At 38.5% G+C, this 65,596-nt stretch overlaps 1 protein-coding gene across 2 annotated transcripts; it reads left to right on the top strand.

Moving 5' to 3' along the window:
• The first annotated feature begins 9,663 nt into the window (after positions 1-9,663).
• On the top strand, positions 9,664-56,772 carry atp6v1ba (ATPase, H+ transporting, lysosomal, V1 subunit B, member a). Of its 2 annotated transcripts, XM_052027319.1 has the most exons (15): positions 9,764-9,900; positions 12,445-12,513; positions 26,396-26,451; positions 27,017-27,115; positions 30,913-31,006; positions 33,191-33,268; positions 36,447-36,586; positions 41,433-41,534; positions 45,162-45,259; positions 47,278-47,401; positions 50,881-51,031; positions 53,096-53,178; positions 54,044-54,148; positions 54,749-54,878; positions 55,587-56,772. In XM_052027319.1, exons 2-15 carry the CDS (start codon positions 12,477-12,479, stop codon positions 55,727-55,729), a joined length of 1,440 nt encoding a protein of 479 aa, XP_051883279.1. In that variant the 5' UTR covers positions 9,764-9,900; positions 12,445-12,476; the 3' UTR covers positions 55,730-56,772. The 2 variants fall into 2 exon arrangements, with proteins under 2 accessions (XP_051883278.1, XP_051883279.1); XM_052027318.1 differs by lacking the exon at positions 12,445-12,513 and having other exon boundaries at positions 9,664-9,900.
• Positions 56,773-65,596: the final 8,824 nt, after the last annotated feature.

A 65,596-nucleotide genomic window follows, 5' to 3' on the forward strand; every position in this document is an offset into this window, starting at 1 on the left:
TCCTGCAAAGTCATAATCTCAGGATTACTCCCTATGCCATGTGCTAGTGAGGGTAGAAGTAGGAGGATAGGACAGATGAATTTGTGGCTAAAGAGCTGGTGCACAAGGGAGGACTTTAGCTACTTGGATCATTAGGATTGCTTCTGGGGTAGGTGAGACCTGTATAAGAAGGATAGGTCACACCGAAACTGGAAAGGGACCAGGGAGGTTGCAGGGAGGTTTGCTCATGTTACTTGGCAGGGTTTAAACTAATTTGGCATGTGGGGAGTGGGGGTGGTGGTGGAAAGCAAAGTAGCAGTGCAGCAGATGAGCAGGAGGGGTGAAATATGTGCAGGATAAATCAAGTCCAGTGGGTAGAGCAGACAGAGGCAGATTATGGAGCATGGGAGGGCTGGCAGGCTCAACTGCATTTACTGTAATGCAAAGAGCCCCACAGGTAAATTAGGTAAGCTTAAAGAGCATGGATCAACACTTGGAATTATGATGGTATTGCAAGTTGATGGATGGGCAGGACTGGAAGCCTAATGTTCCAGAGTATAGAAGTTTCAGATGTGGCAGAGGGGAATACAAAAGAGGAAGGGAAGTAGCACTACTGATTAGGGAGAACATAACAGCAATACTTAGAGAGCATATCCTAGACAGATTGTTCAATGAGGCCATATGGGAGAGTTTAGGAATAAGAGAGGGCCAATCATTTTGCTGGGGTTATACTACAGGCCTCCCAATAATCAACAGGAATTAGAGGAACAGAAAATTAGAAAGGTGTAAGAACAATAGTAGTGAGGCTTTTAACGTTCCCAATATTGACTGGATTGCTTTAGTGCAGGGGACTTAGATGGTGAGGGGGGGGGGCAGAATTTATTAAGTGTGTCCATGAAAGTTTTCTGATACAATATGAAGAGATCTCTATTAGAGACAGGGCTGTACTCAATCTTATCTTAGGAAATGAAAGTGGGCAGATGGTGGAAACATTGGCGGAGTGGAACAATGATGATAGTTTTGTAAGTTTCAAAGTAATTATGGGAAGGGATAAAGTTGGTCCTCAAGTTAAAATCTTGAATTGGGGGAAGGCCGATTTCAATAGCATAACAGACACTTGGCAAACGTTGGTAGGAAGCAGAAGTTTGTGGGTAAAACAACAACTGCAAGTGGGAATCTTTCAAAACAAAGTTAGTAATAGTCCAAGGCCAGCATGTTCTGGGAAGGGTGAAAGGAAAATATAGCAAGATTAGGAAATCTTGGGTGACAAAGGATATTGAAGGGAAAAAAGGAAACATATGGCAGTTACAGGCATCTGGGATCAAGGGAATCTCTTAAGGAATATAGTATATGTAGGAGAGAAAAAAAATTAGGAGGGCAAAAAGGGTCCATGAAATATCTTTGGCAAGTGAAATTATGGAGAACCCCAAGATATTCTATAAATATATCAGGAGCAAGAGGGTAGCCAGGGAATGAATGGGATCCCTGAGGGACCATAGGGATAATCTATCTGTGGAGGCAGGCAATGTGGGTGAGGTCCTAAATTAATATTTCCCATCCATATTTCTCATGGAAGATAGTGAGTACAGGGAGAGGGCACATGGATAATCTGAAGCAGGTCAGTCTTAAGAAGGAAGAAGTGTTATATGTCTTGGGATGCAAAATGGTTTATAAATCCCTGCACCTGGTTGAGATCTAACCCATGTTGCTATGGGAAACAGGGGCGGAGATAGTTGGAGCCATGATAGAGAATTTTGCATCTTCATTAGCCACAGATGAGGTGCCAGTAGACTGGACAATAGCTAATGTTGTTCCTTTATTGAGGAAGGGTAGCAGGGATAAGCCAGGTAACTATAGGTCAGTGCGGCATACATCAGTGGTAGGGAAATTATTGGAGAAAATCCTAACAGATAGGCTTGCTGTACATTTGGAGAGGCAAGGGCTGATCAAGGATAGTTAGCATTGGCTTTATGTAGGGGAAATTTTGACTGAATTTTTTGAAGAGGTGATGAAGAAGATTGATGAAGCCATGGATTTAATAGAAGAGGAAAATAAAAGTAAGAAAGTTATGTATAAAGGTCATAGGTTTTTCAATCTGAAACATTGAATTTGTTTCTCTTTCCACAGATGCTGCTTGACCTGCTGAGTATTCCTAGAATTCTCTATTTTTGAAGTTATTTTAAACTTTCTTATGAAACACTAATTAGCCTTATTCGGAGTAAAATGTCATCCTTAGATTATAGGAACTCCAGGAATGACCATGACCACAGACATGGTGTGGAAGTGAATTCCAATAATTATACCCTGGGTGAATGACCTCAGTTACGTGCAAAGAAATAGTCTATGGCAGACGCTATCTCCCTGGACCTACACTCATCTCTGAAGCATCTGGACAGTAAAGACATCTACATTACACTATTGTTTATTGACTACAGCTCCATCTTCGATACTATAATTCCAAGCAAACTCATCTCCAAACTCCTAGACCTGGGACTCAATACCTCATTTTGCAACTGGATCCTTGACTTCCTGACCAATAGACTGCAATCAGTAAGGATAGGCAGAAACACCTTCGCCACAATTATTCTCAACTGGTGCCCCACAAAGTTGCATCCTCAGCCCCCTACTCTACTCCCTACACACTCACGAGTGTGTGGCCAGATTCTGTTCTAACTCCATCTACAAGTTTGCAGATGATACCACTATAGTGGGCCATATCTCAATTAACAATGAATTGGAGAACAGGAAAGAGATAGAGAGCCTAGTGACATGGTGTCATGACACAATCTTTCTCTCAATGTCAGGAAAACAAAAGGGGGGAGGTGCACATGCTCCTGTTTACATCAACGCTGCTGAGGTTGAGAGGGATGAGAGCTTCATGTTCCAAGGAGTGAACATCCAAGGAGAGTTAGCCTGTCCTGGTCTAATCATGTAGATGCCACGGCCAAGAAAGCTCACCAGTGCCTCTACTTCCTCAAAAGACTAAAGAAATTTGGGATGTCCCCTTTGAACCTCACCCTTTTATCAATGCACCATAGAAAGCATCCTATCTGGATACATCATGGCTTGGTATGGCTACTGCTCTGCCCCTGACCGTAAGAAACTACAGAGTGTTGTGGACACTGCTCAGCACATCAGCGAAACCAGCCTCCCCTCCACAGACTGTCTGCACTTCTTACTGCCTCGGTAAAGCAGCCAACATTATCAAAGACCCCACCCACCCCAGACATTCTCTCTTCTTCCACCCTCTCCCCACCCCCACCCCCCACCAGACAGAAGATATAAAAGCCTGAAAGCCCGTACCACCAGGCTCAAGAACAGCTTCTATCTCGCTACTATAAGACTACTGAATGGTTCCCTAGTACGATAAGATGGAATCTTGACCTCACAATCTACCTCGTTATGACCTTGCACCTTATTGTCTACCTGCACTATACTTTCTCTGTAACTGTAACACTTTATTCTGCACTCTGTTATTGTTTTACCTTGTATGATGTCAATGTACTGTTGTAATGAATTGATCTGTATGAATGGTATGCAAGACAAGTTTTTCACTGTACCTCGGTACATGTGACAATAATAAACCAATTTACCAAATTTTAGATGGAGTTTTTCCCTTGAGAGTGGAGTGACTGAGAAGAGATTTGACGGAGACATACAGTGTTATGAATTGTTTTGATGGAGTAATGATGACAAACCGTTTATATCAGCAGAGTGGTCCACAACCAGATAAAACACATTTAAGGTCATTATCAAAAGAACAGGTCGCAGGAATAAAAATTATTTTCACACATCGAATTGCTATCTAGAATACACTGCCAGAAATTATGGCAGAAGCTGAATCCACATCAATATTAAAACTAAAGAGCTATAGGGAAAAAGCAGCAGAGTGGAATTAATTGGATGGCCTCAAGAGAGACAACAAAGACACAAAGGGAGATATAGCCTTATTTTTCTGCTTTATGATTCTTTAAGTTATTTTGACTAACTAAGCAATCAAGGCAACTAGTTAAGCCTAGTTAGAGTATCAAATGGATCTGTTTCTGGAGGGATCAGAATGATTCAGAGATTGTCATTAGTTTACCAGTTTGGGCCATTTGAATATTGTATTCATCTTGACCAGAGTGATGATCGGACTTGGCGTGTGACAAAATAATACCATTGAATGTAATGTGCACATCTAGGATCCTGTTTTGAAAAGTATGCTGAAAACATATCATCATGTTGTATTAACACAATGATATTGCCTCAAGAATGCTTCTATTATAATGCTGTTAAATAACGTTTAAACAAAACATTCTTCCTTAAAATGTATAAGTAGTAACTGGCAAATTTAAAGAATGGAATAACTTAAAATATGATTAAAATTTACATTAACATTTTAGGTAATAACATGGAATGAATGTAATTCAGTGAGTTTAAAATACAACAGAATGCTGGGCTAAATATTTTGGAGTACTAAAGGGATGAACTAAGTGGGTCAAATGATCTTTATCGTTGTTGACTTAATCTTGGTTTTAAATCAGAGATTTCTCATAGCTGAACAAATGCTCTTGTAATTATGTTAAAGCAAATGACCATTAAACCTTAACCACCCCCCACCCCCATGTTAAAAATGATAGGAAATATACTTTATCTTTAAGGTTTAATGTATAAATGGATTTGAATGTGTAGTAAAATCAATTTTTGGTTATTACAAATCACATTGAAATCAGAGTGTGATGTCTCTTCTATAGATGGCACCTAAACACTGAATTAGATATAGAAAATAAAGACTTCCATCTGTGTGAGCCTTTCATGACCTCAGATAGTCCCAAAAGACTTTGCAATCAATGAGGTACCTTTTAAGGTGTATTAACTGTTGTATGGTAAAGAAATGCAATGCATGTACACAGTTAGCTGCTGCAAATAATAATGGGATAATGGTAGAATAATCTGCTTTGGTTATGTTGACACAGAATAAATATTGGCCAAGACATTAGGGATAACTTGACTTTGCTTCAAAATAGCCCTGTTGGATTGATTATATCCTTTACAGAAAGCAGAGGGTGTGAACGGTGGGGTTGTGGTTTCCACAGTTTGCCTGAAACCCCTCACCTCATATGTGTAGTCATCCCTCAGTACTGCAATGAAGTGACAACCTACATTTGAAGCCACTTGAAGCCACAACTTTCAGGATCAGAGGAAAGAGTACTATCACATGAGCATACTGCCAGCTACAGCTGACACTACAAAGAGAAATGATATTACTCATCTGCCAGTCTGTCTGCCATTACTTCCTCCGGGTGCTCTGGTTTCCTCCCACATTCCAAAGACGTACAGGTTAGGAAGTTATGGGCATGCTATGTTGGTGCCGGAAGCGTGGCAACACTTGCGGGCTGCCCCCCTAAAAAAAAACACTACGCAAAAGATGTATTTCACTGTGTGTTTCGATGAACATGTGACTAATAAAGATCTTATCTTATCTTATTATTGAAATAGTTGTTTTGTGTGACCATTTTTTTTGTTGATTTCATTTAATATGCATGGGTGCAATTTATCCTGTCCAAAGGTTTTATGTTCCCCAAATTTGATTAGTTTATCAATTAATCCCAGTTGTGTGTACATATGATTAGAATTTGGTTTTATTTCATTGATGGAGGTTTCTACTCGTTTTTTTTTAAATTACACACAGATTTGCACTGCAACTACAATTAATATAATGTGTGATTTGTCTTTGGTTTATTGAATTTTATCATTGAATAGGGATGTGAACCTGAAAAGTGATCAGAAGTGGCTCTATTGAACAATAGGTCAAGACAGGGGAAAGGTTGGCACTTGTTGTTTTGTAGGAAGAACCTTTGTGGTAGAAGTCTTGTTTATAGGTAATGTCTCAAGATGTTGTGCTTGTACTGTTTGTCAAATCAGGATCAAAAGGATTGACTACAGATATATCTAAAATCAGAGAGAAATTAGGATCATTATATTTCTCTGAATGCTTACTATTTAAAGACATTGTCGTCCAAAACTTGGGCAAATCCAAAAAAAAAGGTTTCTATTACAGTGATATTCAACATCAGATTATAACATCCTTGACATTGTTGTATTTTAAATACATTTGATCTTTTTAAAATATAATGCATACCTTGTTAATATTACCATTTGATATTTTGCTACCTTTCCGTCTTTACCTGAGTTTACTTTATGCCTCCTTTGGTAATTTTATCTCTATCCTGATTTCCCCTTTTATAATGTCTAATGAATAATTTTATATCACTTCACAATTTAATTTTGCATTTCCTTTTCCAAGTACTTTTGACTTCTTTTATAAACCATCTTTATGTATTTCCTTTTGTCATTCTGTCCTTTGTTGTCTATATACTAAGAATCTTTAATTTTATTGTTACAATTACCTTTCTATTTACCTGTGGTTTTTCATTATTGCTTTAATTTGTTCTCATTTTTAAATGAAAAATTTACCCGAACTCTGTTGATAATTGTTGGGGATATTTCCATTATAATTCTATCTCTTTATCATTTTCCCAGTTTATCTTCTCTGGTTCCATTCTCATCCTCTGTATCATTTTGGCTTTGTCTTACTTACATATTTCAGAATTATTATTTTAAACATTATTATTTAATGATTCTCATTCCTTCAATGTTTTCTCCTTCTCTTTGCTCTGGTCATTTTCAAGTAACTCCATTCTCCTTTCCTTATTTCTTTCCTGCTTATTTGGGAGTATTTGAAATTTCCTGCACTGTAATTATTACTCAATTTTTCCTTTACTTATTTTATAGACTTGCCTCAGTATTTTTCCTCCTTTCCCTGTCAGATGCTCTGCAAATTATCTGTGCTAAAATGAGGCAATGTTGAAGGAAGAGTGAAATAGAAGTGCCACTAGTCCAGAAACCCAAAGACCTAGACTAATAATCTGACCATGGTATATCCCATAATAGCAGATGGGGAAATGAATATTCTGGAATCAATTTTTTTTTAAAATCTACTCTTCTGTTGTGCAGAAACAAATTAAAATTTATTGACACCTGGGCAAATAGTGGGGGTCCTCTACACCCCATTAAAACAAGAACATAGCAAAAAACAGAAATAGATAGATCCATCAAATGCTTTACTATGAATTAGTAAATGAACTTCATACCAACACCCCCACTGCCTTGTGCCCTTCACCCCCCTTTCTAGAAGCCATCATCCTTGCATGAGGAGTGGGAATGCCTAACATTGATGTTGTTACTATTGCTCTCTTCCACAGTCTTGAAGACTGCATATTACAGGATGGACCAGCACCTGTGGATGTACGTGGTCAGGAAGGGTTAACACTTGCCTGGGTATGAAATTAAAACCTGACCCAAAGCTAACCTGAACATGGCCAATCTGAACCTTGACTGAAGCTTGAGGATTTATATACTTACTATTAAAAATAATCCAACTTGAATCCAACACATACACTCAGGGCTCATCAGGCTTGGTCTACAGCAAATGGGAAAGCATGCACTTCATCTTTCTACTGGAATAGTACTCTCTTTCCACTCTTATTTTCAAAATGCTTACCTTTTACAAAAAAAATGTACTTATCACTATTAAATTTCTCATGCCAAATTTAGAAAATGACTGGCATGCAACTTATGAATGTTAAGACCAAGCTTACGACCAAGTAAGCACACGAATGCCTCTACTTCTTCAACCAGCTGCATCACAGGTACATCCCTCCCCACCATTGAGGACATCTTCAAGAGTCAGTGCCTCAAGAAGGCAACATCCATCATTATGAACCCTAACCACCCAGGACATACCCTCTTCACGTTACTACCACTGAGGAGGAGGTACAGGAGCCTGAAGAGCCACATTCAATCCTTCAGGAACAGCTTCTTCCCCTCGGCTATCAGATTTCTGAATGGTCCATGAACACTACCTCATTATTCCTCTTTTGCACTATTTATTTATTTTTGTAACTTATAGTAATTTTTATGTCTTTATGTCTTGCACTGTACTGCTGTTGCAAAACAACAAATTTCACAACATATGTCAGTGATAATAAACCTGATTCTGATTCCTCAGAAGGCTAAGGAAATTCAGCATGTCCCTGATGACTCTCACTGCTTTTTACAGATGCACCATAGAAAGCATTCTACCCAGATGCATTATCTCTTGGTATGGCAATTGTGCTGCCCATGACAAGATATTGCAGAGAGCTGTGAACGCAGCCCAATCCATCACACACACCAGCCTCCCCTCCAATGATTCTGTCTACACTTTCTGCTGCCAGAGGAAAGCAGCTAACATAATCAAAGACCCCTCCCACCCCTATCATTCTCTCTTCTACCCCCTCCCATCATGCATAATATGAAAAAGCTTGAGAGCACATACCACCAGGCTCAAGGAGTATCCTGCGGTAAGTGTTTCACCATAGTATAAGATGTAAGTTGGGAGTATAATGGAATGCCCTCCATTTCCACGTGGGTTTGTTTTGCTCCAGTAACATTCAAGAACATCAGTGCCATCCAGATCAAACCAGGCCCCTTGATCAGCACCCCATTCACAATCCTAAATGTCCCCTTCCTTGCCTGTTGGTGCTTTGTATCTGCATTACAGTTACTTGCCATTGTTCCTTTAGCAGCACCAGCCAATGAACAGCCTCTACCAACCAGCAGGACAAGATCAGCAGACACTGGAGACACCACCACTCACACCCATCAAGACACACGCCTTCTTAACATTGGAAAATATCACTTTCTTCATTGTCGCTAGTTCTGAATTCTGGAACTCCCTACCCACCAGGTCAATGGAAATATCTTCATTAGTGAAGCGATTTAAGATGGTTCCACGATCTTCTCAAAAATACTTAAGGATGGGGAACAGATACTGGCATTGCTGGTGATATCCATGTTCTGTACAAAAAAAACTGCTTGTATTCTGTCCCAACCACTCAGGATTCTGTCTCTAACCTAATGTGAGTTATCTTTCTTTTCCCCATGTCCTTTATTATTTTCTTTAATGTCCTTTCTACACACATTATAGTTCAATATTTCATGGCCAATTTTTGCTATTTTGTTACCCATTCCGCTTCAGGTGCCATACGCATTGCCACGCATGTAACTTGTTTGTTCCCTTGAGTTTATTGATCTGTGCCTATTTTGGTTGCTCTTATTCCTTAAGCTAACCAAAAAAAATTGCAGATTGCCGGATATCTGAAATAAAACATACTCAGTAGGTCATAGAGCGTCAATCGAGGGTGAATCTTTCCAGATGAATATCATAGATGTAGCCACACGCGCTGAATATCTCCAGCACTTCCTGCTTTTTTCCCCTTATTCCTTAGATTTGCATGACCTTCATCCTCGTCATTTATTTCCTTTTTAGGTTTGTTACTTTCATCAAAACTCAAGCTACTAACCTCTTCCTCCCCCCCCCCCCCAAAGTAATTTAAGGTCCAATCTACAGCCTTAAACCATTCGTTGCAACAACACGGTGAAGAGAGAAAAACTGTAAAGTTTTTGCACAAGCTGTGGAAGTGGATGAGAAGGCAGATTTTTGTTCTGCAAACGTACCCATGAGCTCCCTGCACTGAGGATGAGACCTTCCCCACTCGAGCGAGGCCCGAACCGCGTCGTCCTGGCAACGGCGGCACCTCCCATTGGACAAGGCTCGGGCCCTGCACAGAAGGGGGCCTCCTTTCGCCCGCGCGCCTCCGCGCGAACCGGGGGAGGGGGGTAGGCGTGACGTAACGCACGCCCCGAGCGGACCCGGCGGGGACACGCGCGCGCGTCACGTGACCGAGGCTTTAGTGCGCGCGCGCGCGGGGGCGTGCGGCCCGAGTCGGAAGATGTCGCTGATGGTGGAGCAAGCGGTCGCCAATGGACCTCGGTTTGGGGCCAGGGAGCACGCACAGGCAGTGAGCAGGAACTATTGCTCGCAGCCCAGGCTGAGTATGTGTCCGGATGTTGCCCTAACGATCAGCAAAACGCGACATGATTGTCGGAACTTACTGAGAGTGCAGCCTCAGAGTTGTAAATGTCCGGGGCCTTGGAGGTGCTGGGGATTCAAATTACTTTTAATTACAACAAGAGGTTTAACTTCCTAGTTTGAAGAATTCATTGCAAAAGTTACATTTTCAGAATACGTGACGATGGCTTTTCAAAAATAATATCAAATTATTATTCTCTCAGGTATTTTTAGTCCTTGTAGTTACTGCGTTTTAGTTAAATATGTTTCAGTTTGCCTGTTCGGTGTCAGGCGGAGGCTTCATGTTGATCCATTGGCATCTGAAAGTCCTGAAGTGTCACTGTTAACAGATTAATCCAATTGCCATAATTGGCATTTGTCAGTTACTTTTGGTTTAGACCGGAGGTCTGATCTCCTAGATCCAGAATATTCCAGGAATCCGATCGATTCTCATTTGTTACGTATCTTCCCCATTTCGATACAGTTTAGTATGTTACGGAATCAGTCCAAGATTTCATGTGATTCAATCATGTGACTTGAAAGAAACAAGACATTTAAATTTGGAAGACCGGTTGTGTTTGATTTTATTTTTGAATTATCTTGTTATACTATTAACATTGGATTAGTTTTGTGTTGTCTTAAACTCTGGAATTGAAACATGTTTATCCTCGGGATGACACATTTGTTTTTTTTCAGTAGCATGACTACCTCAAGTTTAATTGATGCGTGCTTAACTGGCTATAAATTAAGGAGTGTTAAATTAATATTGTCCCACTTTTAAATTAATGTCCTGATTCTCAGGGTTCTGGGATCTTGAATTTTTTTTGAGTTTGCTTGAAAACAAAATATTCTGTTCCCCTAGTTATATTTTGTGCACTGACAAATTTCACTTTTTTTAAAAACTACCAAATATTTTCAAGTTGTTATAATTATGGAGATGATAGTGGCATTATATTTCCTTTAACGTCTAATTTGATGGAGGTTGAACAAATAATGGAACTTGATACATAACGAGGGGTAGAATTCAGATTGTCACAATCTAGTTCAATATTTCACATGGATATGTGAACCTTTGCAAATATTGTGACTCAATTATGCACAAAAGCATTGTAGGGTTGGGTTATGCAGTACAGGCTGTAGTACAGCACTAGTGATACTATAGAATTTTCATGATTTTTGGTTACATCTTTGTTTCAGGGTTAGATATGGGAGTGGTTTGGTTCCAACTTGATCTTAATTTACATTGTTTATTAGAGGAAGATTCTGCCAAAAACGTTCTGTTAAGGATGGCAAGAAGTTGAGGGATAGTTTTGTTTTCATCTGACTTTAAGCTTGTCAACAATAACTTCCAGCTATTGACATCCCAGCATTAGTAGAAAGATTATGCATGCCTGGTGAATGCCATTTTTCTCAAGGCATGAAGATTTTGGAAACTGAGAAGCTGTGTGAAGCCACCCAACAACCCTCCTTGAGAGAAAAGTCACCTAACGTCTTCCTCCTCCTCCTAAAATTATATTTGGTGTTTGCCAATACCCTGAGCAATAATTTTAATTGGATAGCAGCAAAATGGAATTCTGTGGAATCAAAAGATTGAGAAACCTTTGTTTTTGCAGAGCATAAAATGGCTGTTGCTAAAATTGGAATCTTATTCCTTCTGTTAATTAGTACCATGAAAAAGTTGAAGTTCAACTTAGTTTTAAAGTCTTGATCATTTTTGTGGTTGAAAGGGAAAAGTTCAGACAGTAATGTTTGTAAAATTCACGAATGTTGCATCAGTGAGATACTTATGTGTTCTTATTCACTTTCTTGACTTGTGTTGCTAAGAGCTTTCAATAAGTTAAATTGGGAAACATTGCTGCTGAATCTTTAAAGAGAAAGTTCAATTATCACAGGTGAAGAGAGTAACGAGTTTTCTGATGGAGTTGTTATCCAATGGCATGATTTTGTAATTTAAGAGAAAAGTAGACATTTGATTAAGGAAATGTAAGAGAATAGAATTAAACTTCAACAAAGACCTGGAATAAACTGAAAGGGTTGAGTACTCACCTTCTGTGCATAGTGTTCCACAAATTTATTCAATTTATTTGCGAGACAGTCCAGGCAAATGTAGTTTCAACAGGGATATCTACTATCTTCATCCACCAACAGGAAGATGATCAGAACTTCTAGTTTGGCTTTTGAGGGAAACTGCCAGCTAAAGTTAAATCATGAATTAGAATGGTGCAGTACAGGAAGAAGCCATTTGAGCAGTCGAATACACAGTACTTCTATGGAGCGCAATCTAGTTATTCCCACTTCCTGGCTCTTCTGGCCAGATCTGGCATTGATTTTCAAGTAACGTTCAAATTCCCTTTTGAAAGACACTTGTATATAAAATTAGATAACTGCAGGCAGAGATTTGGCCAATCCATTCTTGGTTTTCTGCAGTTAAAAAATAATGTGTACCTCCAAAATACAACTAAAGTAATAGACTCAGTAAAAACAAAACATGCAACTTAAATAACGGCAGACCATATCTGTTTTTTCAGGACTGTCATAATGTTTCAACTTTAAAATCTTGATGTATTATGAGGAATGTGTCAGCAATAGCCTTCAAGGTATGCTGTTACCATGATTTTGCTCTGTATACAAACCAACAGTACTTAGTAACTTTAGTTATGATCTGTGAGCTTGTGGCAAGCATGAATGTAGTGTGGAACTTCCAAAAAAAGCTTTTCTTATTTTGGTCTAAATACTTGTGTTAAAGATATTCTTGACTCAATTCATGGGGTAAAGCTGGCCAAACTGGGACATGAAGCAGAAATATTAAATAATATTTGAAATGCAAAAACATAAAAAGATAAAATCAAATGAAAAATCAAAGGATATCAGTTTTGCTTCTTCCAATCAGCATCTTTTTCCTGGATATCCATTTTTCTGGCCTGAAACACTGCATTCCATTGAAAGATTGGCATCTATATAAGTTTGGGCATTCATAACTGCAACATAGCGAATTAATTAATTTTTCAAATGCAGTTACCATTGTAATGTTGGAAATGTAGTCAATTTCTGCTTAGCAAGTTCTATCAAACAGCATTATGGTAGTGCTCAAATAATGTTTTTGTGATTAAAATCAAAATACTGCAGATGCTGGAAATCTGAAATAAATCAGAAAATGATAGAAACACTCAATAGATCAGGCAACATCTGTGAAAAGAAACAGCTAATGTTTCAGGCTGATGACCCTGTTTTTGTGATATTGATTGAGAAATCTGATTCTTATTATATACAATATCTTTCTGGGAAGACTACTTTAGTATTGTGCAAACTTGCTCTTATGACTTGAAATTTCGGTGATACCTAAAAAGGAACAGAAATCAGTGGTCAAAAAGGAAGCAGAATCTTCTACTTTCTCTTCCTTTTTGTAGCATTGTACTGCAGCAAGCAATAAAAATTGAATTATTTGTTAAGGAACAATTTTAATACCCTGTACTCGTGCAGCTTTTAAGTATTATTTTGAGGCAGATAATTATTAGTTAGAAAAGTAAATTTAGCATGCAATAGGATATTGTTATTTATTCTTTTACATTAACATTTTTAATGGAATTTTTATGCCTATTAGTGGAACCAATTCCATCTGAGTATTCTGCTTTTTAATGAACCTTATGTTCTGGTCTCATACTCCTTTTTCTCAATTAGTCATGTTTATAATTTACCCTCCTTGCATCAAAGGCCATGGTTCCTGCCCTTGCCCTTTATTACTCTTGTGTTTGCTTTCACTTCTGCCATAGCTTTAGTCTTGACCACCACATTTTTCTAGCTTCTTTTGGCATACTTATAGCACCTTATAATTCTCTAAGAAATGACCCTAATTTCCCTTTACTTCCATCTGCCTTCTACACTTGTTTAGGTTTAATGTTCTCACTAACTTCTGTACCAACAGAATGCTGTACCCACTATTACTATTATGAAGAGGGATATTTTGCTCCACCTTTCTGTGGCTTTCTTGCTCAAATTGCACCAATTTCACTAACATTAAATCATTAGCTTGGTCTCACCTTGTACTTTTTTGTCAACTCTTTTGAATATTTTGCCTTTTTTATCCTACCTTGCCTTTAGAATCCATGTTATCTGCAGCCTGGCAACTTGCCAGAAATGCTCTCCTTGCATCTTTCAGCCTCCATACCAAACTGTTCTCAGCTTTGATAATTTCAGTTTCTACCCAAATATCCCTTGCCTGCCTTCTGAATTTACTGTGCTGTCTTTAAATTTCATTCTTGTATAGAAATGCCAGTTCACTGCACAACCATTTTATCACCTTTGCACACGTCTGTTTGCTTCTGCTCTTGATTATTGACAAGATGGTCTCTGAGCACATCCTCCCATTCTACGTGAATGGATTCTATGTAGCCCCTTTTATCATCTGCCTGTAATGGAAGTAGTGGGAAGCTGATGCTGGGAATGCCCTCCCAAGTTGTTAAATACTGCATAGTTTTAATTGCTTTATGCTCCAGTCATCAAATACCTCATGAACATTTTTTTTACTTTCTTTAACCTCATGTTTGCACCTCCTTGAATGTTTTCACCATAGTGAAATAATCAGTCTGATTCTTTTTGTGTTATTGTCTCTGGTATGCCCAGCTCCTGGTCTGTAGGGCACAACTTGGAAACAGCTAGGTGACAAATCCTTTGTCAGATTTTGCTTGACCAAGCAAGTTCATCTGTTTCTCACTTTCCACTTTGAAAACTATTCACTGCTTTAATATTCATGTTGAGCAAACAGAAAAAGCACAGGATTTTTTAATCAGTGATCTCCTTCCTTTAGTCCTGTTCCCTATCCCTCCATCCACACCAAGAAAATTGTGGCAACATTAGATTATTTTTTGCGTAGAGAATTAGGATGGTGTCTGTGCCAAAGGTGCTATATGAATACAAATTACGAGAGGTGGACAAAAGCTGGAAAGTATTAGACATTATAAACATCTTATTAAAATTATGTATGTGTATTTGTATTATTTTTGTAGTTGGACTCTATTGTATTGCATTACTCTAATACTGTGCATGGTACTTTCAGATTTACTCCTCCTTAATCTTTTATCTCTGTTGCCATGATTTCTACCTAGAGACTGCTCTAGATGGCCTTGCTATGTGAAATTGGGTGTGGTTCTTGAATGGGAGCAGTTTTCATAATGTTGCTGAAGGCTTCAAAGCTTTAAATGTTGCATTACCAACCTCTGCCAAAGCTGCATGACTTGACAATTTTTATTTTGAAATAAGTAGTGTTGGTAATCTCTCCTCCTGGTTCTTTGAAGTACCCTTTTGGTGTTATGCTCACATAGCTTCACTGGGCCACACTGGAAATTGTGAAGTGCTGCTTAAAATTAAAAATATATTGATTGTACTGAGGGTAAGATTGTTGAGGGAAATGGAGTGTCTGATTTCTTAATACTTTTTTTTTTAAAGATATCCTTTCTGCTAGTTTGGAATATGGGTGGAGAGCAAGGAAAGGAAGTTTGTCAGACATGACCAGGTTACAGATAATAAGAACGATGGGTGGATTTGGACATGATCTGCAATTTAAATGTTTTGGCCTTGAGTATAAACTACCCAAATATAAAACAAAGTATCATCTGCTCTGCTTTTTTTTTTTAAGTGACATTTTCACTTGTGGGTTGGAGCTAAATTGGAAGAGACATTGTGCCACCCAATCTCCTCTGTTTTGAAATGGCTAAGTGTGAAAAATCATTGTTAACTAGAAGGATGATTGGTCATTGGAAATGATACTTTAAAAATCAACTGCTTTGCTTTAGGTCCAGGATCACATACAGGACAGATCAGGTAAGGACAAGTTTCCTTTCCTAAAAGAAGTAGTGAATCAGATGGACTTTGCCTAATGAACTGTAAGTTCACCATTAGTAATAATTAAACATCTGGAGTAAGTAATTAACTCAAATTCCCCAGCTGCCTCAATGGAACTTAAATTCACTTCCATGGCTTGTTTGTCTAGGGTGCCTGAATCACTAGTCCAGTAATATAACCACCAAGCCTCTATACCGCAATGAATAAAATCAATAAAGTAGAAGACATTATGGGCCTTGATTCTAGGATAGCAGTTTTTAATTCATTTGTGGGATCTAGGCAACACTGGCCAGGCCACCATTTATTCTATATTTATAATTGCCCTTGAGAGGAAACTGCTTCTTGAAACTCTGCAATCCTTGTGAATGTACTCCCAACATGTTGTTAAGTTGGGGGCTCCAGGATTTTCATATAATGACAATAACAGGACAGCAAAATACTACATCAGGATGGAATGTAAGTATAATTTGGAGGAGGTAGTGTTTCCATTTGCCTTTTTATTCTTTTTCTGGATAGTGTCTCGTATTTGCGAGGTGCTAATGAAGAAATTTTGGGGAGTTGCTGCAGTTCATTCCTATACCTGAGGATGTTTGTGTTGCCAATCAAATGGTCTTTGTCTTGGATGATAAGCTTGAATGCTTTCAGAACAGCACTCATCCAGATTCCCAATTTAAACTTGTAGGGGGTAGAAGGGGCTTCAGCAGAAGAATTCCAAATGATTGATTTTCTTTCATAAGAGATCATGGGTTTAGGCAGTGATATTGAGTAGCTGGGATGAGTAAAAGTAGTGCACAGTGGGAGAAATGAATGTTTGAGGTGATGGTTGCCAATTAAGTGGGCAGATTTTTGCTGCATGCTGTTGAGTTTCTTGAGTATAATTGATGTTGCACTTATACAGGGAAATGAAGAAAGTTTCATCACCCTCCTGAGTGTGTTTGGTAAATGGTAGAAAGATATTGGTGTTTTGGGAATTGAATCACTTGCCAAAAGATGCCCAATCTCTAATCTGCTCTTGTAATCGTGGCTAGTCCAATTGAATTTTTAGTTGATGACCTGCCAGAGTGTTTGTGGTAGGGCATTCGGCAGTAGTAATTCCATTGATTACCAAGGGTAATTGGTTGAATGCTGTTGTCATTGCCTGACATGTCAGTGGTGCAAAATTTACTTGCCACCTCAGCCTAGGATTGAACGTTGTCAAGGACCTACTACATAGAGCAATGGACTGCTTCATTTTCTGATGAGGAGCAGCATCTCTCTCTTCTTACAATTGTAGTCCTCAAACTCAATATTGACTTCAACAGTTCAAGCTAATCAGCCTTTCTGGTTTGTCAGAACTGACCAATTCTGATGTAAAGCCATCAACCTCTAACATTAACAGTTTTTCTCTCTACAGAAAGAGAGAAAAACTGAGTTTATGTTAGCCAACTGGGCGAGTATTTCTAGCATTCTTTTGTTTTGGGTTTCCAGCAACTTGTGTCTCACTGTTTGAGCATTATTTTCTCTCACTGTTTGAGCATTATTTTCTCTCATTCGTCTCCCTCATTACAGTTACAAGAGTTGAGCGCTGATCACACATGAAATATCTAACTGTTATAAGCAGAACGTAGCATGCATGAAAATGTTCTCCATGAAGGGAACATCTTAGGCATTCAGTAGATATAGTGAAGGGATTGTGAGGCAGGATGTTAGGGGAGAGGGTTGTGGGCAGCAAAGAGGAAATATCTTCAGCCTATTACATGAATTGTACACGAGGCCAGATTTTTTTTAAAAATGCACCTTTTCAAGGACATTCTGCAATAGAGACAGATTCTACATCTCATTTAAAAGATACGATAAATAATATTTGCCCTGGGAATGTGGACCTTTTATGCAGGGAAAACCCACTTCCCAGTTCTGTGAAATGAAATGATTTATGCACCTTTTAACATAAGTTTTTCTTTAAACTTGAAAAGATTCAATTATGGGAGTCTTGACCCATGTTCTGCTACACACATCAGTGGAAGAGAAAGACTGAGCGATTGTCATTTTTTTCTATTGTAATCTGGTATGCTCTCACTGTTAATTCTATTTTGCACATAATTTCACAGGAATAAGAGTGAGTTACTCTGAAATCACAAAGCATAATTGAGCAAATTGTTGACTTTACCTAATGCAGAATTTAGACATCTGCTTTGTAATACAAATGAAAAGTGTTGCATTTAGATCTGGTCATACTTTGCAATATTACAGTGTATAGCCAGTGTGCAAATGGAAAAGGAATTTGAGCTGTAGAAGTTCAAATTGTTCAATTATTACTCTTATGTACACCATTACTTTTCCTATTATTAATATACCATGTGATTTGGTGCCTGCATTCTTGGCAGTTAGAATTGCTAGGCGAGAATTTTAAAGCTCCACATTAATTTCTGAGATGTAACAATTTGTAGAAATTTTGGTTGGAGAAGTGTGGAATAGTGAATTTTGGTAGGAAGAAAAGGAAGGATAATACAAAGGTGGTGAAAGAGCATGACATTAGGTGTATATGCACAAATCTTTGACAGTGGCAGGGCATATTGGGAAAGTGTTTTATAAAGGCACATAGGATTTTAGATTTTATGAGTAGACTACAAAAGCAAGGAGGTTATGTTGAACCTATAGAATGTTGGTCAATCTGCAACCAGGGTATTATGTATAATTCTAGTTGTGACAGGAACACTGCACAACACATTTAATACATTGATTGTTTCAAGGGTTGAGAGACTTCAGTTAGAGCAGAGAAGATTGAAAGGCAAGTTGATAGAAGTATTCGAAGAGACTGTCTCCTTTGGAAGAAGGGTTGAGAACTGGAAGAGACAAATTTGAAGCAATCAGCAAAGGAACAGTGATGTGCAGTAGAAGTCATTATCTGGAGTTTACTGTCTTGAAAGGATGGTGGCTACAGATTGCTTTAAAAAAAGAAATTGGGCATATTATGTAAGAGAAAAAAATTCACTGGGCTTCAGGGCAAAAGCTGGGGAATTGGACTAACCAGACTGCTACAGAATGCTATAGCAGACTCCCATCATCCAAATGGCCTCCTTCCATGCCATCATCATTCTATACTTCAAGTTCATGGCTTTTCGAAGAGCAGCAAAATGATCACACTTGCTGCTGACTTCAAAGAAGCACCTATGTGGTTTGGATTTCACCTTTCAGTTAACATTTGATGCCAGTTCTAGGGAGCATGGGATTCAGTGAAGTGATTAGCTATAAGGAGAGGTTAGACAAACTTGAATTGTATTCTGTGGAGTGTTGGAGGCTTGGGAGCTACCTGCTTGAAGTATATAAATTTGAGAGGCAGAGAGAGGGTAGACAATCTGAGTCTTTTTCTCCACAGAGTGGAAGCACCTAGAGGGCATAGCTTTAAGGTGAGAGGGGGAAACTTTAGAGTAGATGTGCGAGATTTTTTTTACATGGTGGTAGGTGCCTGGAATGTGCTGCTGGGGTTGTGGGGGTGTAGTTGGTAGTGGAAGCAGATATGACTGTGATGTAAAAGAGGAATTTAGGCAGACACATTATCATACAGGGAATGGAGGGGTATTGATACGATAGAGACTGCAAATGCTGGAAATCTGGAGCAACGCACACAAAAAGCTGGAAGAACTCGGGTCGGGCAGCATCTATGGAGGGAAATGAACAGTGGACCTTTCGGTCTGAGACCCTTCATCTTCTGCAGACAGATGGGATTAGTTTAATTTGGCATCATGGTTGGCACAGATATTGTGGGCTGAAGGGCCTGTTTCTGTGCTATATTGTTCTATGATCTAAAGCTAGCAGAATGGTCAATTGCAATGAAGAATTCTCATAGCAAACCAAGGAGTAAAAAGTGTAATTATTAACTATGGGATGCAAAGCAAAGTTTGGTATGTGCATTTGGGTTATGGTAAAAGCTGAAATATGAGAAACATTTTCAAAGAGCAAAGTAAATTTTTATCTTTAGCATGGAATTTTTAAATAACTAGGGGTGAAAGTCCACACAAGTACAATTAGATTGCACGGCCAGAGATGTGCAAATGCTGATTATGGTTAATACACCATTAAATGCACTCTTGCTTGTCATCCATCAAAACAACATTCAGTTTATAGAGCAAAAAGATTTTCATTAGATCACTTATTTCTGAAGCTTGCACTGGAGAAGGCCAGGTAAGAGCACATCCTTGAGTGTAGCAGGAAATCTCTGACAGCAATTTCTGGATTTCCATACTTAATTGTGCATCTGCATAAACCATGTTGTTGTTTCTTTTATAGAATAACACTGTTTTGCGATGCATACAACTTTTAAAAAAATCTATTTTTATAGAAGTTTCAAGGGTAGAAATAAAGATAATATATTTACTGTCATTGGTTTTATTTTTTTTTGCTTTAACTCAATGTATTCATTGTACATTGAATGAAGAAAAATGTCCCTCTCTAATAGAACTTAAATTTGCTCAAATTAGCAATAAAATATACGACAAACTGTAATTAAATGAATAAATATAAATTTGAGAACCAGTTGAAAGCCACTGATTCAATTCACTAGTTCTCTCGGGCATTACTGATAGTTTGCTCATCTAATAGTAACCGCATACTCATAACACTTTGAATGAAGCACAATGTCCCTAGGTACTTCAGGGATATAATCAGACAAAATTACAAGAAAATATTTGAAGAAAATAATTTAAAGTTCAATTCATTTTCTAGTAATTGGTACTGTTTGGAGTTTCCAGAGAGCAGCTTTTGAAATTGCATCGTCATTTCCATTAAATAATTATTCCTGTGACTGCTGAAATGAGGACTGGCTTCTGGCTGCAATTTGTGAAGATCTATTGATGCTTGGGGGAAAAAGCAGAAAAAGAGTTGATTGTCGTGCAGTAAAATTCCCCAGTTGTTGCAGAAATAGATATCTGATAGTTATTGAACTTGTACTTTGGGTAAAATGACATAAGCTTAAAGGATAAATATGATGACTGCATAAAGTTTCACTATTTTCCTTTGTGCTTAGCTGGTGATGAGCTAATTGAGGTCTTTAAATGATAAAGATTTTGATAGGATTGGTAAAAGACTCGTACATGGTTGATAAACAGAATCTTATTTCCTTGAGATAAAATTCAGCAATTGAATGACAGAACAGGTCAAGGGGCTGAATGGCTATCTAGTTCCTAAACAATCTTAACGCCAAGAAAAGAGAGAAAATGCATATTTAATGTATTCAGATTTTTTTAAAAAAGTAAGATTAAAAGCACCAAAGATTTGTCAAAACTAGATCAAATTAATCCTCTAACAGCTTTTTGATTTCCTTTTCGAAATCAGAGATTCAGATGAGTGAAATATGAGCTGTTTTGTCTTTGCTTTCCAAGATAGATTTTTTTTTGAAAATTTGTTTATAGGAAATGGATGTCACTGAGATGCCTGCATTTATTGTCCATCCCCTGAACTGACAAAGCAGATAAGTATTAATCATTTGGTAGTTTTGGAATCGCCCAAAAGCCAGATAAGGTAAGGATAGCAGATTTCCTTCCCTAAAGAGCATCAGTAAACCAGATGCATTTTTACAACAGTGTATGACAGTTCCCTTTATTGATTTGAGCATTTATTGTTATTCCAGATATATTGTAATTAAATTCCCCAGCTGCTTTGAAATTTTAATTAGTTCTGCTGGATCAGGGGCCTAGGCCTCTAGACGCTAGTCCAATAACTTAAACACTATGCTACCAAGCCCTGAAGGAGATGCACTTAAGTTCTTGAGACTTTTAATTGTATTGAAAATCGGACTGTTGTTTAAAAAGTACAAAGATCAGTAATAAGTTCATTTAATGGATTCATCTACATATAGGTGCATTTTAGATATAAAGACATTGGAAACCAAATAACCTTGTGTAGGAAACAATGTACGTACATTTATAAGAGTCCTTTTATGGACTCAGTATTCCAGTACATGTCACAGTCACCCATGTACATTTGAAGTGTGGTTTACTGTTCTAAAACAGTAAAATGTGACAAAAATAGAAGATGCTAAAGACACTCAGCAGGTTAAGCAGCATCTGTGGAAAGAGAAATGGAGGTAACATGTCAGGTTGAAGAAATATTCTGCTGCTTTTTGTTTCAGATTTCCAGCAATTGTAATTTTTGTTTTTCAGTAAATGGTGTTAACTTATTTGTGAAGAGAGAGGTCTCTCAGATAACTGAGAAGTAATTGGATACTCCACTGTTCATAATGTGGAATGAGGGATGAATATTGGTGAAGAAGATTTGAGAACTCGCATGCTATTTGGTTAGAGCTGTTGGATCTTTTATATGCACTGTAGAAGGCTAACATAAAGCTTCATCTGAAATACAGTTTTATTAACACATACCATTGAAATAGCATCCTAGATACTGTGCTCAAGTCTTTGGCATAGGACTTGAAGCCATATCTTGTGACTGTAGAATATACACGCATGAACATATTTGGAGCAGAAGGCTACACGCCTCTTGAGCCTGCCATTCCATATGATGAGGTAACTTATTCGAACTTCAACATTCCATAACATTTTACCCTTTTATCAATTATCTATGTCTTCTGTATAAATATTCAAAGACTCTGTTTCCATGTCTTTTAGTGTTATAAAGACTCAATGTGCTCTGCCATAATGCCTTTAATAATAGATTCTACAACAAGACAAGGCAGTAGTAGATTATTTTCTTGATTTTAAGGACTGAGGTGGGGGGGAGGAGTGAAATCTGTGAAAAGTGTACTTTGTTTTATTGGTTCCAGTCACCTTTCTATGAAATGTTAAAAGGTGGATTCAACAGATGGGCTGAATGTGATTTCCTTCCTGCTTAAGAATGAGATGTTGTAAAGTGAATTAGATGCACAACCACTTTGTTCTCAGTTTTATTAAATTCACGACCACTGCAGCTGAAGGAATCCTTCGGCATTACATGTGTAAGTATTTTGTGAATGAACTTATTTCTGAGTGTTCAGATGGACATTTAAATCAATAATATGCATAATGATGCAGATTCCAATCTATTATGCATGCTTTGTTTTAAGTTAATATATAAGCAATTTTAACTAATTTAGCAACTGACTTTCCAGTTCCACTTCTGTAATGCTGTTGCGAGCATGTTGAAAATTTAGAAACTATTCCCCCAATACCAACAATTTTTTTAATACGACATAATTTAGTAACTTTTGATTCGTATGGTGGAAAAGGATACTTCTATATCACTACTAATTTTTCACAATTGAGTTGACCAATAAAAGGTACTAATAATGTGCTTTTATTTCCAATTATACTGTGATCAAGGAATTAAGTAAAACTTTGATACCTGAAAGATGCATTTGAATTGGAAGTGTATAATATTTTACAGATTGTAATCTGAAAAAAATAAATTGACTTTAGATTTCACATTTGTAGTTGAACAATGCTTTCCAAGGAAAAATGGTAAATTGTACTCAAGTTGGAAAATGTGTATGCAGGATGTTAATATTTTGAGTTTCCAATCCATGATGCTGGAAATTCTTAAGCTTACTCTTCCTGCTATCGGTGTTCGAGTAAACGAATACCATGTGTCAGTCATTGGGAAAATCGATGACTTTTTATTGGATGGGTATGAAGAAGCTCCATATATGCTGAGCAAAGAAATATCCATGAAAATCTGTGTAATTTAAAATTATTTCTTATAAACATACCAAAGCCTGGTAAATCTTTGGTGCTAGTATTACAAGAGCATTACTATGGATAAATGAAGATTTGTGCCAGGTGCAACCAATATACACAATACAGTGCAGATCAAATGTTATCGTCACTACCTCAAACTTTCTCAGCCGCAGTGAAAAATTCTTACATTGCACATGAAGTTACGCACATTATTGTGAAAATGCTCATAAAATATTTTTGATATACCTGTGCAAATTTAGTAAGTTGTGTTTTCTGCATGCTTTCTTTGTATAACTGCATTGGAACCAGCAATGTTTAAGTTGGCCTACAGCCCTTTTATGCTCACTTTATTTTATCTATAAAGCATACTGAAAATTTTGTTATTTAATTTTAGCTTTAGAAATTTCACATTTGTAGGGATATAGTTTGTTTATTCCAAACAACAGACTTGCACTTCAATGAAACACAAATATCATTGCTGTGTTTCTGTTCAGTTAACATTCTGCTAGATCAAAATGTGGAATAAAACCCTGAAAAATTAGAGCCTTATACTCAATGTAGAGTTCTGCCAAGTTACCCAGATGCTTAATATTTCCAAGCCAGGTAGATAGCCATGAAATACTTAATGGAAGGACTAATAACCTGCTTGTGAGACATCAGATTGGTGAGATGAGTATGAAAAGAAGAGAAGATAGCATATTTGCATCTAGTCAAACCATATGTTTTTAATGTGCCTTAGCAGGGATAGAGAAGGGATAATGGGGAGGGAAAAAGTAAAGCAGACCTAACACAAGGACCATTTTAATAAACTGTATTCAGAGCTACTCTTTAACCCTGCCTTAATCATGCTAATCTTGCTATTATGTATACAAACTGAACTGACTTATTATCTAATTCAAAACTGAACAGCCATACTATGTAACATTCTTTTAATGTGGCTGTATTATTTTGAAAATGAGTTGTAGTTTAGGTACTCTTTTAGTAGATTACATCACTGAAGAGAGCATGCTTCACTGTTACCACAACTTGTAAGATTTATTCAGTTTAGAATGATGCTGTACCCTCCAGCCTTTTAAATCAAATGTGTTGGAATGCACACTGCTTTCTTTCACTCCTACTTGAATGGGCCCTTAGTATTTCACACCAAGGTGTCCTTCAGGGTGCTGGGTCAGGCTACCAAAACAGCTTCTATGAAGGGATTAGAACCAATTAACATCTTTGTACACAAAAGCTGCTGGCAGCTGAACAGACGGCCTTGTGACCTGCTCAGGAGCTGCATGTTAAACAGGGGGTTGTGTACTTGAGCTCAAGTGGGGAAGGGGTGGAGAGAGTTTTTATTTATAATTGAAATGGTGCTTCCTGATGGATTATGGCAAAAAAAACTTGCACTGAATTAAGTTGTGCAAAGGGAGTCTAAACTCAGCTGATTTCAAAGAAATACAATATTTTGTATCAAACTGCATTAAAATCGATTATTTAAGGTATCAAATTCCAATTTTAAAATATGGAACATTCCAAGTACATTGCATTCATAACATTAAACATTTCAGGTTGTATTTAATCTCAATAAATTAATATAATATTGAAATTGCAGTATCCTGTTTTTAATTAATGATCGCTTTAATTACTGCAGTAAATAATGCAATTCAATGACAAAATAGTTTTTGTATTTATCAAGCTGAATGTATCAAATACATGGTAGAAATGGTAACTCTTTCGTATACCTGGTTAGTTTTTCTACCCATTAGTCATTGTTGAGGTTTAATTGTCCATTGTTGAGTAATAATACTAACAATCTCTTTATTGGCAGATTGGTATCTTTTTAAAAAAGTATCCAAAGCAGGCTACAAGATTAAGAACCCACTTGAGATAACTAATCTGAAGTTTGAGAGAATTCTTTAAATAGAATTGTACTTTTCCAGCAAGTGGATTATATTCAAGAATATGTCAAATTTAAGCATTCTGCAACTTCCAAATGGAAACTAAAAATACTGTAGTTGATTGCAACACTGTTATATGGTTTTCATGCTTGAGCAATTTGCCTTGCTTCTCCCGATGTTTGCTTATTAGTGAATGAAATGCAGGTGTGTGGGAAACAGCAAGCGAACATTGACAGGTTTATTCTGTTGGCTGCAGCCTAATTAGTTGCATAGTGGATGCACCCCGCTAAGCTTTAGTGCACTGCAGTAGAGCTGGTCTGTTCTAATTTCCTTACAGCTTTGATATCGGTGAAGAGATTGACGGATTACACAAAAAGCAAAGCGTGATAGAAGCCAATCGAAACAATGCAGTCCTTACTTCAGCCACCACAGATGTGAGAGAAGGCTGATCAGAAATAAATGTCAAACATAGTCAAATTGTCTCCTCTGTCTGCATGGGTAATATTTTCCCATGTAAAATAAAAAGGCCAAGGTAATAGCCTGTGCCTCCCTGTATTGCTTCATCACCTGACAGTAGCATCTAAAGTTGCAGTTAAATAATAAGGCAATTTTGAGCACTTAATAATGTATCGAAATCATGCTGCAAAATATGCGCTTTTCTTACAGCTTACTGATAGTTGACCACCCGTACGTGCAACAGTAATGCCATTGTGTCTAGTTCATCAAATGGTGATTCTGTTAATATATTGAGGCTTGACCAGCAATTGAAGTATTCCATGGATCTTTTCATTCAGCTTGATGAAAAATGATCTTTGTAATCATGCTGATATAGAAGGGAAAACCTTTAGTAAACAGAACAGCAACACCACAAATAGGGTTTGAGAAAGCTAGATTTATGTAGTAGTGTGGTGATTTTTGTCTTGCATTAAGTAAGTGAAAATGTGAAAATCTAATCAATGGATTGTGTATATTACCGTCAACCTCATTTAGTTTTAACTGCAGCCAAACACTTTGAGGGATTTGAAAGTAATGTTTTGCTCGTTATTTTGTATATTATGTATTGAATGTAATAGTAAATTTCTTAAAACTAATTTTACTGTGAATTTTATTTTTAATAGCCTATAAGACTGTGTCTGGTGTAAATGGACCGTTGGTGATTTTGGATGATGTAAAGGTATTTATCACAACAAAAGTAACTTAATGTGGTTAATTTGGAATGCTAATTAAATGTATAATTTTGATTCCCAACCAAATAACGAAAGTGTTTTGGCAAGAATGTTGTGCTGATATTATGATTTCAATAGCATGCTTATAAAACAACTCCTAATTAGCACCTCAATCAGTCTTAATGCTCCATATGTAAATTTAGATGCTTAAATAAAATGTGCTTTTTTTTATCTGAAGTTATGTGATGCCAAGCAATGAAAATGCAAATAACTAAACATGTTTGAATCAGTATGCACACCATTGTTTTGAGGAAGAAATCTGTGGGAATGGGGTTGACGTGATCTAGTAATAAGTACCGACATCTGGAAAGATTAGAACAACAGGATTGTACAAATCTTAATTTGACCAAAGCATAACAAACCAAGGTAAAATTCTTGATCTAAATATCATGAGAAGCTTTTTCAAGAAAATATTATACAGTTGGCAGCATGGTTTGCTTGTACAGTAATAAATTCTTTCAACCTAATATTGAATTAAAACTGATGCTTTTTTTAAAAATTTGTTTTGATTAGTTTCCAAGATTTGCAGAGATTGTACATCTTACTCTTCCTGATGGCACTGTCAGAAGTGGACAAGTTCTGGAAGTCAGTGGCAATAAGGCTGTAGTACAGGTGGGGATCTGTATTAAAATTGTATGATATTGGAATGAATGTGATTACATTTATTGACTGCCAGTCTAGAGGGATTATCTGATTACCTCAAAGCTTTAATGAATGGAAAAAGCCAATGCAGATACAGCAAAATGTGGATAAATATGAATCTATCCATTTTGGTTGGAAAAGTAAAAGCAGATTTTTGTTTTAGTGGTTATAGATTGGGAAATGTTGATCTACAAAGGGATTTCAGTGTCTTTGTACACCAGTCACTGAAAGCAAACATGCAGGTGCAGCAAACAGATAAGAAGGCATGTGGTATATTGGCCTTCATTGCAAGACACTTTGAATATAATGGATGGCTTTGCGTGAAAAATTAACCTATATTTAATACAAATGTGTTAACTTAAAATGCAGTACATCAATCTTTATAGTTCAACAAATTTGAAAAAGAAAACTTTAATCGTTTTAACACTTTGTAATGCTTCTAATTTCAAGGTTCTTGGACTCTTAGAACAGCACTGCTTGCTTACCGCCAATTTTTTTTCATTATCCAGCCTTTTCCCAAGGCAGGATAGGCCACGTATCATGAATGTCGATCATCAGTGCAAGCTACTTGTTCAAATGTGGATGGAAACCATTAAACCGCTCCAATATTCTGCACACTTTTTCAGGCTTTTTTTTCTGAAGTTTTTTTTAATGTCTTTAGTTTGGTGTCCATTGGTTATTGTGTTAGTTGTCATTGTCCTTTCTGAGACCAGCTAGCATTCCCATCAAAAATGAAGGATGAAACATGAAATCCTTCTGGCCTGAATAAACCAGATTTAAAACACTGGCTAAATAATTGGAGAGCCAATCAATGCAATCTGTTGTATGGTTTAGGGTGGACTGCAAGCATTTAACTCTGATTTTAAAGATTCTGGCAAGGAACAAATAGAGACATCTTGATCTTGCCAATACTATGCAACAAAACAATCCTTTTTATCCTTGACTTATCAGGCAGCATCCAACATGGCAACAGTGTTATGATTAATACTGGAGAGAAAAGGCTGGATACATTATTTTGGGCTGCACTGTGCACCTGATAGATGATCTCAGTTTCAAATATCACAAGGAAATATTTTCCAAAATTATTTTAGTTTACTTTCTGCTCCAAATGTTACTGACTTAATGATTTGGTTCTGCAGCCAGTTGGCCTCTGATGTGTTGAAGTCTAAACCTAGAACAAAGGTTGATAGTACAGTATGAATCCAAAACGATTTAACAGTCATAGAGTAATACAGCATGGAAACTGGCCTTTCAGCCCAACTTGTCCATGCCTACCATGGTGCCCACCCACTTGCCAGCTAGACCCATTTGCATGCATTTAGCTCGTATCCCCCTAAACCCCTCCTATCCATGTACTTGTCCAAATGTTTTTTGAATGTTGTTATTGTAGTTGCCTCAACCATTTTCTCTGGAAGTTCATTCCATATACACATCACCCTCTGCATGAAGTTGCTCCTCGGGTCCCTTTTAAATCTTTCACCTCTCACCTTAAACCTCTAGTTTTTAGTTCCCCTGCCCTGGAGGAGAAGAAACTGTGTGTTCACCCTATCTATACCCCTCATGATTTTATACACCTCTATAAGGTCATTTCTCAATCTCCTATGTTCCAAGGAATAAAGTCTTAGCCTGCCCAACCTCTCTCCCTATAACTCAGGCCCTCGAATCCTGGCAGCATAGTTGTAAATCTTCTCTGTACGCATTCCAGTTTAATGATGCCTTTCATATAATGGGGTGACCAAAACTGTACACAATACTCCAAGTGCAGCCTTACCAACATCTTATATAATTGCAACATAGCGTCTCAACTCCCATACTCAATGCCTGACTCAAGCTCTCTTTTCACAGCACTTGTATGTTATTGTTTAAAATAGTATTCAAAAACTTCTTTTCAAAGGTGGAATGAATTCTTTCTCGACTACTGCAGACCAGAGTTTTCAGGCTGCTGGTAACACAGCAAAGACTTTATTTCACGCCAGTCATATCATTCTGTAAATAGCAATGGGCTGAATTGAACTGGATTTACCCTGTCTCCATTTGTCCACAATTACCTGGGCAGGATGCAGGTGGCTGACCAAGCTGGCCTGTGCACCTTGGAAAGGTGTTGCAAGGTGTAGTGAGCCTTTGGTGATGACCAGCTCTTGGGTTAGTACCCTTTAAGGCCTACCTTTAGAAGGGCTTAGTGGTCTTTGAGAGGTAAAGCTCATCCTTTGTCAAAATGTGGAGGCTTTATTTTTTTAAGTATCTGCAATTTAGAATATTTAAAACTGTTAATTAAAAAAACACATTAAAATGTTATATTAAGAGTACTAAGATTAAAAATAACATTATTTTCCAACTCTGTTGGGAATTCCCATTTAAGTGGATGGGAACTCTAATGTTATGCCAATGTTTGTCTGATGTGGTTGGAACAGCATTCCCAGTGAAATGCTGGGAGCCTCAGGAAAACTGTGCTGTACTGTTGGACTTCATGGGGGGGTTGAGCAATAAAGAAGAGTGATCTGCCACTCAATGTCCCAGATTTATAACGGGTCCATTTAAGACAAAGACTGACTTACCTTGGAGTTATTGAATTCTGCTGTTCGCCTTTTGGACCTGCAGGCTATAGCCAGCATAATTCAGTACAATTTGAAATTAAACCAAAGTTTAATTATCTTTTGTGTAGTAGGGTGCTGAACACAGCATACAGAACACTGGAAAAAGTTCTGTGATAAATTTCTGGCTTCTGAATCTGTAGGTTAACTCATGAGTTCCACGTTTGGCTACTTTTATTGAGTAAATGCTAAGTGTACAGTTCAATTTAATTGGCATTTACTAGTAAAACCTGGGCTGAACTCAATAGCTAATTGAGTTTGTTCAGCTGCAAGTCCTGTAAAGATTGTGCCCTTATTCAAGTAGAAACAGAGTTCTTGAATTGGTCTCGAATTCCAAATGTTTCAAACAATTCCTTTTGGTAATTCATCCTAGAAATATTTGATGAAGAGAGATGTACAAGTTGGTTTTATTGAAAGATCTTATAATTTTTGTTTAAAACTACAGTGTGTGAAATGATACAGAGGAAATGCTTCACTACTTATAAATATTGAGAGACATGCTCACCTCTACGAGATGATCAAACTCTTACTATTTCTGGTGGGTGTGTTTTACAATTGACTTTCAGATCCAGTCCATGAAGTTGAGAGCAACTCTCTACCTTTTACCAAACAGCTACTTACCTTTGCAGCAGAATGAATATTTTTAAACTATTCATCCCGAGTCATTAGCTGGCAGATGTTACATTTTTGGTACAGTAAAATGCCATCTTGATCCACTTTCATATTGTTATAATTATATAACAAAATTTATTCAGCTTATTTTACTTCCCTTACCATTAGAAGAGAAGGCCCTGATTTATTTTTTCCCAACTCTACCTTTCCTTTATAACTTGAAGTAGCAATTGTTCTTAAATTTAAAATGTATTAATTGAGAGCATTTGCTGTTCTTGAATGAAAGTTCCATTCCTATCAGTTGTGCATGACAAACCTTCCACCACCAACCACCCCCCCCCCCTCACCCCCACAATAGGGTGAATCAGCAATGTTCCTTTGTTCTATAATTTCCACCCTGCAAAAAATGTGTTCAATGTTTTAAAAATCATCAATTAAGTGACTAAATGTTGTTTATTCTAGAATGCAGGCCTACTTTATGTAAACTCTCCTTCAGCCTTGGTGACATACTGATAAAGAATTATGGTATTTTAAATGTACTTTGTCTTTTTCATCCTGCCGCAGGTTTTTGAAGGAACATCAGGTATTGATGCAAAGAAGACAGCCTGCGAGTTTACAGGTGACATACTTCGCACACCTGTGTCTGAAGATATGCTTGGTATGTGTATTATATTCCCTATGGTAAGCCTTTACCAAAAACACCATTGTATTAATAATTTATAGTATGCTGTTATGATTGAACTTCAAAGGGTCTTGCACTTGAGCTTCTCAAATATATATTCTAGTGTTTCAATAAAAATGATTGACTAAAGATCAACTCTAGTTATGAGGAGTGTCTCTAACAAATGTAATTCAGGTATGTCTTTTAATGCTTCAAATCTGAAAGTTGATGAGCTGGTGTCTGAGATTCAGGGACTGATACATCAGAGAGGAAGTAAGTTATCTGGATAATTTGTTTTAGCAGGCTGTCATACTTCTTAGATTAGTTACAGTAGGACTGGTAATTCAAGACGAACTGAAGGATATAACTACAAGTGTGACAGGTTTGGGATTGTAAAGGTAGAGCTGGGGGTGCCTCAGGGTCTAACTTGTGCAAGGGTCTTGCAGCTGATATGAATGACAGCATAGACTGATTTCTGGGATGAAGAGGTTGAGATATGGAAGGAGACTGAGCAAGTCGGATGTACACCCATTGGAATATTAAAAAATAAGAGGTAATGAGATGTTTCCACTATTAGTGGTATCTAGAACTAGGAAGCATAGTTTCAAAAGATGCCACCCATTTAAGACAGATGAGGAACTTCTTCTGAGGAGTGAGATTCTTTGGAATTCTCTTCCTGAGAGGTTATATGGAATATATTCAAGTCTGAGACTTATAGACACTTGAACTGCAAGGGACTTGAGAGGAATGGAGACAGAATGGGAGAGTAGTGTTGACGCTCAGATTGGATCAGTTGTTTCTTGTTAAAAGATGGAGCAGCCTCAAAGGATTAATTAGTCTGCTCGAATGTTCTAATATGACTAATGTTGGGAATGAAATATTTCAGGATATTTACTTTTTAGAAATGATGTGCGAAACAGCAAAGGAGGTGGAGCAACCTTGATATTAAAGAATGCGATAAAGGCAGTAGTGGGGAAAGATCTTAGTAAAAGGCTTAAGTTGCCCAAAAAAAAAGTAAGGATTGGAAAAATTTCAGAATTCAACAGAGGAGAATCAAGGAGTATTAATAAGGAAAGGAAAAATAAAAACACGAATAGGCTAGTGAGAAACAAGACTAAGTTCTATATCAAATCTAGTTTTTATACACAAAGTTCATGCATTTTCCTTCCAGACACGGGCTGCAGAAATTATATTGAGGAATAAGGAAATGGCAGAAAAAGCTTTCTGGAAATAATGGAAACCATGGGTCTAGAGTCTTTGTGAAGCTCAAAGAAATTAGCATCAGTAAAAAAAAAAATAATTATTGGAGAAATTAGTGGGACTGAAAGCCATTACATCCCCAGGAGATGGTTCACCAAATTGATTCCTGGAATGGCAGGAGTGTTTATGAGGAGAAATTAAGCTGACTATGCCTATGGTCTCGAGTTTAGAAGAATGAGAGGTAACCTCATTCAAAAATAAAATTCTTGACAAGGGAGGGTGTGGGATTGATGGTTGTCCTAGATACAAGATTCTTAGGAACTAGACAGAGTAATTGCTGACAGGATGTTCCCTCTCATGGGAGAGCCCAGAAACGAGGGGCATAATTTCAGAATAAGGGGACATCCGTTTAAGACAGACGAGGAATTATTTATTTTCAGAGTTGTTTTTGGAACTCCTTTCCACAGGGAGCTGTACTGCAGGGTTGTGGGGGAGGGGTAAGTTCCTTGGATATTTTTAAGGCTGAGATAACTAGATTTCTGCTCAATAACAAAATTGAGGGATATGGGGAAAGGGGCAGGAAGGTGGACGAGGAATGTTGGATCAGCCATGGTCTTGTTGAGTGATAAAGCAGGCTTGAGTACCTGAGTGGCCTATACCTGTTCCTACTACTTATGGTGGATTATCTGGAACTGGAGAGATCGTCTCAAAATAAGTTGGCCATTCAGGAAAGAGATAAGAAATTTCTTCACCCAGAGGGTAGCAAATGTTTGAAATCATCTATTCAAGAAATCTTTAGTCTCAGTTACTGAGTATATCCAAGAAGCACATTCTTGAATATTAAGGGCATCAAGGGATATGGGGTTAGTGCAGGAAAATGATAATGAGGTAAAAGATCAGCCAGTCATTATTGAATGGCAGAGCAGGCACAAAGGACCAAATGGCCTACTGTTTCTACTTCTTACATGTGCTCCATTACAGGCAGAGTATTCAATGGATCAGGTAAACCTATTGACAGAGGACCTACAGTACTGGCTGAAGATTATCTGGATATTATGGGTAAGCTGAGAAGTAATAAAGAAAAATGTATTGTTTATTCAAGAAAACCTAGGACACTGTGAACAGTCTTGATCTCAGTTGGTGAGAGGCAATAAGTGGAGATAAAGCATTGTCCTGAAGACTAACATCCACTGTAATATCCAATCACAGATGTTCCTTGATCATCTGGAGAGGTATTTTCTGGTCACTGTCAATTCAGAAAATTACATTCCAAAGAAAACCAAAAATGTGTATAATTTAAAATTTAGTTTTTGTCCTCGCATTCTGAAAATTTCAGTTAATCTGTGCAGTGGGGTACAGATCTGTTCAGTGTAGTCTGGTTCAAGCAATGTGTTAACCATTTTAGCAGTAAGTTTTGTTGAATGATCTCATGAGATTTCTTTAGTGCTGTATTTATGATTTTAGCTATTCTTGCTGATGATAACCAAAAATGTTTCTGGATTTTGTTCCTTCTTGCTAGTGCTTAGAAATTGTGGTAATGCAAACAGACCTTTAACCAGTTTGAGTGAATTGATCATCTTGTCTAGAAGTTTGCAAATCATTTCACTGAGATTTGCACAAGTTTGTGCTGAATTTTAATGGTTCTTCTGCATTGGCTGTGGAGCTAAAAACATTCCCTAAGTTTTTTTGATTTCAGTTGGAAAAAGTTTTTTTCAAGGTATTTGGGGAAAAATGCAGGGTCTTAGCATGACATCCTTTGGCACTATGCTGTTCCACACTGACTAAGCACATGAAGTACTGAACCTAGTATAAATACAAAACATTTTTTAGAAATATAGAGTATGCTGTTCATTTATTCGATCGTTGAGAGGTTCCTTGTAACAATCTGCATTGTACTTCCTTCTTCCCATTTTTAAAAATTTGTAGGTATTTCATGACCTCATAAAGAAATATTGTACACAAACCTTAATCTCAATATGAAACTTGGCTGGCAGTGTTGTATTCAGGTTTTCTTTAATTGCCTTAAACTGAAGCAACCGTATTCTATTTGGAACCTTTCAAAGACAAATATATGACAGTAGAAATTCCTTTGAAATATTGCTTCCACAAAATTGGTCAGGTCATTTATTATTGTAAGGACATTTTTCAAGACATCATAGTTCTATGCTGAAAGATTTCATCTGGAGAAAATCAGGCTGCCAACAACTGCAATTCTCTGATCTCAGTTTTCAAAAATTTAATTTTAATGGTTCCTTGAAGGCAATTTCTCCTGCTATTTCTTATCCACATGCAAGCAAGTTTTCTATTGTACCTGTACCTCACTGTACTTTTGCATATGACATTAAACTTGACTTGACATCATTGAAACCACAGTGTCATTTTCATTATGTTAGCTTTGAAAACAGAGCTCTGCCTCTATCAGTTTATAGTCTCTAAATCATCAGATTATTTATCTGATATCCAGTACAAGATAAGCAGTTTCCCTCATCTAAATATTAGAAGAGCTGAAGTGGACAATTAAAGACTGCTATAATTCTGATTTTGACTCCATTCCTCGCCCTATATGAGGCTGAACCAGCACATTCACAACCTCAATGTCATGTTTAATGCTGAGATGAGCTTGAATCATAAATTCACTTTGCCAAAATTGCCTATATCCACCTCTGACACTACCTGACTCCACTGTGGCTCATCTGCTGCTAAAACCTTTATCCTAATCATTGTTACCTGTAGACTATATTATTCCACTGCTGTCCTAGCTTGAAATTCACCTTGCATTCTTTATAAATGATATAATTCATAAACCTGGCTGTCTGCATCCTAGCTTGCTGTCTCATTGCTCCTGATATTACAGAGCGCATTGGCTCCCAGTCCACCAACACATCAATTTTAAAATTCTCGTCCTTGCTTTTAAGTCTCCCATTTTGTAATATTCCCCCAGAATGAAAGACTTGCATTTCTTTGACTCTTTTCTTGAGCTCAAGACATCCCAAAAACTTTTTGAAGCCTGTTAAACATGTACTAGTTTGAAAGGAAATGGGGCAACTAATTTGCCCACAATAAGTTCCTGCATCTGATGAACAGATCATGAATGAAGAAACAATATTGGGCAGGACACTGGGGATAACTTCCTAGTCCCTCAAATGAGTGTTGTGGGATTTTTGTTTCACATGAAGTCTAGGTCATTATGTCAGTACAGCACTAAAGTACTCTAGAGCTCTCTGAAGTGATGTGTTCCTCTAACTCTACTTTTTGGTTCTTCCCCTGTTTTAATTGCTTGGGCGTTAATGCATGTGTCTTTATCTGCCTAGGCCCTAAATTCTGGAATTTAGATAAGATATCTTTATTAGTTAAATGTACATAGAAACACAGTGAAATACATCTTTTGTGTAGAGTATTCTGGGGGCAGCCCGCAAAGGTCGCCACACTTCCGGCGCCAACATTAGCGTGTCTACAACTTCCTAACCCATACTACTTTGGAATGTGGGAGGAAATCAGAGCACCCAGAGGAAACCCAAGCAGACGTGGGGAGAACGTACAAACTCCTTACAGACAGCGGTGGGAATTGAACCGGGGTCACTGGCACTGTAATAGCGTTACGCCAAAACTCTGCCTTTCTATTATATTTCAAGGCAATCCCTAAAACCTACCTCTGAGCTTGATTCAATTGTCCTAATATTTTTGTATGTGGCTGCTGTCTGTGGTATGTACTTGATAGTCAGAGAATAACAGAAATATAGAGCACAGAAACAAGTCTTATGGTCCACCTTGTCCATGCTGACAGTGATGTCTGTCTACATTTATCCCATTTGCCTTCTAACTGTATCCTACCTATGCCCTTATAATTTTGTAAACCTCTGAGGTCACCCCTCAGCCTCCTACGTTCCTGTGAGAATAAACCCAGCCTATCTAATCTCTCATTATAACTCCAGCCCTCCATTCCAGGCAACATCCTGGTGATTCCCTTCTGCACTCAATTGCAACCTTGCCTTTCCTGTAGTGTAGTGACCAGAATTGTATACAATAAGTGTGGTCTTACCAATGTTTTGTACAATTGCAACATGACATCCCAACTCTATTACTTATTGTTTCAGCCTATGAAAGCAAGCAAACCAAATTGCTCCTGCAAAATGCTTTGAAGCATTTTACGTTGTTAAATGCTATATAAATTTTTCTTTTAAAATAGAATATTATTATTTTTGACATCGCTTCATAATTTTTACTAATATATTTTCAGGTCAGCCTTTAAATCCACAGTGTCGTATATACCCAGAAGAAATGATTCAGACAGGAATCTCTGCAATTGATGGCATGAACAGTATTGCTAGAGGACAAAAAATACCTATATTTTCAGCAGCAGGTTTACCACATAATGAGGTTTGTGGAAAAAAAACAATTAACCTTATTAGTAGGTTTGGTTAACACTGAATATTTTGTAGGGGTAAAGTTGCTTTAATAATTGTTTTGTTTATTCTGCACCATTATTTTTGCATGAGAATTGCTTGGAGCATTGAGAAAATTATTACTTTTTTTAAAAAACTCAGTTGGTAAATCATCTGGTTGACTAAAGTCCTGCAGAGGCTGAAACCTTGCCTGACTTGGGCTATGTGCCTCCCCAGTCCCACCAGTGTGGTTGCGTCTCAAATTCTCTCTGAAATGGCATAGCAAGCCATTTAGTTTTTTTTATAACTGCTTTGAAAGATAAAGAATAAAATTTGACCTGGCTCCAAACATTGCAAGTGCTAAAGACAAGGCTGAAGTAGTCATAACTAGGTTTTGCTTGATGTGCTAAATGGATGATCTGTCTTGGCTTCCTCCTGAGATCCCCACCTTCACAGAAGCCATCTTCAGCCAATTGGATTCACTCAGTGTGTGATATCAAGAAATAGCAGCCTATATTGGATAAGGCAAAGGCTACAAGAACAAACAACACTGAAGACTTGCGTTCCAGAACTAGCTGTGCCTTTTAACCAAACAGTTCCATTAGTTATAAAATGGACATCTATGTGGAAAGTTGGCCAGATATGTCCTGCACACAAAAAAACAGGACAACTCCAATCCTGGTAATGTTTTCTTTTCAATCAGTACACCAAACATTGGCAAAGGGATAGAAGGAGTTGTCCAAAATGTTAACAAGTTGTTGGATCTGGAGATGATATTGTCCAGAAGATTGTTCGGAAGTCAAGAATGAGGTGCAAATCTTGTGGTTACAGCCGTTTTATTAGATGTTCGTAACAAAGAAGTGACAGTAAAGAACAGTGAGCAAGTAACACAGCAGCAAGTACCCAGGAGTAACTAAGAAAGAACCTGTCTCATGGTCTTTCTTTGTACTGAAAACTGGTTCAAGCTGGATAGATAAGGGAGTCTTCTCTGATAAGAACAGCCTGAAACAACAAGGGCTGTCTTGGTTTATGCTGCCATGACATCTCAGGCTTACAGACAAAGAAAATACAGAAGTATAGAACCAATTATACTACAAATTACTGAAAATCTATTGAACATTTACAGACAAACAGATGATTATACAAACATGTAAGCAAGCATAAAGAAAGTTAAACTACAAGAAAAATAACAATTTAGACCCTAATCCAACATTAACAAGTGACGCATTTCCACTGACATACCCATACCCATTTTGGGGTTTGGTTGAACTATTTAGTTCCAAAACTTCTGGACCAACAATAAGAATTCCAGAGAAGAGTGATAGAGGAAGCACTTGACCAAGTGTGGCATCAAGGAGGTCTGGTAAAACTGAAGTAAATGGACAGTAAAGGGAAAACACTCCAAATGGAATTGTATCGTACACAAAGGAAGATGTTTGTAAGTGTTAGAGGTCAATCATCCCAGCTTCAGGACATCACTACAGGAATTTATTAGGAAAATGGTCTAGGCCCAACTCTTCAGCTGCTTCGTCTTGATCTTGTTTCCATCGCAAGGTGAGAAGTGGATGTTTGCTGATGGTCACAGAATGTTCAATTCCATTCATGAGTCTTCACCAAAAGAAATTGTCCATACCAACACATAGCAAGATCTAAACATTGTTCAGGCAAAGACTGATAAGTAGTAAATTTTGCTACACCCATGTGCCAGGCAATGATTAGAGCATCTAACCATCTTTCCTTGACGTTCAGAAATGGTGGGATTACCACTGCTGAATCCCTGTCGATGGCCATCTCCAAAATGAGAGAGCCCTGCCCAGCTATCTTTGATATTCAATGGCATTGCCATCACTGAGTTCTCCTCCATCAATGCCCTTAGGCTCACCATACACCAGAAACTTGACTGATACAGGACATGAACACTGGCTACAAAAGATGAGGCCACGTGTCCAGCAACGACCAACAACTGTCTTTTTACCATCTATAAGACAGAAATCAGGAGTGTGATGGCTTACTCACCACTTGCCTGAATGAATGCCACTTCAACACAACCCAATGCTTAACACCATTGAGGACAATACAGCCCATACACCACCTTAAACATTCATTCCCTCCACAATCACTCAGCCCGGCTGCAATGTGTACCATCTGCAAAATGTACTGCAGTTAATCACCTAGGCTTCTTCAAAAGCACTTCCCAAGCCCCAGGTTCTGTTTCAAGTCACTCTTTGGCGATGTTTCTGTTTGTTCAATGTCATCGGGTTTGAATCCTGGAGCTCCCATTGGAAGGACTGTAGTGGTTTGAGAAGGTGCCTCACCATCACTACTTAAAGGCAGTTAAAGATCAGAAATATCTGCTAACCTTGCAGCACTGCCCACATCCTGAAAAATTAAATATAAAAATCCAATGTGTTAACTGCTGTCAATCAGAGTAGCAACGGTGAAGCAACAAAAGCCTTACTTTTTTTGAGGGTGGTCTGAAGGTTGAGCCAGCTTCCATGGAAACTCCACCCACATAAACATCTGGAGGACAACTTCAGACTAAGCTTTGGTGTTCCTTCTACCTTCCCAGCTTAAATATCTTTAAGTTTCTTTTCCTTAATTGTATAGTTAGGGTAGCTGCTGCCAGTTGAAGGTTAAAATCTTGAAAAATGCTGGATTCTTCTGTCTGAAGGTTTTAAAAAGAAAAGTGTTATCTTCCCTTAAATTTTTGAGGTGGTGGTTAAATTTGACAGCATAGAAAAGATGAAACGTCTTTGGTTAAAATGCTTTGGCAACAATTTATTTGACAATGGAGTTAAACCAAGAAGGTGGCATCCATCACTAAGGACCCTCACTATTCAGGACATGCCCTCTTGTTGCTACCATTGGGGAGGAGGTACAGGAGCCTGAAGACCCAAACTCAACAATTTAACGACAGCTTCCCCTCCACCATCAGACTTCTGAACAGTCCATGAACACTACCTCGTTATTCCTTTTTTATGCACTCTTTATTTTGTAGTTTGTATTTTTTATTTTTATGTCCTTGCACTATACTGCTGCCACTAAACAACAAATTTCATGTCATATATGTCAGTGGTAATAAATCTGATTCTGACATTACTGAACTGGATAGTGGAGTTGGAGGATTATGTGACTGTACTGGAATTGGGACCTAACTGCCTACAAGTTTTAGAGAAACAAAGGACTGCAGATGCTGGAATTTAGATGAAAAACACTATGCTGCTGGAGGAACTCAGCAGGCCAGGCAGCATCCGTGGAGAAAAGTAGGCAGTCAATATATTGGGCTTCCCCTTTTCCTTTCATTTCTGAAGAAGGATCCTAACCTGAAACGTCAAGCACCTTCTTTTCTCCACAGGTGCTGCCTGGCCTGAGTTCCTCCAGCATCATAGTGTTTGCCTACAAGTTTTACTAGACTTACTGTAAGGCTTTGACTGTGAGCCTATGATAAATGAATAAAAGGGCCAATGTGAAAACTGAACAAATTTTGTTTGATTTTCATGGCATTGGAAACCATTTGACCCACTAAGTCTATGCAGGTTTATAGAACAATCCCTTTCCCCTTTAATTTTCCCTATAACCTCTTCTCTCATTCCCTTGAACTCCCTCCAGATTATACCACTCACCCACACACTAGGGCAAATTCACATATCAACCTAAAGTTTTTGGAATGAAAGAGGAAATTCGAGCACCTGAGGGAAAATTGCATGGTCGCAGGGAGAATGTGCAAACTTCACCCAGATAGCACTGGAGGTCAGAATTGAATGTGGATTATTGCAGTTTTAGTAGCTATGCTGCTGTCCCTGGCTTAAGAATTTTAGAAACTTGATTTGCAATCTATGTATCAATTGGTTTTATGGCTATGAATATCTGAACACATTCAAAAATTAAGCTGAGTTCATATGTTTGAAAACATTTCCCAAACCACCATTTGGACTAAGAGGCCTAAGCTATTGCTGAGAAAACAATGAAGTATCAGTAGAAACTATCAGAGATGTGCAGGCAATAAATTGAAGTTCATAGTTTTCTGAATGATATCTTGATCTGGAATAGTAGGAGATGTTCTTCCTGCTTGACTAAAAGAAATAACAGCAATGGCTGTATAATTATAATGTTGCCTACTCTGCTTGACCCATTTAAAATGAACTTAACTGAGCAGGTGATTTAGAGCAGATTGTTATTATTATTCATGTGACACAGAACCTCAGCAGGTAGAACTGCTGCCTCACAGCTCCAGCAGCATGGATTCAGTCCCGACCTCCAGTATGATGTGTGTGGAGTTTGCACATTCTCCCTATGACTGTGTGGGCTTTATCTGGTACTCCAGTTTCTTCTCGCATCCCAAAGATAGACTGGTTGTTAGGTTAATTGGCTATTGTAAACTGCTCTTGGTGTAAGTGGGTGATAGGAGGATCTGGGTAGAATTGATGGGCATGTGAGAGAATGGGTTACAGGGAATTGTGGGGGAATGGGATTGATGGGATTGCTTTGACAACCAGCACGGACGTCGTGGACCAATTCACAACTCCTGTGTAGTCAGAAAATATAAAAATGTGCACATAGAACCTTTTTTATGTATCTAAAAGTGGTTAAATTCTGAAAGCTGCTAAAAGCTGCTGCCGCCTTGCTTAAAACCATTATAATGCATAACTAATATGTGTGATTACTATGTATATGAACAAATAAGTGTTGAGAAGGGAAGATATAAAGGGTTGTTTTGTTTAAATAGAACTAAAAGAAAATGTTGTGAAACTAATTCACAAAGTCAAAAAGTAGCTTTGTTTCTGGGCACGTACTCTACCTATAAAACACACTTCTGCTAACAGATTTGAATTGTTTTTCAGATTGCTGCCCAAATCTGTCGTCAAGCTGGTCTAGTTCAAAAATCCAAAGATGTTATGGACTACAGTTCAGTGAATTTTGCCATTGTGTTTGCAGCTATGGGTGTAAGTGAATTTGAAATAGCTATGTAGATCTTGTTAATTATGCCAATTAACTGTAGCTGTTAATGATGATAGAGATCAATGGCACATACAGCTCCCAGGCTGTAGCTGTTGTTAGTCCACAGTTGCCTGTGCACGGAAGGTTGCTAGATTGTCATTGTGAGAAAAGGGATTTGGTTTACATTTGTCATGAAAGCTGGAAAACTTACCAGCATGGACTTTAGTCTGGAACAGAGAGAGTAATAATAAGTGAGCTTGTATTGATCTAATAGTATATTTATTAATCCGCCAGCAAAGACATGGGATCCCATGGAATCAGGTTGTGTCTCCCTTTGCAAGATCAAAATAGCAGTTTTTTGTGGCCTTGTACATAACTTCCAGGGTTGTGGCCTATGCTCTGTTTACTATATTATGCTGGCTCCATGTTGCAATGAGCTAGAGGGTCATGAAATTTACACTTGTTTCACAGGAGATGTTGCAGAGACACCAGATTGGTTCATTCATGATGGGAAACCTAACCCCATGAAGATTAGGTTGTTCTTTGCTGTTTCTGAAATAGTTGTACCCACTGCCTTGTCCTTTGAGCTGGCCATCTGCCCGTGCCTTAGTCAAGGTAGTAATGTTAATGTCAAAGTATCTACGAAAGTGGAGCAATGTTTGTCTGTTAGGATTATCTTCAATAAAGGAGACAAACTCCATTATGAATACAACCGACAGTTCTGCCTGCTGTCTGCCACGGGGGCAGTCTTCCTCAACCACTTTCTCCCAATTGACAAGAAACTGCTCTTCAAATTGTTGTGTGGATTCTGTCCATTTAGAGGTGCAACTGATATGACCTTTATCAAGTATCAATTTCAAGAGAAATGTAGGGAGCAGCATTGGCCACAATACATGGCCTTTTGTGATCTCACTAAATCTTTTGACTCAATCCTTCTCAAATTTGGTTGCCGTTAGATATTCTCCAAATTTGAAATCTGCAATCTTAATTCAGCATGTCCACCACAGACCTGGACTCAGTGCAATCTGGCATCAAGCAAGGCTGTACCATCACCCAGTACTTTTCTCAATCTCTTGCTGCAATGCTGTATATTGCCAATAAACTTCCTGCTGGACTCAAGGTAATCTGCAGAACAAGTGGGAAACTGTTCAACCCAAATTGCCTCCACTGTAGAAACAAGGTCATGCCATCTTCAGTCATTGGGTTGCAGTGTGTAGACAATATTTGCTTATGTGCAAGTAATCCTGCACTTGTTCACTGAAACACACGAAAAATGGGCCTCTACTAAACATCTGCAAAACAAAGTCCTGAGTAGCCTGCCTCTGCCCTCTAAAAATGAAAGTCCACAATGAGACATGAGAACAAAGCCAGGACCACTTCCCAGATTTCAGGAGCCACCACTAGAATCAGAAGTCACTGAAATTCACTAATGCCTTTGCACCAGAACAGCCTTTGGCTATCGGAGGAAGAGTGTTTGAACACCAAGACCTCAAACCTAGTACAAAGTGATTTTTGTGCTGCATACTTCTGAGATATGCAGGGACCTCAAAATAGTAAAGTGATAGTATTAAAGCTGTCTCCATAAAATCCTCCCAAGTCCACTGTTAGAGCTAATGTCAGTGTCTTCTCACGGGTCAATGTCACCTCCCTGGTCACTATCCCCAGTGTTAAAGCCCTAAGTGCATTCAGTCAGCTCTGATGGCAGGCCATGTTTTTTATTTTTGTTTATTTTGTTGTGTATAACTTGTGTTAATTTAACTTTATGTAATTTGTTTGTCATATTTGTAATGAACTGTGCTGCTGCTGCAAAAAGTAATTTTCATGGCATTTATACCCTGGGTATGTATGCCAATGGCAATAGCTTGAATCTAATGTCATTCTATCCATTTAGAGGTACAATCAACATGATCTTTATCAAGTGTCAACTTCAGAAATGTAGGGAACAGCACTGGCCTATTCAGCAGGAGCACCAAGGAGCCCAGTATAAATGGGGAAGGAGTGCACTGCCTCCCAACTATTCACCTGACCAAGCACCTGGTCCACCTCTGGGCAGAGTCTGTGGGTCTCGTGTTGACTTCATTGGCCACCATGTCACCTACTGAACTGGAAAAGATGCAGCTGTGCTCCATGCTAAAGATGCTAAGATTATAATGGCATTTTAATTTCATTGGTTGAAATGAATGTGGTGAGCTGCAACCCATTCGCCTCTTCTACTGGATCAAAGTGGAGATTCAGGATGCAGAAATTTCACCCAGTTTCTTGGTCAACAGTTATCAACTTGATAAAATTAACGTTAAATTCATTTGATTGTCGTCTTTGGGATTTTGCTGTAAAAACCGTGGCTGATGCATATACATATGCTATTGTTCTTTTTAAAGTAATATGCATGAAATGCTTTGAATCATCTGAGAGTACAAAAAAGAGTAAAAGTCTTTTACCCAATACCAAATCCAAAATTTATTTGAATACAATCAATTGGAAAATGTCACCCATCTCCTGCAAAGCCAATTAGTACTGTGGTACATATTTCTTTGCTTTGGAATGCCCTTCATTATACTGTTGAGCAGATGGGTTTAGTGATCTATGATTTCCAGAGTTTTGTTAATACTCTTGTGTAATTTTGCATTTATCCTTTCCAATGCTAGTTTCTCCAATTTAGTGACTATTTAGGACCTGATGCTTATTGGCCATGTGATTCACCAGGGGATGACACTTGTTGACCATGTCAGGAATTCTACTTGTGTCTCTTTGCAATCATAAATCAGAAAATTGTGTCACAGATGCAGCCATTGGGCCCTTCTACCCCCCCCCCCCTCCCCAAGGCTATTTTAGTTACTCCCATTTCTCAGCGCTTAGTCCCATAGCCTGGTAGATAACAGTTCCTCCAGTGATTATCTGGAGTATTGTGCACAATTTTGATATCCTATTTGAGGAAGGATGTAAATGTTAGGAAGCCACTGAGAGAAGATTTACTGGACTGATACTTTAAATGTGTGGATTGTCTTATAAGATAGTTGAACAGTCGATGTTTATAGCTGCTAGAGTTTTGAAGCTCGCTCTTAAAGGTGGTGGATCCAATCTTTGAATATATTATACCTGATAAGGGGGTGAAAATTTTAACTATAGGTGAGGTTACAGTCAGATCAATCATGATCTTATCGAATTGTAGAGCATGTTTGAGGGGCTGTGAGTGGCTTTTTCCTGCTCTTAGTTGGAAAGTACATAATTCATCCAGATACCATTTTAAACATGTTGAAAGTTTCTACCTTTTCCTTCCTTTTTAACTAGCGAGTTCCACACCAGCTCCACATAGGGATTTCTTTTTCCTCTCAATTCCCCATGAACCATTTTACCAATTAAGTTTAAAAGTGTCTCTTTTAATTATTTACCTCTCTGGTAAAGAAAACAGGTTGTTAATATTTGGTTCATTACCAAAGTTTTTCAACCTTGGCAATATCACCATGATCCCCCTCCCCTCCTTTTGGTGCTTTCATGTTCTTTATAGAGTTTCTTGACCATTTATGATGCCTTTGGATACTGTTTTCTGAGCTGCATGTAAGATGTTTTGGTCTAACGTAGGGCTAGCCAAATTTGGCGAATTTGATTTTGAACACTTGTATTCTGTATAACAGGTTAATATGGAAACAGCAAGATTCTTTAAGTCTGACTTTGAAGAAAATGGATCAATGGATAACGTCTGCCTGTTCTTGAATCTTGCAAATGACCCAACGTGAGTAGCTGAATATGACATTTCCGTACTCTGCTTGCTGCATTCATCAAATTGTGTGAATTAGACAGGCATCTGCAGATGATGGGCATAGCACATTTCTTTATAAGATAGTAGATGCTTCACTTTTTTGAGGAAAACAGAGGCATTGATAATTATCTATATCTTGGCTTCATCTGTTGTCCTTATCTCAGCTTTCTTGTTATACACTGGTGTTTCTTGGAAATATACAGGACATTACTTTAGCCTTATATAACTCATTGATGTGACCATATTTAGAAGGAAACTGATTTGGTTTCCAAGCCTTAAAGTTTATTAACATACTGATCAAATCATTCAAGCCTTTGAAGAGTTTTGATAGAACAATTAGAAAGGAACTACTTACTTCAAGTATGCTGATGCAATAATAAGTTCCATTTAGATAGGACTCTTAAGAACATATGAAATAGTGATAAAAGTAGGCCAGTCAGCCCTCTTAGCTGCTTTGCTGTTCAATAAGATTGCATTAAATCTTTTACCTCACTACTGCTTTTCTGCACCAACCTTTCTCAGTGCCTTAACTTAGTAAAATAATCCACGGCAGCAAGGTTTATTTTGACATCTAACTACTAGATATTGGGGCATGGGATCAAAACCTTGGGACCAAAGATGCTTTGAAAGGTCTTTTAAAGAATGAAGAAGAGGAGCAAGGTAGATGTGGTAGACTGGAAAAATACATTGCTTGTTTACAATCATACCTCAATAACTTTTAAATGTCTATGCATAGTTTGCAAGAAATGTATATCCCCTTAAGGCAAAAAAAAAAGCATGTGGTTCAGCCTTGGCATGGAGAACTTAATTGTTGTTATATCAAAGGAAAAGGATTATAATGCTAAAATAAGCAGTAAACTGAGGATTGGAAAATTTCAGAATTCAGGAAAGGAGGATCAAGGTAGTGATAAGGGAAAGCAGAATAAGACAGTAGGCTAGTGAGAAAGATAAACCTGTAAGTCCTGCTATAGATAAGGTAGGGCCTTGGGGAGTGTTGAGGAGGAGGAACTTAAGTGTACAATGACCCTGAAGCTGGCACCATAGTTAAGGTGCTGAAGTCAAATATGATACTTATCACGCCAAAGAAAATAAGAGCATCTAAGTTATGGTACAATCTTATAAAACATTGTTTAGGCTGCAGCACAGTGTACAGTCCTGATCGCCGCACAATAGGAAGGAAGTGATTACACTGGAGAGCGTGCAGAGGAGATTTACAAGAAATGTTGCCTAGGATGGAGCGTTCCAGGTATTCAGACCTGATAGGCTGCATTTGTTCTGCTTAGAGTGGAGGAGGCTCAGGAGGACCTGACAGTTATACAAGATTATAAGGGGCATAGGGTAGATCTCCCCATGGCAGAAATATCAAGGGATATGAGGGTTAGTGCGTGAAAGTGGTGCTGAGGTAGAAGATTACTAATGGCCTCATCGAAGGGCAGAGCAGACATGATGGGCTAATGGCGTACTTCAATGTGCTATGTTATTTCTTGTGTAGAAGCCGAGATTTAGGAAGAGAATTATAGTTTAGGGCCTTGGAAGCTAAAAGATTAAAAATTTTAAAATTGGATGTAGGTTCAATGATATGTAACAAGCCCAGAGACAATGAGTCAAATGGCTTTGTGCACTATATGATTTTCGAACTCTGGAATCACTGGTGTTAAATTTTTCATTGAAACTAAAATATTTATTGCAATCAAAAATGTGCTATTGACACAGTTTTAAAGTCTGACAACCAAACATTTTACTGCTGGAGCATCTGCTTTTGCCAACTCCAGTATTTTGAGTTGAATGTCAATTTTCCAGTATAATGAAACAAATTTAAAGGTAATTAATCAACAGAATGGTCTGTCCTAAAGAGGTCAGCCTGTATGCTTGCTCTCAACCATCTCAGCTACAATGTAATACTGTACTTGTGTGTGAAAAAAGAAATTCTGAAATGTTTACATTGAGGCTTGCAAATGTGAATTCTAATGGTTAGCTTTCTTTTCCAACAGCATTGAACGCATTATTACTCCTCGTCTTGCACTGACTACTGCAGAATACCTTGCCTACCAATGTGAAAAGCACGTGTTGGTTATTTTAACAGACATGAGTTCTTATGCTGAGGCTCTGAGAGAGGTATGTGTTTTTTATTTCAAATGTTTAACCTGATCTTGGATAATCTACAAGGACTCTCACGGAGAGTCCAGAGCAAGAGGGCATGGTCTCGGAATAAGAGGGCACTCATTTAAGGCCAAGATGAGGAAGAATTTCTTATGGTTGAGTTTTTTGAAACTCCTTGCCACAGGAAGCATTGGGGGCAGAGTCCTTGGGTATATTTAAGGCTGAGATAAATTTCTAATCAGAAAGGGAATCAAAATATCTGAGGGCAGGAAAGTGGATTTAGATATGTCAGAACAGCAATGATCCCATTGAATGATAGAGCAGGCTGAAGGTGCTGATTGGCCTATTGTTTCTACTACTTTATGGCAGAGAGAACAAAAATTGGATTCTCTGCCATGTTCTGTGTTGTCCTTTCTGCTGTTACACAGAGCTTATGCTGAGCTAATTACTTTTAAATATAGTCATGATTTTCTGTCAATAATTGCAAGCTGTAGCAAAATGCTGCAGCACATGCTATGGAACAAGACTCCTTAAACAGCAAATTTGGCATTTTTGTGATTGCTGAAGGCGGGGAAAGTGGATGAAAACACCCAGAATATGCCTTGTGGTCTCATCCACATTGTAGCATTCACCCTGAGTGCTACACAGAAGCACAACTAAAGTATGTTCAATAAATATGAATACTACCACTTGAGTCAAGCTGATATTTTTAGACAAACTTTTGAATGTATTCTGTAATGGTAGGGTAAATAGTTTTGACAATTCAAAGAACATAAGCTGCCCTCTCCCATTTTAGTAATGGTACTAATGAAGGTCCAACGTGGAGCTGGATTGTTGGTATATTAATTTACTACTGCAAGTAGAGCATGATGAGATTTCCAGCTTGCTGAGTGCTTAGAACTTTGACTAATTCTAGATTTTGGGACTGGCATCCTTTTAATATTTTCAAGGAGATCTACACTTGCAGAGTGAAATCAAAGCCTTTCCTGTAGATGTTCTGGGAAACTAGAATGGCATTGTCCATTGTCAGGAAATGGATCCTCTTCGGCAAGAATTAGAGGATTGTTTAGGAATGTCACCAGAGACTTTGCAAATCGTGTAGATGTAGTGGCATTGGCAGAAGACAACGCCAATGCTGGGATAAATTTGTCCTGGTGAGGCAGAGAAAGAATGGCAGGGTGAAGGAACCATGGTTGACGAGAGGTGGAACATCTAGTTAGGAGGAAGAAGGCAACATACATAAGGTTTAGGCAGCAAGGATCAGATAGGTCTCTTGAAGAATATAGGGTAGCAAGGAAGAAACTTAAGAAGGGGCTGAGGAGAACAAGAAGGAGACATGAAAAGGCCTTGGCGAGTAGGGTTATGGAAGACCCCAAGGCATTTTTCACTTATGTGAAGAACAGAAGGTCGATGGGATAAAGGTGGAAAGATGTGCCTGGAAGCTGTGGAAGTGGGTGAGGTCCTCAATGAATACATTTCTTCAGTATTCCCCAAGGAGAGGGGCCTTGATGACACTGAGGACAGTGTTGGTAAGGGTAATGTTCTAGAGCATCTTGATATCAAGAGAGAGGTTGTGTTGGAGCTGTTAGAAAATATTAGGACAGATAAGTCCCTGGGGCCTGATGGAATATTCCCCAGGCTGCTCCGCGAGGTGAGGGAGGAGATTGCTGAACCGTTGGCTAGGATCTTTGAGTCCTCGATATCCATAGGAGTGGTACTGGAGGATTGGAGGGTGGAAAATGTTGTCCCCTTATTCAAAAAGGGTGGTAGGGATAGTCCAGGGAATTATAGACCAGTGAGCCTTAAGTCTGTGGTGGGCAAGCTATTGGAAAGGATTCTTAGAGATAGGACCTTTGGGCATTTAGAGAATCATGATCTGATCAGAGACAGCCAGCATGGCTTTGTGAAGGGCAGATCATGTCTCGCAAACCTGATGGTGTTCTTTGAGGAGGTGACCAGACAGATTGATGAGGGTAGTGCAGTAGATGTAGTCTACATGGATTTTAGTAAGGTATTTGATAAGGTTCTACATGGTAGGCTTCTTCAGAAGGTCAGAGGGCATGGAATCCAGGGAGGCTTGGCTGTGTGGATTCAGAATTGGCTTGCCTGTAGAAAACAGAAGGTTGTGGTGGAGGGAGTGCATTCAGAGTGGAGGGCTGTGACTAGCGGTGTCCCACAAGGATCAGTTCTGGGACCTCTGCTTTTCATGATTTTTAATGACTTGGATGAGGGGGTAGAAGGGTGGGTTGGCAAATTTGCAGACGACACAAAGGTTGGTGGTGTTGTGGATAGTGTAGAGGATTATTGAAGATTGCAGAGGGACATTGATAGGATGCTGAGCTGGGCTGAGAAGTGGCAGATGGAGTTCAATCCAGAGAAGTGTGAGGTGGTACACTTTGGAAGGACAAACTCCAAGGCAGAGTACAAAGTTAATGGCAGGATTCTTGGTAGAGTGGAGGAGCAGAGGGATCTGGGGGTCCATATCTGCAGATCCCTGAAAGTTGCCTCACAGGTGGATAGGCTAGTTAAGAAAGCTTATGGGGTGTTAGTTTTCATAAGTTGAGGGATCGAGTTTAAGAGCTGCGAGGTAATGATGCAGCTCTATAAAACTCTGGTTAGACCACGCTTAGAGTACTGTGTCCAGTCACCTCATTATAGCAAGGATGTGGAAGCATTGGAAAAGGTGCAGAGGAGATTTACCAGAATGCTGCCTGGTTAAGAGAGTATGCATTATGAGGAGAGACTAAGGGAGCTAGGGCTTTACTCTTTGGAGAGGAGGAGGATGAGAGGAGACATGATAGAGCTGTACAAAATATTAAGAGGAATAGATAGTGGACAGCCAGCACCTCTTTCCCAGGGCACCAATGCTCAATATAAGAGGGCATGGCTTTAAAGTAATGGGTGGGAAGTTCAAGGGAGATATCAGAGGAAGGTTTTTTTACCCAGAGAGTGGTTGGGGCATGGAATGTGCTTCCTGGGGCAATGGTGGAGGCAGGTACATTGGTCAAATTCAAGAGATTACTAGATAAGCATATGGAGGAATTTAAGATAGAGGGATATGTGGGAGGAAGGTGTTAGACAGTATTAGGGGTTGTTTAAAGGTCGGCACAATATTGTGGGCCGAAGGGCCTGTATTGTGCTGTACTGTTCTATGTTCTATGTAAGACCTAACTGAATGCTCTGAATTGAGGCTTAGGGGCAGAATTTGGCAGTCAAATGCTACTCCTGGAATCCTGATCTCTGCTCTGCATCCCTGTAGCTAATTGGCCTGAGATAATCACACCTTCACACCAGTTATCTTGGCCTTGTTTTAGTTCAAATTCTCTGTGTTATTACTTCAGTCTCCAAAGAATCTCTGCAATGTTTGTGAACCCCATTATCTAGTGTTTACCACTTTGTATTAAAGCAATGAATATTTCGTCAAGCAGAACTTAGTGATTTGTAAATATTTGGTGTTAAAATGTATACAAGTTGTTTATTTTTTCTGTCTCAAGGTTTCAGCAGCTCGGGAAGAAGTACCTGGTCGTCGAGGTTTCCCTGGTTATATGTATACAGATCTGGCTACTATCTATGAACGAGCTGGACGTGTTGAGGGCAGAAATGGATCCATCACACAGATTCCTATCCTCACTATGCCAAATGATGGTGAGTAAAGATGGTGTATTTTGATTTGATCTATAAAAGCAAGTGTTAAACTTAAAATGAAATAGTGTCATGTATTTAATACTAGAAATGTGAAGTGATGCATTTGGGGGAGAAATGAGCACAGGTAAAATAACATGAGATCTTAAGCAATGTGCAGGAAAAAAGTCCCAAGGCTTTCACCCACTTACTCTTCCCTCTACTTGCTTTCCTTGCAGCCTTTTACTTCCCCACCCCTCCCCCCCCCCCAACTTTTTCTTTCACTTTCTTCACCTCCCCACTTTCATCTACCACTGCCTTTCCCACTCTGCCTCCTTTTTAAAGAAGGCAGGATGTTGATTTGGTTGGTGCTAAAACTATAAACCTAGAACGTGAGAGATGAATCTAAATTTTTCTCACATACTTGTTTGCTCAACTCTGGAATGCTGGGTTCATTTCTGGGTACCATCCCTTTATAAAGATGTTATGCCCTTGGTAAAACTGCAGCAGAGATTTTTATAGAACAAGACTAAGAATGAGAGATTTCATTCAGGTGCAGATTGGCAGAACAGGCCCTTAGGCCCAACTCATCCATGCTGACCAAGATTCCCATCTAAGCCAGTCCCATTTGCCTGTGTTTGGCCCATATCCCTTTAAACCTTTCCCATCCATGTACCTTTTAAATGTTGTTAATGTTACTTGCATCAACCACTTTCTCTGGCAGCTCATTCCATATACTGACCACTTTCTGGGTTGAAAAGTTGCCCCTCAGGTTCCTATTAAATTTCTCCCCTCTTATCTTAAATCTATGCCCTCCAATTCTTGACTTCCCCAACTCTGGGGAAAAAGACTGAGCCTTCACTGTGTCTATGCCCTTCATAATTTTATATACCTCTACAAGATCACTCCTCATTCTCCTACACTCCTGTGATAAAAGTTCCAACCTGCTCAACCTCTCTCCATAACTTAGTCCCTCGAGTCCTAGCAACATCCTTGTAAATCTCCTCTGCACTCTTTCCAGGTTGATGGCATCTTTCCTATAGCAGGGTGACCAAAACTGGACACACTATTCCAAATGTGGCCTCACTAACTTCTTGTACAACTCCAACAGAACGTCCGGACTTCTACATTCAACACCTGACCATCTGTGCAAACGTGCAGCATGCCAAAATCTGCCTTCACTACCCTATCTACTTGTGATGCCACATTCAGGAAACCATGTACTTGTACTCCTAGGTTCCTCTGGTCTTCAACACTTAAGAGCTTAGAGCAGTAGCTGGGTTCCTTTCTTTGATGCAGAGAAGATTAAAGTGAGATAAACAGAAGTGTTGAAAATTAGGTGTTTATACAAATAAACTGTTTACATTGCAGTTGGTGTGAAGGTGCTCAGGAATTCGAAGGCAAAAATTTAGTGTGGTTTGGACACTTAGAGGAGGATATCATTTTTTTAAAAATACAGTTTATGATCTGGACTATAACGCTAGTTAGGGTCATGGAACCAGATTTAATAGAAGCTTTCAAAGGGCATCGTTTATGTGCTTGGAATTAAAAAAAAAAGTGCGAAGTAGTGAGACTGAATAAATCTTTCAAAGATGTGGCTCCTTCCTTGGCAATTGGTTTATTATTGTTACATGTACTAAGATACAGTGAAAAGCTTTTGTCTGAATGCCATCTAGACAGATCAGTCCATATACAAGTACATCAAGGTAGTATGAAGGAAAAGAAAACAGAATGCAGAATATAGTGTTACAGAGAAAGTGCAGTGCAGGTTGACACAGAGTGCAAGGACCATGACAAGGTAGATTGAGAGATCAAGAGTTCAACTTTATTGTATAAGAGGTCCATTAACAGTCTTAAAACAGCAGGGTAGAAACTGTCCTTGAGCCTGGTGGTAGGTGTTCTCAAGCTTTTGTAGATCTTATGGACTGAAGGCCTCCTTAAGTGCTATGGTTCTCTTGTAGAATTAACTGTAAATCCTGCCACTATCGTTTTATCTAAAATGCATTTTCCAGATTGTGGGAGTATGTATTCAATGCTGGTTTACCATTGAAAACTAAATGACTATACTTCTGTTTCTATTCATTGTAGATATTACTCATCCTATTCCTGATTTAACTGGATACATCACAGAAGGACAAGTCTATGTTGACCGTCAGTTGCACAATAGACAGGTAACCAATTAGAAGGTATATTTTTAAAAGATATTTTGTAAATTTGTGAACTATAATATTTTGTACATCAGTGAAATTCATTTCTGGAGGGGACAATTGAAAAGCAGATAACCCATGTTAAACTTGTACTGCACTTTGGTTAGAATGAACTTGAATTTTGTGAATCTTTTGTTCTCAGTTTACTAAAAAGTTTACTAGAATAAAGCTAGAACTGGAGGTGTTATCTATTAGAAGATCAAACAAGCTGGCACTCTTTAGAAGAGAGAAGACAGAAAATTGATTGGAAATCTACAGTCATGAAAGGATTTGAGAGGGTAGATATAGAGATGATTCCACTTGCAAGAAAGACCAGAATTAGAGGTCAAAAACATGACTAAAAACATATTGTAGGGAGTGCTGGAAATTTGTTTACTGAGAGCATGGTTAGAATATGAAAATAACCATCTACTACTCTGGCAAAATGAGCAGTCAGTAAAATCTGTTTGACCACTTTCTAATGAGTGGTTAAGTATCAACCATCACGGCATTAGCTGCAGGTTAGATGTTCAGCCCATAGTGAAATAGACACTTGGACATCCTTCGCTAAAATAAGCACTTGTGCAATTCAGCACTGCTGTGTGGAGACGTGGTTGGGAGAGATGGGGAAAATGAGTGGTAACTTTAAGTAGTTGTGGCTCTGAGTACATTTTTTCATAGTTTGTACTTTTATAGGATATGTACAATGATGCATAATTTGTTTCACACAAAATATTTTTCCTTCTAATGGCAACTCTAATTCCTGGCATGGGGGAAAAATACATCTAGTTATCATTCACTCCAGAAGTCAGAAGGAAATGATTTTACAATTCAAAGTTCTATTTTACAGATCTATCCTCCTATTAATGTATTACCATCACTATCTCGATTAATGAAGTCTGCCATAGGAGAAGGTATGACACGCAAAGATCATCCTGATGTGTCTAATCAGCTGGTAAGATTTATAAACAGCTAAATATCTTAAATCAGTGGTTTCAAAAATGAGGTGTTATCTAAAATGGAACATGTACTATTTTTGTTGAGCCATATGAACAAATAATGGAATACTGAATTTAAAAGCTGACCAGCATGTAATGCACTAAGGTAGTCCTGTGTTTCTTTGGGAGTGGGGTGTGAAATTTAGTATATACTTTCCCCAAATCACTAGCAGGTTACAATACTAACATTTTACTTTTGAAACCAGTAGGAATCTCAAACCGTATTTAGCCAGTCCTGTCCCATAGCCATCACACAGCTGCATCAACTTCGGCACTTGCCGTTGTAAAAAGACAGTACAGAATAACTTGTAGGCTGGGAGTAGTTTGACTAATCCATTACTTTTACTGATATAACACAAGCATAAAGTTGACTTTGTTAAAATCAGCTTCCTTAATATTGTACTAATAAATTGACATTGTATTAAACAAACCCAAAGAAGATTAGAATGCTTAAACCTGGTCTAGTTATGTAGATTTTAATTCTTTTTTTTTGTTTCCTAACCAACTTTTTTTTAAAAGTATTGCTGAATGGGTTGTGAAATGTCCTCTCTCCGCAGTATGCTTGCTATGCTATTGGCAAAGATGTCCAAGCAATGAAGGCTGTGGTTGGTGAAGAAGCTCTCACCCCTGATGACCTGTTATATTTAGAATTTCTGCAAAAATTTGAGAAGAACTTCATTGCACAAGGTATGTGTAGATGGCCACATATATTGAGTAAGCTTCAAAATATTAATTCTTTTAACCTGAAAGTAATTGGTATGAATTTAGAATTTTGTTTTGTTCACTTCATCAGGATCTAGGTGTTGCTGGCAAGGCCAACATTTATTGCCTTTCCCTATTTGCCCATAAGAAGGTGGTGGTGAGCCACTGCTTTTAAACATTGCAAGTCCTTTTCATGAAGGTACTTCTACAATGCCATTGGGTAGTGTTTTAGTTCCAGGATTTAAACCCAGTGACAATGAAGGACCAGTTATACATTTCCAAGTCAGGGGTGCACCCCGAGGTGAACCTGCATGTGGTGATTCCACGTTTTTGTCCTTGGTGGTAGAGGTATTGGGTTTGGAAGGTGCTGTCAGAGCATCCCAGGCAAATAACTCCAGTGCATTTAGTAGATAGTACACATTGCAACCACTATGCACCAGTGGTATAGGGTTTGAATGTTCAGGGTGCTTGATGGAGTCCCCATCATGTTGGCTATTTTGTCCTGGATGGTACTAAGCTTAAATTATTGGAACTGTACTATTCCAGGCAGTTAGTGAATATTCCACCAAACTCGTGCTTGTATGTCATAGATGGTAAAAACAGAGTTTCAATATAATTAAATTAAATGTATAATGCTCGTTATTTAAAAGAAATGGTCTGGAATTTGGATAAAAGATTTGTCTTTTTGTGTAGGTGCTTATGAGAACAGAACAGTATTTGAAACATTGGATATTGGGTGGCAGTTGCTTCGAATTTTCCCCAAGGAAATGTTGAAACGTATTCCTCAAAGTATACTGGCAGAGTTTTACCCAAGAGATTCTACCAAGCATCAGTAAATCTCCAAATACAAGAGTAAAAACTTTATTTTCAATTTTAAAGAACACGTTAAGTATTGGAGCATTCTACACTTTACACACTCCAATTGTTTACATTGTTTGTATTGTAAAGGTTTAAAAGATATGATCAAAGTATTATTTTGGAGTCCAAAAATTCCAGCTATTTAAAAGAAAACTGTTTATGTGAGCATGCTGGTATTTGTAGAAATCTGTTTACACCCATTGGAAATCAAACAACCAATGAAAAAGATATAAATGATTTCATCACTGAAGTAAAAGAGAAATTAAGTATTAAAAGATTTAATAAGGTAATTGCATAGCCAATCAAGCTTAACAAGGCAATTATTAGATTTTTACAAATTGAGATGTGGCCAATTGTTGATAAATTATCAAAAATAGTAAAAAAAAATCAACATCAGTGTTTAAAGTGTATTTGCATACCTAGTCATTATTTCAAAACTGTGTGGAAAGTGTTGTGACATGTAAAGCATTGCTTAAAAATGTTTCTTTGTCAATTACATAAATTAATGAGACAAATGGATCTGGATTAACTAAATGGTGCACTTGCTTTTTATGTACTGATCCTCAAAAATTAATCCTTGTTACAAGTAAGCAGTAATAGTGGTGAAGATAGTATATTGAAAATCATTTGAATCTGTGATTACTGACTCGTAGGTCGAAATGCATTCCAAATGATTACAATAAAAAATTGGTAACTGCAGAAGTATAATGGTCTTTAATTGAGGTTTAATCTTTCTGTACAAAGATGAGAGGAGCAGATTGATCTGTGTACATTATCTAAGAAAATATTATTTACATTCCTTTGGACTATTTGTTTACAAGCTGATTTTTCCATTGAACCTCTGTCAAAATTAATAAATATTTCCATGTAAACTGATCTTAAAATTAGATTTGGAGGACTAAATGTGTGTTAATTGCTATTCTGTTCCATATTGGTGTAATTTAAAAATACATCGTTTTCTTGTAACATTTTCTTAATGTTTATGATCATGTCAAGAGAAAATAAATTTGCTACAATGCCATTTTTTTTGCAGTGTATACAATATAAAACAGGATACTGATTATTGTAAATCCATTGAAGTTTCATTGTATAGGGATCTCTTGGAATACCAATGTGATTTTAATTTTGTTTTTGCATTCAACTTAATCAGTTGTTTAAAACTCTTCAAACTATAAATACTATAAATTTTGACTCACTAAGTTTTCATGATTAATTTTGGTTGAACTTCGGGTTTTTAATTTTGGTTGGAAATGTGATTCTGTTCTCTATTCTGTCATTGAGATTGTTTCTTTACCCAATATATAGTTAATAATTATATTTTGAACATGATGAGTGAGGAGGCCACTTGGCCCCTCATGCCTGCTTTGCCATTTTTGATTTTTCTTTTTACCTCAGTACCATTTTCCTGCACCAGTTTCATGTCCTTTGATTTCCTTTATACCTATTTCTAAACATATTGATCTGTCTTGGATATACTCAGTAGTTGAGTCTTCACATTCCTTTTTCTTGCATTCCAAAGACTCACTGCCTTCTAAGAGAAATTTCTCATTTGTCTTTTTTGAGACCATAGCCTTGATTGTAGGCACCTCAGCCAGGGAGAACATTAGCCCCATCTTACCCTCTCAAGCCCTGCAAATATTTTGTACATTTCAATGAGATTACCTCTGTTTGCAAACTAAAGAGCCCAGGCCCATCTTCTAATAACACACACTTGCTGTTCTAGGAATTAATCTGGTGAACCTTTATTGTGCACTCCTGTGCAAGTACATCTTTCCTTGTGTAGAGAGACCAGACCTGTATAGATGGGTTCTCATCAGGATCCCTGATAAATGAAGCAAGATATCTCCATTCTTGTAGACAAAGGCCAACATGCCATGCCCCTTCCTAATAGCTTGCCGTACCTGCAATAATTGCCACACCTACACATAACTTTGAGTTATGTGTACAAGAACAACCAGGTTTCTCTGAACACTAGACACTCAATCGCCACCATTTAAAAATTACTCCTGCTTTCTATTTTTTCTGCCAAAGTGGATGACCTCAGCTTTTTCCCCACATTATATTCCAACTGTAATGCCCTTCCTTATTCGTTCATTCACTCAATCCGTCTTTTATCACCTGAAGCACCTCTGCATCCTCTTCACCAGCCACACTGCCACCTAGCTTTACCATTAGTAACCTGATTCCATTGACTAACTCATTGATACAGATCATGAATAGATGGGCACCTGCACTGATTACAGTAGTTACCTGACTGACCAGACTCCCAACCTGAAATGATCCACTCATTCCAATTCTGTTTTGTCTATTAACCAATTCTCCATGCCAACATATTACCTTTCAATACTGAATACTAACTTTATCTAATTGCTTGTGTGGTACCTTTTCAAATACTTCCTGAAAATCCAAATAAATAATATCAACTGGTTTGTTCTTACCTACTCTGCTAGTTACTATCACAAAAATACTTGTTAAACACCATTTCTCTTTCATAAACTCTCAACTTTGTCCAATCCTATTATTTGCTAAATACTGTTAGCACTAAACTCCAGCAGTTTCTCTACAACTGATATCAAACTAGCAGGTCAGTAGTTCCCTGTTTTCTCCATTCATCCTTTCTTAAATAGAAGCAGTACATGAACTACTTTCCAACCTTTTGGAACATTCTAGAAATGATGGAATGTTGTAAGATGACAACCATCCCCAGGGCTTTCACCTTCAAAGCCCTAGAGGCAGGACCCATTTAAACAAAAATTGAGAAATTAAACTTGTAGTAATTTTTTCTGAGCTCATTCAGTCTATCCTTGCTGTTCTCAATGATTTCCAGGAGGTTCACTGTCTTCCATAAAGACAGGCAAAATGTTTGTTCATTTTGTTCTGCCATTTCCTTATTCCCCAAATTGGTAAGGAAACCACCTTAACTTAAGCTAATCTTTCTTTCTACATAGCTTTACAGTCTGTTTCTTAGCCTACAAGTGTATTCTGCTTCCACTTAATGCCTTGGTTCTCTGAATTTAAATTCATTAAAAATATTTTAAAGACAATATTGAACAATTTAAAAATAAATTCAAAGAATACAATGGTGTCGTTCATTTATTTTAAATGAGGATCAACAACAAAATGGTAAAAACATTCAACACAACTGGTGTGATCTATACAAATGCAGCAATGTAAAAACTTAAGTTTTGCATCTAATACTTAACAGTTGACACACAAGTCCAATTTCAAGATCAAATTTTGATTATCAAGTTATTAATTAAATGTGAAGTAATTTGAAAGCAGTTTGCTGACATACCAGTGAGGAAGTAGCAATCATATTGATCCACCTTTTTCCTGCAAGCCATAAATACTGACTCAAAGTAAAAGATAGACCCAACTAAATCAGTTTGGTGACTCTATACACAAGTAATATGCATTGTCATAAATCACTGGAATTTTTTTTTTACATAGGCTAGAACTTTAATTAGTCTCTATCTCTCTTAACACCCTCGTAGCATCTCCTTGCAGATGTATGTGAAACACTTTATGCATTACTACCAATTGTTTGGGTCCCTTTTCTCCTCTTTCCCTCAGTGCCTCCTATCCCCAATATTGCCAACCACACAATTTTCTAATGCTGTTGAAGTGCAGAAGTGTTATGGTCAGGAAGGCACCAGACCTAGGGAAAAAGGTTAGAGTCAAGGCAGGTAAAAATAAGTTCAGGTAGAGATGAGAGCAAAAATGTGATGATGAGTCTGCCTGGACAGTCCTGCTTGTGGATCTTGTGGTGGTGGGAAAGGAAGCAGAAAAGGGCCCTGTGGAGCTTGTGGGCTGTAAGGTTAGAGGCTGTCAAGGCAAGATCTCAAGAGGAAAGGAGGTCAGTGATTAGGAGACAATGTGTTCCTTCCCACTTACATCCATGATGCTTCTGATGCCCTCTGCCATTTTGACAGCTCCTGGCCCCAACTACTTCATCATAAATGTACAATCCCTGTACACCTCCATTCCATATCAGGAGAGCCTGAGGGCCACCCATCCACCTTTTCCTTGAACAGAGGCTCAACCAGTTCCCCTCCACCAATGTATTAATTTCCTTAGTCAAACTCTTATTGCGCAACTTGTTCAATTCCAATCACTTTCTCCAGATCAAAAGGTATGGTTATGGAAAGTCCCAAGCTGCACCTATTTCTTTGCAAGATGCATGGAAAGTCCCTGTTTCAATTTTACTCGGGCCTTGTCTCTCTTGTTCCCCATCGGCAACGATTGTTGCAGCTTCCTAGACTTGTGCAGAATTCAAATTTCATTACTTTTGCTGCCAACTTCCGTCTTTCACATGATCCACTTGTGATAAGTCCCTTTGATATTTTTTCCTCTTTGTCTCCGGACAGCTAAACAATCACATTTACATTAAGAGCCCATAGACTCTGACAGCCATCTCGTGATGCTTTGTCTCAGCCTACTTCCCATGACTCCATTCCATTCTCTATCATACTTTGATGATGAGACTCTCCACAAGATGATTCCGAGCAGATGTGTGTTTGTCTTCCCCTCTAATTAAGTTAACAACCCTTGACTCTCTCATTTATTTCCTGCACCTTTGTTGTAACTCCTTCTCCAGGCCAGTGCAAGGATAGGGTTTGCCTGGTCTTTGCCCTCTTTCCGATCAGACTCCACATTCAATGGTTTATCCTTTGCAATTTCTGCCACCTCTAAATCATAACATTCTACCACCAGACACATCTCTCTGCATTCTGAAGAGACTGTTCTTCAAATCCCTGGACCACTCTTCCATCTCCACTAACCACTTCACTTCTCATGGCACTTTCTAATGCAATGGCAGGAGAGCTGATGTCTACTCTTTTACCTGTTCCCTCCACACCATCCAGGAGCCCAAACAGTCCTATTGGGTGATGCAGCAATTTACTTCCAATTTAGTGCATTGCATTTAGTGTACACATTAGTCTTCTGTATGTTGTAAAAACTGATTACAGATTTGGTAGCTGCTCTGTGGAGCACCTCCTTGCCTGTCACTTTAACTCTCCATCCCATTCTGACCTCTCTGCCTGTGGCTCACTGTTCAAGTAACTTGCTTTTTCTGCTTGAATCAGAATTGACCAGTTCTGCTGTAAGTTTATCCATCTGTCGATTAATTAAGTTTTCCCCTCTCCAAGGACACTGCCTGATCTGATGAACATTTCCAAAATTGTTTTGGTTTCAGCAACCACTCTAACCTGTATTTCACAGTTTTAACATATTCCCTTTGTTTTCTAATTTTCCCCATTAATCCATCAATAAGACAGCTCCATAAACAGTGGAATCACGCTGGCCTCATTCTATCCACCGCTCCTCCATCCTCTCTGGACAAAACTAACCCATCACTTTCCAAGTTCTGATGAAGCATCTTCAACCTAAAACATTAACTCTATTTCCTTTTTTCACACATCCTGCCAGATCTGTTGAGTGTTTCAAACATTTTCTATTTTTGTTTTCCAGCATCTGCAGGTTTTTTTATTATATATAACTTTCACTAACCCAAGGTTTCAGCATATTCAACAAGTTCTGCTGTACTTAAAATTTACTTGTACTGGAAGATGAGCTAATTCTGGGCCTTATAAATTGATGCCAAAAGCAGGAAAGTTGTTGTCAACTTTGATAAATGATTACGAATTAGTTGAGAGTTGCAGTCATCTCTGGGCACCATACATTAAGATGTCCAGTAAGGGTTTGGAGGTCTGTGGAGAAAACTTACCAGGGAGGAACCATGGAAGATTTAGACTGGAGAAGCTGGGATTGTTCTTGTGTACAAGTAGAGTTGATGGGCGATTTAATAAAATATATTGTAATTTTGAAAACTATTAATATTAAATGAGGAGAAACTTTATACTGGCAGGAAAGTCAGTAATCTAAAACCATTGATATGAGATAATTTGAATAACAACCAAAGGGGAGATAAGCAATTTTTTACACTACATGTTATGACCTGGAATGCATTTCCTTAAGGGGGGTGGTGACAGATTTATTACAAGTTTAAAACTTGCAGGACTATGGGAAAAGTCATGGTGTGATTAATTGAAATAGCTATTATACAGTTGGCAAATGGGGCATGTGCTTTCCTGTGCTGTTATTGTAATATTTTAAAAAACTTCGATCAATCAAGCATACAAGTTGTGTTCCTACGTTTCACGTGACCTCACTTCAAAAACTTTGAGTAGTTCGGCATTTTGAATGTCCTACAACCGTGCATGGACATTTATGAAAAAAAATTACATCTTTGCTGGAAACATCAGACTGCAGGTGCTGGAATCTGGTGTGGAAGAGAAAACAAACTACTGGAGAAACTCAGCGAGTCAGACGGCATGTGTGAAGGGAAAAGAATGGTCGATGTTCCTTTTCCTTCACAGATGCTGCTTGACCAACTGAGTTCCTCCAGCAGTTTGTTTTTACGTTTGCGCTGATTCAAACCACAAACCGCTTAGCCTTAACAGATTTGCATCATCATAAGAGTTTTTCCCCTTTTTTGCATTTTGAAATTGGATTTGGTTAATTTATTCATAATTTCTACAGTGCTCCCCTAAGGCAGGTACCATAGAATCATACAGCACAAAACAGGCCCTTCGGCCCACCATGTTGTGCCGTCCATCAGACCATCCTCACACTACCTAACCCCTTCCTCCCGCATATCCCTCTATCTCACGTTCCTCCATATGCCTATCCAACAAGCTCTTGAACCTGTTCAATGTATCTGCCTCCACCACCACCCCAGGCAGTGCATTCCATGCACCAACCACTCTTTGGGTGAAAAACCTCCCCCTGACATCTCCCCTGAACCTCCCACCCATAACCTTAAAGCCATGACCTCTCGTCTTGAGCATTGGTTCCCTGGGAAGGAGGCGCTGACTGTCTATCTATTCCTCTCAATATTTTATATACCTCTATCATGTCTCCTCTCATCCTCCTCCTTTCCAGTGAATAAAGCCCTAGCACCTTAAGCCTTTCCTCATATTCAATACTCTCCAATCCAGGCAGCATCCTGGTAAATCTCCTCTGCACCCTCTCCAACGCCTCCACATCCTTCCTATAATGAGGCGACCAGAACTGAACACAGTACTCTAAGTGTGGCCTAACTAGAGTTTTGTAAAGCTGCATCATCACCTCGCGGCTCTTAAACTCAATCCCGCGACTTATGAAAGCCAACATCCCATTGGCCTTCTTAACTGCTCTTTCCACCTGTGAGGCAACTTTCAATGAACTGTGAGTATGAACCCCCAGATCCCTCTGCTCCTCCACACTGCCAAGTACCTTGCCATTTACCCAGTACTCTGCCCTGGAGTTTGTCCTTCCAAAGTGTACCACCTCACACTTCTCCGGATTGAACTCCATCTGCCACTTGTCAGCCCAGCTCTGCATCCTATCAATATCCCTCTGTAAGCTCCGACAGCCCTCCACACTATCCACAACACCGCCTATCTTAGTGTCGTCCGCAAACTTACTAACCCAGCCCTCCACCCCCTCATCTAAGTCATCTATAAATATCACAAAAAGTAGAGGTCCCAGAACTGATCCCTGCGGGACACCACTAGTCACTGCCTTCCAATCCGAGGGCACTCCTTCCACCACAACCCTCTGCTTTCTACATGCAAGCCAATTCCTAATCCACACAGCCAAGCTTCCCTGGATCCCTTGGCCTCTGACCTTCTGAAGAAGCCTACCATGAGGAACCTTATCAAATGCCTTACTAAAATCCATGTAAACCACATCCACCACACTGCCCTCATCAATCTTCCTGGTCACCTCCTCAAAGAACTCTATCAGGCTTGTGAGGCAAGATCTTCCCTTCACAAAGCCATGCTGGCTGTCCCTAATCAGTCCATGATTCTCAAGGTGTTCCTAAATCCTATCCCTTAGAATCCTTTCTAACAGCTTACCCACCACAGACGTGAGACTTACCGGTCTATAATTCCCTGGCCTATCCCTATTACCTTTTTTGAACAAGGGGACCACATTCGCAACCCTCCAATCCTCCGGCACCACCCCCGTAGACAACGAGGACTCAAAGATCCTTACCAGCGGTTCAGCAATCTCCTCCCTAGCCTCTCGAAGCAGCCTGGGGAAAATCCCGTCAGGCCCCGGAGATTTATCTATCTTAATATTATTTAACAACTTCAACACATCCTCTCTCTTGATATCAACAACCTCGAGAACATTACACCTACCAGCACTCCCTTCCGCATCATCAAGACCCCTCTCCCTGGTGAATACCAAAGAGAAGTACTCATTCAGAACTTCTCCCACTTCTACCGCCTCCAGGCAAATTCTCCCACTTTTGTCCTTAATCGGACCTACCTTCACCCTAGCCATCATCCTACCCTTCACGTACTTGAAAAAGGCCTTGGGATTTTCCTTAACCCTACTAGCCAAAGCCTTTTCATGTCCCCTTCTAGCTCTCCTCAGCCCTTTCTTAAGTTCCTTCCTCACTACCCTATATTCCTCACGGGTCCTGTCTGAACCTTGCTGCTTATACCTCATGTATGCTACCTTCTTCTCCCTAACAAGTCGTTCCACCTCTCTCGTCACCCACGGTTCCTTCACCCTGCCATTCCTTCTCTGCCTCACCGGGACATATTTATCCCTAACATCCTGCATAAGATCCCTGAATATCGACCACATCCCCATGGTACATTTTCCTTCAAAAAGGACATCCCAATTTACACTCCCAAGTTCTCTCCTTACAGCCTTGTAGTTAGCCCTTCCCCAATTGAAAAACCTCTTGTCCTCTCTGCACCTGTCCCTGTCCATGACAATTTTAAAGGTTATGGAGCAATGGTCACTGTCCCTCAAATGCTCACCCACCAATAGATCCTTCACCTGTCCCGGTTCATTTCCTAAAACTAGATCTAACATGGCATTCCCTCTAGTCGGCCTGTCAACATACTGCGTCAGGAATCCCTCCTGGACACACTTAACAAATTCCGTCCCATCCAAACCTTTGGCACTAAGCAGGTAGACCCAAGTGAAAGGTGATACAAGTGATCCTGCTTCCATGCTTTTATTCAGCAAAGGTTATCACATCTCAAGTCACTTTTGCAACTAATCTACCAAAGTCCAAGAATAGTTTAAAACTGTTTGATGTTGCCTAGAATCGTTGCCCTTTGAAAAATTAGCTGCAACTAAAGCTCTAGGATAGAGGGAAATATATTCGACATTGGTTATGTGCTGAAGGTAACAAAATGCTATCTCCCTGGTACTCAAACTGCCTTCAGAAAATTTAGATGATGCTAATGATAAAATAAAGTGTTAACATTACCCTCACAGCAGCATCACAATTAAAACTGAAGCCCACAATCAGGACCAACCCAATTCCATCCTAGTTAGATCACTCAGTGTTCAGCCAGGCCATGTAGACCAAATTGGGTACAAGCAAAGCCAGTATTGATCTCAAACTGCAAATTCAGTATTATTTCCTTTAATGTTGAATATGTACACTTGCCTTTGCTGTCTGCACAGTTACCAACGTATATTAGAGGCCACATGTTAAACTTTTCCATTGATTCCGCATGTGTTAGAAATAACTCAGTGCAGCATTGGAAATCAACATTTCCAAATCTCCAGGGATGGAAAATTCAATCCAAAAAACATAGAAACAGGACTGACTTGTCTGTTCTGGACCTCCAAGTAGGAAAGTCTGTATTCCTTTTATCTTTTTCCTTGCAACTACCATGACCCTATTTTTTATCTACCTGTTGCCCAGGATGCCATCAGAAAACCTAGCAATCGTTTCCATGTGTATACAAACACTATTTAGCTCTATCGCACTTCCCCGATCTCTCCAGAGTCTACCAATTGTTAAATACCAAAATGTTGTACCT

This window comes from Pristis pectinata, chromosome 12, assembly GCF_009764475.1.
Source record: "Pristis pectinata isolate sPriPec2 chromosome 12, sPriPec2.1.pri, whole genome shotgun sequence".
Lineage (NCBI taxonomy): Eukaryota > Metazoa > Chordata > Chondrichthyes > Rhinopristiformes > Pristidae > Pristis > Pristis pectinata.

What these genes read in the sequence shown, in the direction of transcription:
- atp6v1ba (XM_052027318.1), top strand. Translation starts at nt 9,798, where the DNA reads ATGTCGCTGATGGTGGAGCAAGCGGTCGCCAATGGACCTCGGTTTGGG. An exon ending in TTGCTCGCAGCCCAGGCTGA is followed by an intron (nt 9,901 to 26,395) that starts GTATGTGTCCGG and finishes TATTTTTAATAG; the next exon opens with CCTATAAGACTGTGTCTGGT. An exon ending in GCAATAAGGCTGTAGTACAG is followed by an intron (nt 27,116 to 30,912) that starts GTGGGGATCTGT and finishes ATCCTGCCGCAG; the next exon opens with GTTTTTGAAGGAACATCAGG.